This window comes from Vigna angularis, chromosome 2, assembly GCF_016808095.1.
Source record: "Vigna angularis cultivar LongXiaoDou No.4 chromosome 2, ASM1680809v1, whole genome shotgun sequence".
NCBI classification, from domain to species: Eukaryota; Viridiplantae; Streptophyta; class Magnoliopsida; order Fabales; family Fabaceae; genus Vigna; species Vigna angularis.
Genome location: NC_068971.1, coordinates 3146914 through 3219002, shown reverse-complemented (window position 1 = coordinate 3219002; position 72089 = coordinate 3146914). Strand labels below are relative to the sequence as shown.

Here is a 72089-nt window from a genome sequence, read left to right as displayed (position 1 = left end):
TATTATATAATGTGACCTTTTGTCCAACACCCAGCACTCCAGCAAACTCCGATACGTTGTGCCCCTCATCTCCCTTCGCCAAAGAATAGGGGTTTCTTCTTTCTTCAACGACTTCAGCTGCTCCAGGCTGCCGTATGTGCCCATCTACCGAGCACGCAGTTGTCGTTGCCGCGCATCTTCCCCTCGGACCCCGAACCGCCGGCGAAGACGTGAACTCTCTATTCATCTTTGGGTCACACTGTTGTTCTCTTCCGAGACCACCACCGGCGACACTTCTTTCTTCATTCAAAATACAGATCGTGTTGGGAACAAGGGCAATAAGAGAGAAGAGAGAAATAAACAACACTAAGAAGTATTTGTTTTGGTGCATTTGTAAACCTTACATAAGCTTTCTTATATAGGAAAGTGAAGAACACTATCTCACAATACTAAGCAATGTGGGACTAAAAACACACTACAAAAAACTTAATCAAACTACACAAAATACTAACAATTCTCCCACTTAGAGTTTGATTTCCACATAGTGTAATTGCCTTCATCATCAGTTATTCTTGAAGACCAATTGAGGTACTGCAAAGCCTCAATTTTTCTGTTGTGACAACCTTTGTCAACATATCCGCTGGGTTCTTACTTCCCAGTATCTTCCTCAACGTTAGTACTTCATCCTCAAGCAGAGATCTGATGAAGTGATAACGGAGATCAATATGCTTCGTTCTGGAGTGAAAAGTTGAATTCTTAGCCAGATGTATTGCACTTTGACTATCACTGTGCAAAACAGTCATTTCCTGGATGAATTCCAACTCTGTCAACAATCCTTGAAGTCATATCAATTCTTTGCTAGCTTCTGTTACTGCTACATATTCAGCCTCTGTAGTGGATAGAGCAACGATCTTTTGTATTTGTGACATCCAACTAACAGCTGTAGTTCCAACAGTAAATATGTAGCCAGTGGTACTTCTTCGATAATCAATTTCTCCAGCAAAGTCTGCATCTACGTAACCTTGTACTTTTAGTTCACCTTTACTAAAGTACAAACACCTCTCCTTAGTTTTTCGTAGATATCGCAAAATCCATTTCACAGCTTCCCAGTGAGCTTTACCTGGATTTGACATAAACCTGCTTACAACTCCCACTGCATAGCCAATGTCTGGTCTTGTGCATACCATCGCGTACATCAGACTTTCAATGGCTGAAGCATACGGAATCTTAGCCATAATCTCTTCTTCTTCTTTTGTCTGAGGAGACTGATCCTTGGATAGACGAAAATGACTGGCCAAAGGAGTACTGACTGGTTTGGCCTTATCCATGTTAAATCTCTGCAAAACACGGTTGATGTACTCTGCCTGAGATAACTGCAAAACTCCTTTTTTCTTATCTCTTGTGATTTGCATTCCAAGAATCTTCTTTGTTGGGCCTAAGTCCTTCATGTCAAATTCTTTTGACAATTGCATCTTCAAATTTCTGATGTCTGTTATATCTGATCCTGCTACTAACATGTCATCAACATAAAGTAGCAAAATGACATAGCTGGACTTGTACCTCTTGAAGAAACAACAATGATCAGCATTGCACTTCTGGAAACCTTCCTTGTGCATGAAGCTTTCAAACTTTCTATACCACTGTCTTGGAGATTGTTTCAGGCCATACAGGCTCTTCTTCAATTTGCACACCATGTTTTTCTTCTTTCCTTCTGAAAAGCCTTCAGGTTGGTGCATGTAAATCTCCTCATCTAGATCTCCATGAAGAAATGCAGTCTTCATATCTAATTGCTCTAGGTAGAGCTCCTCACTAGCCACAATACTTAGCACAGTCCTGATAGTATTGAGCTTGACAACTAGAGCAAAGATTTCAGTGTAGTCAACTCCTTCTTTTTGCTGAAATCCTTTGACAACCACTCGGGCCTTGTATCGCTTGGAACCATCATGGTCTTCCTTTACTCGGTACACCCATTTGTTGTGAAGTGCTTTCTTTCCTATAGGTAACTCAACTAGTTCCCATGTCTGATTTGAGATCAAAGACTTTATCTCGTCTTTCATAGCAAGCTCCCACTTGTCGGCATCCGTGGTTTGACAAGCTTCCACATAATCTTCAGGCCCCCTCCATCAGTCAGTAACATGTAGTCTATGTATCTCCTATTAGGCACATGGGGCCGAGACGATCTTCTCAATACAGGAGTTGGAGTAGGAGGTTCTGATTGCTCATTGTTTTCTTCATTTGATTCCTCTGGCTGAGGACTCCTCAATATAGGACTTTCTAGGATATCTTCCACCTCTGCATAAACTGGTCCACTAGTTTCAGAGTTTCTGGTGTCAATATTATGCATGTCCTTGTACATCACCTTTTCATTGAAGATTACATCTCTGCTGCGGGTCATCTTTTTGTTTTCATCATCCCATATGCGGTAGCCAAACTCATCTTCACCATAACCAAGAAAAGTACACTTCTTTGATTTTAGATCAAGTTTATTTCTAGCTTGATCGCTGATATGCACATATGCTACACAACCGAAAACTCTAAGATGTGAGAGTTTTACCTCTTTTCCGCTCCATTCCTCTTCTGGTATCTTGTGCTCCAATGGTACCGATGGACTTCGGTTGATCAAGTAAGCTGCTGTGTTGACTGCTTCTGCCCAAAACTGTTTTGGTAAGCCTGACTGTACACGCATGCTTCTGGCTCTTTCAGTCAACGTTCGATTCATACGCTCAGCTACACCATTGTGTTGAGGCGTACCTGGCACGGTTCTCTCCATTCTGATTCCATGCTCATAGCAAAACTTCTTGAATTTGGTGTCTACATACTCACCACCATTGTCTGATCTGAGCTTCTTAATCTTCAATCCTGTCTCATTCTCCACCATAGCTTTCCAAATCTTGAAAACTTCAAATACTTCAGACTTGTGTTTCAGAAAGTAAATCCATACCTTTCTGGAGTGATCATCGATAAAAGTCACGCAGTATTGCTTCCCACCAACGGATGAGACAGTCGTTGGTCCCCAAACATCGGAGTGGATGAGCTCAAGCCTTTCTTTCTTTGGGGTTCTTCTACTTGTCTGAAAGCTCACTCTCTTCTGCTTTCCAAGTATACAGTCTTCACACATGTCAATTTTTACTGACTGAAGACCTGGTAGTTTTCCTTTTGAGTGCATGACCTTCATCCCCTTCTCACTCATATGCCCAAGTCTTTGGTGCCATAGATTAGGACTTTCATTTGTTGCAACTGCAATCAAGTGACATGCTCCTACTGTCTTGTAAAGAGTACCACTCTTTTTGCCTCGAGCAATTGTCATCGCACCTTTTGAAATCTTCCAATCATCACCATGGAAGATTGTTGTGTAGCCTTCACTGGCTAACTGGCCCACTGAGATTAAGTTCTTCGTGAGGTCGGGAATATGTCTGACATTTTTCAATTCCCATACAGACCAATTTAACTTAATCTTTACTACACCTTTACCTACAATCTCACATGATTGCTCATTACCAAGGTAAACCTTACCAAGGTTTCCAGGAACATAATTCTCGAATAGTTCTTTTTGTGAGGTTGCATGGAAGGATGCTCCAAAGTCTAACACCCAAGACTCTTCCTTGTTTTCCAACGAACATATCAGCGCATCACCTCCTCTTGAGGTCGTAGCAACATTTGCTTCATCTTTCACCTCTTGTTTCTTCGAGGCACTCCTGCATTGATTTTTGTAGTGACCAGCCTTCCCACAATTCCAACATTCGATAGTTTTCGATTTGTTAGAGCTTTGATGATTTCTGGATTTGGATTGCCTCTCCTTTGATTTGCCGCGTCCAATTCCTCTGGTTGAACTTCTACCTTTTAACTCTGTATGCAATACTGAAGAGGTTGTTGATTCACCTGTCTCTGTCCGGCGGACTTCTTCACTGAGGACTAAGTCACGAACATCATCAAACTTTAACTTGTTACTTCCTGAGGAGCTACTCACAGCAGTGACAGTAGCATTCCAACTTTCTGGTAGGGAAGAAAGAAGTATTAGAGCTCGTACTTCTTCATCGAAATTGATTCCAACTGAACTCAACTGGATTGTAATTGTGTTGAGTTCGTTTATATGTTGCGCTGTTGATGCGCCTTCTGTCATCCGTAGGTTGAACAACCGCCTCATCAAGTGAACTTTGTTTGCGGCCGATGGCTTTTCGTACATGTTGGAAAGGGCCGCCATAAGACTAACTGTAGTCTTTTCATTTGCAATGTTGAAAGCAACATTACGAGATAACGTCAAACGGATGGCTCCGAGAGCTTTTCTGTCTAGAAAGCTCCACTCATCTTCCTTCATAGCTTCTGGTTTCCTGCCTGTGAGAGGTTCTTGCATGCCTTTCTGATACAGGTAGTCCTCTATTTGCATCTTCCAAAAGCCAAAGTCTGCACCATTGAACTTTTTAATCTTCATCTTGCCTTCGTCCATTGCCATTGCTCCTACTGCTTTTGAAGAAAAGCCCCTACTAGTTCTCTAAACTGAGATCCCAAGAACAAGAGAAAAAATCTTTTCTGATGTGGAAGATCAGACACAGCTGCAACCACAGAGCATACTAAGAAAAATTACTCTGACCAAATCTTTTCTGATGTGGAAGATCAAACGCTGTTGCAACCACAGAGCATACTAAGAAATGGGCTCTTGATACCAATTGTTGGGAACAAGGGCAATAAGAGAGAAGAGAGAAATAAACAACACTAAGAAGTATTTGTTTTGGTGCATTTGTAAACCTTACATAAGCTTTCTTATATAGGAAAGTGAAGAACACCATCTCACAATACTAAGCAATGTGGGACTAAAAACACACTACAAAAAACTTAATCAAACTACACAAAATACTAACAGATCGGGAGTTGGCAACGGCCCTGCCTCCCTAGTGCGCTCTCTGTTCAAAATGTTTCTCTGTTTTGATTGAGTTTGTGTGTGTTGGACGAGAATGCTAGCTGGATGGAGGGGATGAAAATGATATGGCCTTGAATGATTGTTCAGACAATGGTTTTGTTGGAGAAAAAAGATGAAAAAGATGTTGGAGGAAAAAGGTTGAGTCTGGAATTTGTAAAAGATGATGAAGAGGTGAGAAAGAAGATGAACATGAAGGGTAAAGGTGAAGGAAAATGTATTGGTTGATGATGATGATGATGAATGGAGCATAGGGTTGAATCTGCACTGTGATTTTATTTGTGAGAAAAATGGTGGGAATGGAGATGAATGATGGGTTGTGTTGAAGGGATGCAATGATAAAGTACAAGAATGGTGTTGATGGTGGTGCATTTTTTATATTTTGAAAGAGTGAAGAAGGGGGTTGGAGTGATATTAAGAAAGAATGGAGAGGAGAAGAAGATGGAAATAGAGAGTTAAAAAAATGAAATGTGGGGTGGAGTGGGTTGCAGCGTTGGAGTGAAAGAGAAAGATATTAGGATTTAAAAAAAAGGAAAGAGTAAAGTTAAAGTAAATAATATTTACCTAAGGTTATTTTTGAAATTATGAAAAATTGGAGAGGTGGAAGAAGAAGGGTGTGACGGTGCATGGAGAAACTCTCTAAAACCTATTGAATTCTTCTCATTAAATGACATAGATGTGTAATTAAGTATGGTAAAAATATACTATGTTTGCCTGTTAGATGAAATCTACAACAACGAATAATTTTATTACTGGTAAATAACAGATAATAAGTTTTCTAATATACATTTATAAAATAAGTCGGATGGGTATTATATTATCGTATATATTTATTATTCTAAAAAAATTTAATTTATATTTTATTAAGTTAAATTTAATTAAATTAAAATTAAAATTTAATATATTCTATATTTAATATTTTTTGTAATTTTATTTTAAAAATTTATAAAATATATTATTTTTAAATATTTGTTGGTATTTAAAGATACTATAGATTTTAAAATATTCATAAATATGTTTTAAACAAGTATTCCACCTGTATTTTTGATCGAAGTATCTGACCTGTTTATTCCTACTTATAACAAATTCTTTTTCTAAACCTAAATATTGGAACAGGATATTATTCACATTTTGAAAGCTCAAATTGTTTAAAAAAGAACAGTCTCTCAAATATATAAAAACAAAGCATACTAGTTAGTTACATAATGAAAAGATGTTTATATTGAGTACCTAGTTCCGATGCTTAAAGAAAACTTGTTTTTGTTTGTTGTTAAGTAAACTTCTAAACTAAATCACACATGCTAATAAAAAATAGCTAACTCAATCAACTTTTTTAAAATTTAAAAATAATATTACTCATGTATCCCAACCTATATTATTAAGGACTCTTAAAGTTCTCTTGTACATTATTAATATAAAACAGACATATTCATGATATTTAATAAAAAATGTCCGCTGACTGCCCCCACAGACCACCACCAGGCTTTCCAGTGTGTTTTGTCCTCACTCGCACACTTTCTGGGAAAACTTCCCAGAAGGTCACCCATCCCAGAAGGTCACCCATCCCAGAATTTCTCCGGGCTAAGCACGCTTAACCATGGAGTTCTTATGAGTCAGGCTACCGAAAAGTAAATGCATTTTTGGTGATATGAGTAGTCAAATCAATTCCTTTAAGCTATCCTTCAACTATATAGTCCCATACCTATACAGTCTCCAGATCCCTCTCATTCCGGTGTATGTTCGATTCATCCATGTACCCCTTCCACCCGAAGCTGCCAGGAGCCGCTCCTTGTGTGTGCCCCCTGCACCATGCTTCTTGCACCGGCGTCACTCCCCGCCCTCGTCTCCGTGCCCGGGTGTCACATGCCCACCAGCTTCCGCTCTGGTTCGTCCTCGAACCACACCGTACTGGGAGAGGCTAGGCTCTGATACCAAACAGTGTAACACCCCGATTTAGGCGTTACAATTTATTTTCCACAAAAAAATACATACATAATTTTTCTTTAACAATTTTCAACATCAACAAAATATTAAGTGCTTTATTACAACACAAGTCTTCTAAAATAAAATTTCACACAGTTCATAAACTTCTGAAATTTAAAATTCCACACAGTTTGAAATTTCAAACATATTTATTTTAGAAATTCCCTATGTCTCCTTTTTCCCCACAGATCTCTCATCTTCTAAGCAAGTCCAGAACCATCTGCTAATTCATCTGAAATAGTTTCTGCTCCCGTATAATATCACACATTATACGATCATTGCATTCACATGCACAAACACAAACAGTAGGGTGAGCTAACCGATTCAAGAAATATACATCATCCACAATCTTACTAACATCACAATTGTGGCAATCAGTCAAATACATGCATCTCAAACATACTCAAAAGCTAACTATTACACTGATACTTTATAATATTTCTCAAAGTCAAAATCATCAGTCGATTCACTAGAGTCAATACAACACATTATTAATCTGTCTACTTACCAAAGCACAGCAGTCAACAATCCTTCTGTCTACTTACCAAAGTAGTATAACCATGATATACTGATTACTTGCCAAAGTAATCTAACAAGGTGATTTTTATTATCTACTTACCAAAGTAGTACAACAAGGTGATATTGTCTACTTACCAAAGTAGCACAACACAAGATCTTCTACCTACTTACCAAAGTAGCACAAACCAAGTTTTTCTGCCTACTTACCAAAGTAGCACAAACCAAGTTCTTCTGCCTACTTACCAAAGTAGCACAAACTAACCAAATTACCTTTTTCAATATATTATTTATCGACGATCTGAACCAATCAAACTAATCAACGACATGTTTAGATCATATGGTAAGCTTTTCAGTCCAATCCAATGGTTAATGAGGCGGAAATCATCAATTTTGTATAAATGATCCAAAACATAAATTAAACAGTATTGAGATCCCTGAGAAGGTACGAAATTAATATCTCTAAATCTGTAACTACGATCTAAAATCCGAACGGTCGAAGTATACCACTATCTCTTAGGAACAACATACTAAAATTTCCGATTACTCTAACGGTTATCTAAATAGATATGAAGATTTTACCGAGGTAACTCAGAGACAGAAATTTAAGTGGTTCTCGGTTAAACTCAAAATGCGGAATGAATTCCTCTAAGCACAGACATCTAATTCCAAATCTGAACGATCAAGATCACCTAATATATCTTATGAACTACATACTAAAGTTTGGGCTCAATCTAACGGTAAATGAAATATCTATGAAATTTTTACCATGATAACTTAAGAACAGAATTACAGTATTCATCCGATTGTTTCAAACTTTCGAAATTTCTTTCTCTAAACACAGACCTTCAATTACAAATCCGATCGGTCAAGTTGTAGTAATATGTCTTAGGGATCATATATCAAATTTTGAGGTTGATCTAACGGTCCAATAGGTCAGAATCAATATTATACCGAGACAACTCAGTAACATAACTACAGGGTTAACTAATTTACTCAATCTTGCAGGATTTATTTCTCCAATTACAGACTTCTATTTTCAAATCCGAACGGTCAAAGTTTAGTAATAGATCGTAGGATTCACATACTAAAATTTTAGCTAAATCCAACGGTGAAAACAATTAATAGAAAGTTTTCACCACAGTAACTCGAAAATGAGAAATTATAATCTTGAAAACCAAATTTTACACAAGTCAATATATAACTACCATTACCAAATTTTAACACATTCATACTCATATTCATGATCATAATCAAGAAAGGATTAGCTCCCCTACCTCTTCTCCTTGCAAGAAATTCTTCACTCTTGATACACCTAGACCACCACCCTTGTTTGCTCTCCTTCTCAAATGTAAAAGTATTTTGTAACTTAAATCTTATTTCTCTTGCCCTCTCTTCTGGCCGTATAGGTGCTATATAAGGAGAAATAAATTCTCTTTGGCAGCTGGCTTAGCAATCATTCCATAAGAAAATAATGGAAAATGAAGGGTCCCATGTAAGAAATTTTTACACCCATGATTGAAAGCCTTGCACTCATGTTTCACGGAAAGTCAATTTCCATAATTCAAGTTTTGTCTTCTTCTTCTTTTCACATTATTATTTTATTTTATTTATGACCCTCCTTTGATCAAACATGGACCACACAATTTGCATTAAATTTAAATAACTAATACAAGACAATCAAGCTAAACAAAATGGTGGACAAAATACAAATAATAGTATTTATCTTACATATGAATGCACACCATAATTAATTATTCAAAACCACAACATTCATAAAATTATTTTGATTTTTCTATGGGTCTTACAAAAAACAAATAAAGAAAAAATTTTAATATTTCATAAAAACTAATTGTTTTTATAAAAAGACCATCAACGTTTTTATATTATTTTGATATTTTTTTAATAAAGCCGAGATCTAAATTGTAAATAAGAGTGTGTGAATAGTAGTTCTTGTTGTAAAAAAATGGACCCCTGGAAATAAATAGCTCATACTTCAATATATATTCTATCTTACTCGTACAAAATTTAAATTTACAAGGCTTTTATTTGTAATACAAAGGGAAATTATTTATGTATTCATGTACAAGAATAAGATATACTTCGCTTTACACACAACCGTTGAACCAACTACATGCATCAATTGTCAACGTAAAAATACTCTTTTATTTGGTATTTGCGGTTCATGCCAAGTTGTACTTCGAAAAGGTTAAATACATAAAAAAAATAAAAACTGCATATATGAGGATAATTTTATATTATAAATTGCCAAGTCTTAGCATTGAATGTGCGTATTGAAAATGTTATAATGCTAAGCCTGATTTGTTTTTTCAAAGAATGATATTCAAATATCTATGTAATGTTTTTATTGAGTTCAAATTTGCTATATGTTATCAGTGTTGATTTTTGTCAAATCCTATATAATTTTTACAAAATATGAAAACATTCATAAAACCAATAATCCAGTGACAATATAAAAAATCTTTATAATATAAATGCTAATTAAAGATATTTCTTTTTCCAAATTATTATAGATTAAATTTATTATCATAATTATTTTACTTTGTGTACCATATAGTTATTCTAATGTCATGTACCGAACGACCTTTTTAAGGTCGACCTTAAAGGATGTTTTTTCGGGTTGTCCTCCCAGGTCGTTTTCCTAGGATTTCCTCCTAGGTCGTCTTCTTAGGGTCGACCAATCAGACTGATCACCTAAATCGATCGATCATCAGGTCGACCAACCATCAGGCCGATCGACCAGCAGATCGAGTGGTCGACCACCCAGGTCGACCGCATGGTTAGATTATAAACGATAATAACTCATTAAGCTCCTAATGCAGATTAAGGTGTGATTGAACCGTAATTAGACAAGCGAAAGGTAAAGGCTCATCACCAGCTAGTGTAAATAAAGGTCTTATGTATGACTTTAGGATCACGGTGCATAATATATACATTACTTCCTGTGTCTATAGCTCGGTTACATTATTAACTTGAGCGTCGGAGTGTCTTTGACAGATACCCGCCCCCACGGCTTAGAGAAGGAGGAGGGAGAACGAACAATATAACTTGAGGTGCGAGGATGATTAGGGAGTCCGTCTGGTTTTCATAGAGTTCGTCCAGTCTTCAAGACAACCTGAAATGCTTTGAGTAAATTTCGTTCGGTCTTCAAGACAATCTGAAATGCTCTGAGTAATGTTCGTCCGGTCTCCAAAATGACCTAGAGTGCTTTGAGTAAGGACTTCAACCCTATACCCGAAACACTTTGCTTCTTTTATCACATTACGTTATCTATATCTTTTAACAGGTTTCATGGTTAACTACAGTAGGTGATGAAGACGTCAAACAGTGAAAGGAAAATGTTCTGTTCTGAATTAGGAGAACCTAGAATGAGTTTGGATACTGGAAAACAAATAGTTCTTAGGGTTTCAGTGTTTATTTTATCTCGCTTTTTGCTTCCATTTTGCCATCTATTTTATAAGAAAAATTTCCTCAATCCTTAATCAGATAGATTTCAACTGAATCCGTTTTAAGGGATCTTCCAAATTAGGGGAGAATAAAGGCAACAGAAAATGTGCACACTCTCAAATTAGGATTTTAATACATTTTAATGATAGGTAAAATTTAAACTTTGTAATTTATGAGGGTGCAGGAAGAAAAAAATGGAGTTACAGGAAGAAACACTACTTACTCTAAACAACAAAAAGAGAAAACAGGCCAATATAGGCCCAAGTGCAAAGCCCAATACCAAAGAAAAATTCAAGTTAGAGTGTGTATATTTAACACTCCGAGCTTGGAAACAAGGCTTGAAATATGCATATTGTAGCTTTGGTGAAAACATCGACTGATTGTTCCGTCGTTCGTAAGAAAGTAGATGGAAATTATTAGCTTGTAACTAAGGGCAATTTAGTCCTTTACTGTTATCATATCTATGTAGTTGTATCTTGATTGTGCTTTGTATCTTCATCCTCTCTCTCTTTAGGCTAATATTTGTAATCTTATTGTTTTTTTTTTCACATGTCTTGATCCTGTTTTATTGTTATCATTGTCTATATAAAGGGCACTGAGTTTTTATTATACTTATGAAAAAAATTGTATTAATATGCCAATGTATTAGACATTAATTTTTCTAAAATCTTCTCAATTAATTATATACACATTTAAAACATTTATTTTAAATTTAAACCTAAATAACATACAATGAACTTGTAAAGTGTTTATAGAAATAAGAAGGATACAAAATGTTAAAATGTTTATATTATTCACCTTCACTCTTGGATTAAATTAAATATTTCTTTAAAAAAATTTAATCAATTCTATTAATTAAATTATAAATCAGTACACTAGAGAACTAGTGTAGTACGTAACTTATAATTTTTTTAATCTCTTCCTAAAATTAGACTACAAGTACGTTTGTTGCCACTTTTAATAAAAAAAAAAACTAAAAACTTTCTCGAGGAAAGAATATACAATATTAAGAAGTGTAATCCTAAATAATATATAATATATAAGATTTGTTTTAGGACTCGCTCAAAATCTAAACAGGTAAAATCCTCATTTTATTTTTTTTTAAATTCAAAAGATTCTTTTATTACTAATATTTCTCTATTAAATTCAATAATATACCACTATTAAATTAATTATAACATTAACATCATTTTTTTTATTGATAAATAAAAAAAATCATTTTTTAAATCTACTTTAAACTTTCCGAATCCTTCAACATTCCTGATTTCTTTCGCAATGAAAAACTAATTAAGAGCAGATAGAAGATAACGAGCTTGTAGATTTTGTTTTTTTGTTTTTATGTAAAAAGCTTCTTTGTACTCACTTTCTTCTTGCTTTTATATGCGTTCGAAAATGATTTTATTATAGAGCAATTTGCGTCTTGAATTGAAGGTCTAATACTAATATGATGTCTCTAATCTCGACATCCATAATTATTAGATATTATTATGTGTTTTGTAACACCCCGATTTAGGCGTTACAATTTATATTCCACAAAATACATATATAATTTTTTTTTAACAAATTTCAACCCAACAAAATATTACGTTCTTTATTACAATACAAGTCTTCTGAAAATAAAATTCCACACAGTTCGTAAACTTCTGAAATTTAAAATTTCACACAGTTCGAAAATTCAAACATAGATTTATTTTAGAAAGTCCCCATGTCTCCTTTTTCCCCACAGATCTCTCATCTTCTAAGCAAGTCCAGAACCATCTGCTAATTCATCTAATATAGTTTCTGCTCCCGTATAATATCACACATTATACGATCATTGCATTCACATGCACAAACACAAACAGTAGGGTGAGCTAACCAATTCAAGAAGTATGCATCATCCACAATCTTACTAACATCACAAGTGTGGCAATCAGTCAAATACATGCATCTCAAACATACTCAAAAACAACTATTGCACTGATACTTTATAATATTTCTTCAGTCAAAATCATCAGTCGATTCACTAGAGTCAATCTAACATATTATTAATCTGCTTACTTACCAAAGCACAGCAGTCAACAATCCTTCTGTCTACTTACCAAAGTAGTATAACCATGATATACTGATTACTTACCAAAGTAATCTAACAAGGTGGTTTTTATTATCTACTTACCAAAGTAGTATAACAAGGTGATATTGTCTACTTACCAAAGTAGCACAATAAGGTGATACCGTCTACTTACCAAAGTAGCACAACATGGTAATACTGTCTACTTACCAAAGTAGTACAATGAGGTGATATTGTCTACTTAACAAAGTAGCACAATAAGGTGATATTGTCTACTTACCAAAGTAGCACAACAAGGTAATATTCAGCCTACTTACCAAAGTAGTACGTTTTATATCAAATTCACCTCTCATTTTCCCACCTACTTACCAAAGTAGTGTCCGGCTTCAAACCTTTCCCCTCTCGACTTACCAAAGTCGTAGGAAAATAAATAAAATTCAGGTTTACAATTATGGCAATAATGTCTATACTACCCATCCAAATTTACCATCAACTTATTTACAATTCATGATTTAACTCAAGTAATTATGACAACTCAGAATGTTCAATATAATTAAATTTTATAATATAAAATATATTATATTACTCATCCTCCAATTTCCAAAATACAACTACACATACAATTTAAGGATATAATTATCCAAGTTTTTACTCAATGCAAATAAATTTACTATTTCGTGAAAAGATTTTTTCTTTACTCATATCATTAATTACAGATCTGAACCAATCAAACTAATAATCAGCATGTTTAACTCATATGATAAAATTTTCAGTCCAATCCAATGGTTAATGAGGCGGAAATCATAATTTTTGTATAAATGATCCAAAAACATAAATTAAGCAGTATTGAGATCCCTGAGAAGATACGAAATTAATATCTCTAAATCTGTAACTCCGATCTAAAATCCGAACGGTCGAAGTATTCCACTATCTCTTAGGAACAACATACTAAAAATTCAGGGTAATCCAGCGGCTAACTAAGTAGATATGGAGGTTTTACCGAGGTAACTCAGTGACAGAAATTTAAGTGGTTCTCGGTTTAACTCAAAATGCGGAATTAATTCCTCTAAGCACAGATATCCAATTCCAAATCTGAACGGTCAAAATCACCTAATATGTCTTATGAACTACATACTAAAGTTTGGGCTCAATCTAACGGTAGATGAAATATATATGAAATATTTACCATGATAGCTTAAGAACAGCAATACAGTGTTCATCCGATTGTTTCACACTTTCGAAATTTCTTTCTCTAAAGATAGACCTTCAATTACAAATCCGATCGGTCAAGTTGTAGTAATATGTCTTAAGGATGATATATCAAATTTTGAGGTTGATCGAACGGTCCAATAGGTCAGAATCAATATTATACCGAGACAACTCAGTAACAGAACTACAAGGGTAACTAATTTACGCAAACTTACAGTATTTATTTCTCCAAGTACAGACTTCTATTTTCAAATCCGAACGGTCAAAGTTTAGTAATAGGTCTTAGGATTCACGTACTAAAATTTTAGCTAAATCCAACGGTGAAAACAATTAATAGAAATTTTTCACCACAGTAACTCGAAAATGAGAAATTATAATCTTGAAAACCAAATTTTACACAAGTCAATATATAACTACCATTACCAATTTTAACACATGCATACTCATATTCATGATCATAATCAAGAAAGGATTAGCTCCCCTACCTCTTCTCCTTGCAAGAAATTCTTCACTCTTGATGTTCCTAGACCACACCTTTGCTTGATTTCACTCTCAAATTCAAAGCAAATTCTAACTTAAATCCCTCTTCTCCCTTCCTTCTCTCTTTAGGCCTTAATAAGTTTTTATAAAGAAAAAATGAAGCCTCCCGTATGCTGCTTGCAATAATACAATGCAAAGAAAAAAAACAACAATTGAAAGGGATGGGTCCCCTTTACCAAAACATGCACCCATGTTTTACGGGAAAACAAAACATCAACTACTCCATGCTTTTCTTATTTTCCATATTAGTATAATTTTTTTTTATAATTATGTTCCTCCTTTTTAACCAAAGATGACCAGCACAAATTACATCAAATTCAAATAATTAATACAAGAAAAACCAAGCTAAACAAAATGGTAAAAAAAAATACAAACAAAAATCTTTATCTTACATATGAATGCACACCATAATTAATTATTCAAAACCACAACATTCATAAAATTATTTTGATTTTTCTATGGGTCTTACATGTTTTGTCTCTTTTTATAGAAAATATAATTTCCTTTTATATTCCGATAAAATAAATATGGGACAAAAGATATAAATTATTATCAACATTACATGTTTCTTTTTGTTAAGAGTAATATAAAGAGATCTATTTATTAAGATATATTCTTTCTATGTGCATATGTGTAAAGATGGTCGCTGTAAATATGCATTTAAATGTAATAAATTTTCTTGTAAAAAAGTATGAGTGTTAAACATAAAACAAGAAATACAATCACGTTTAAAAGATAATTTTATGTATAAAAATAAGATTAATCGAATTATATACATTTATTTTATTAATGTTTAACCATTAAACGAACTACTCTTCATTTATACATAACAAATTTATATATAATAGTATATATATATATATATATATATATATATATATATATATATATATATATATATAAAGATAATCGAATAAAAATAATAACTACAAACTTAAAATACTTATTACATTTATTATTTATCAAGATTTTATAAGCTATTAGAGGTCTAGTAACATTTAATATAGGTTCCAGCATTTTAGATTAATATCTCCGCGGAATTTAAGATTTATCTTAAGAACAAATCTTACATATTGCTCTTGTCCTAAGTCTCAAACTCAGCTTGAACTTGTGTACTGCTCCTACCTCATCGTCCCTTTGGATCCTTAATCTCAGAGAATACATTCTCAGGTAGCAACCTGTCAGATTGCTTGCTCCCATAGCTATCATCTGAAATGCCCGCGGTGTTAAATCTACTGCTATTACTATAATCTGTAAATTCTATTGCACTACTATGACTGCTGCTAAACATGTCCTCACTATCTTCGTAACCCCCACCAGTGTCCATCATCACTCCATTATTACCACTTTCATGAAGCTGCAGAACAAGCTCCAGCGTTCCAATGATGTCGTTCATGGAAGGCCTTTGGGTCCCATCCTCCAGCAAACAGGTCATTGCGACCTCTCCAAATTTTTGCAAACACTGGGGTGTGATCTTACCCTTCAGTGCTGGATCCACGATTTCACCCAAACACCCCTTCTGATATCTATGTTTTGCCCAATCAACAAGAGACACCTGTTGCTTCTCCACCATACGGAGCAAAGGCTGCCTCCCACACAATACCTCCAACAACACAACCCCAAACGAGTACACGTCAGACTTCTCCGACAACCGCTGTCGTTTATAATACTCCGGGTCTAAATACCCAATACTGCCCTTCACCTGGGTACTCACATGGGTCATTGAAGAACTCGTGGGCCCAATTCTGGATAACCCGAAGTCTGAAACTTTGGCCACCCATTTTTCATCCAATAAAATATTGGTACTCTTCACATCACGGTGAATGATGACGTGCTTTGCACCTGTATGCAGATAGTGGAGCCCTCCTGCGGCACCTATGCAGATCTGGACCCTTTGCTTCCACGTCAAGGACTGATTGTCAGAGCCGTAGAGATGGTCGCGGAGGGTTCCGCGTTCCATGAAATCATAAATAAGTATCATCTCGCCGTTCTCGTAACAGTAACCGATGAGGGAAACAAGATGGAGATGACGAAGTTGAGAGAGCATTTCGATTTCGTTCATGAACTCCTGCATACCTTGCTGAGAACCGGGTTTGAGCCTTTTGATTGCAACAGGTACTGAACCCTCATCTACGTAGCCTTTGTACACGTTGCCGAAGCCTCCCACGCCAACCACCATTTGTTCGTCGAAGTTATTGGTGGCGGCTCTGATTTCTGCTATGGAGAAGTAGCGGCAGAGGTTGGTTGGCAGCGACGAGCCACCCCCGCGAGAAGTTCCGCCTTTTTTGCTGGAACCACTTTCAAGGGTGATATTCTTTTTGCATTTGATGAGGAAGAAAACAACAATAGAAGAGAGCAAAAGGACACCTGCAACTGCTCCTAGTATGGCTTCTCGGCTTTTCGTGATGACGCTACTTCTCTTGTTTGAGCTAAGGGGAACCTTGGGCTTTTGTGGAGGAAGGTTTGGGTTTTGTCCAGCGAGACTACCTGTTGACTTGTTGATTTTAAAGACTTCAATTGCGTTGATAACCGCGTCTTTGCCCCGACTTCCAGGCAGAGGATGCAGTTTCACTGATACATTTGTTTTGTCAAGATTCCCTTGTATCGAAACTACGTAGTCTTTAACTACCGTTACACCCTTCCGATTATCAGTCCAAATGAGAACGTCTGCCCGATCGCTAGCCAACTGACCCGCTATGAAGATGTTGAAAATCAGGTCACCAGGGTAGTTAACCGCCGGATCAAGCTGGCAAAAGTGCAGCCGTAGCATGTAGAAGAAGCCTGAATCAACGGGAAGCTGCCATGTAAGATTGAAACCCATGTTGATAGAGCCATTAAGTCCCATACTCCGAACGGTTTTGTACACTTGATCTGGTGCCGTGTAGTTTTTAATGAACGTCAGCTTTTCATCTTTCCTATAAGAAACTGATACTCTACTTTGAGTAGTTATGTACTTGATGTCAGGTTCCCACGTTCTGAGCATACCTGTGTCCCCTGAGGAAGGGATTTCAATTCCGGAAGCGACTAACCTGTACATGGTCTCGAGAGCAAACTTGTTCTTAATGACATATGGGGTCATGACGGTGGCAACAATTTGCGGTTGCTCCATGAAGTCGTCAGGATCGGTGTAGTAGAGATAAGAGGGCATCGAAACAATCTCGATCCCGTTGATGAAAGCGTAGGAATATCTGGTGCTAGGAAGGAAGGTTATGTTGAGCTTGTCACCATCTTGAAGGTTGATGCAATACTCTTTGAGCAAGATGTCAGGGTGGCTAGGATCATCATCAGCATCGGCGTTGAGGGAAGAATTGAAATCTTGAAGGAGGGTGTAGGGGCCTGCTTTGACTGAGAAAGAGGCTAGGGAGCGATTAAAGTTCTGGTATGAAGTTGAGTAGAAGAAGAGACGAATGAACTTGGGGCCTTGTGTGAGAGGGAATGAGTAAGTGAATGGTGAGTAGGAGAGACGAGCATGGGTGTAGGGACCCTGGATGGTAGACTGTGTGAGTGAAGGAGCTGAAACTGATAGGTTGGTTGGAGAGAGGAAGTGATTGTCTGAAGTCCAATTCCGAGTGTCGGGAGTGGAGAAGTTGGTGGATGAGCCACAGCTGACGCTGAAGAGGTCAGTGGGATGATAAATATCGTCTGCTGTGGAAAGGAAAGAGAGGCACCACAACAGGAGGAGGAGGAGGATGGTTCCTGAAGCAGTTGGCGTGCAAGCTGGATCCATGGATTATCTGTAATCAAAGCAACAAAGAGAGCTTAACTAGAACATCATCAGTCAACCTATCGTTTGAGAGGTGATAATAGCCAGGGAATGTCGTGTCTTACGTTTCATTAGCAAGCAGGACATTTCAAGTTTATAATTACCAAGTCTACGCTTGCGTTTGGTTTTTGGTTTCTTGGACTTACAAGTCAATGTCCTGTGTGTGGAAATTTCAGCCAAGAAAAAAGTATCTTGATTGATTTTTTTTGTTTTAGAAAACTGTTACATATTCGCAACGTTTTTCCACGGCGTTTTTTTTCCTTTGTGAACCATTACTGAAGAAAAATTCAATCTATTATTTGAGGTGTCATAATTTAAGTTAACTTTTTGTAGGTGGATAACTCCACAATGAGTTAGAGTTCTATAAATTTGAGACGAAGAATATAGTCAACGAGTATTCACTTCCTATTAAATATTATCATTATTATTATGCAAAGTTATTAATTTGAATTTGGGAGTGTTTTTTTCATGTATCTTCTCATATGATTTGAACAAAGAAAATAAGAAGTGAACAACGCAATTTGAATAATGTATCTTCTCATATGATTTGAACAAAGAAAATAAGAAGTGAACAACGCAATTTGGATAATGAAAGATAATCAAAAAATTCATCTAATCTTCATAACAACTTGAAATACTTTGAGTAAAGAATATCGATCCTAACTTGAAATACGTCCTTTTCATTTTCAATGATGATATGGATTGGGGGTTGGTATATTAGAAAAAGTAACAAGCTAGCCCTCGCAACACAAAAAGTTATTATATTTTAATCACAATGTTGATATTGAAGAAAATTTCATAGATTCAAAAGATGCTAATGAATATTTAGGTGTTTAGTATGTAACTTCTTTGTTTTTGTTTTAAGTATTTTATATATGATGGTAATTATTAGAACTCTCCATTTTATCACATAGCCTATGGATTTCTGAAAGCTAAAATTAAGTTTAAAATCAAATTCAATCCTTTTCATCGATTAAGCGTTTCAGTAGAATAATTTGTTCTTCAGAGGATTTTTAAAATAATCGATCATTTATAACCAATTAAAACAGAGTTCTTACATGTTTTCATATTTTCAACCAATTTGGATTTTTTTATTGATTAAACTTGTTTTCACAATTAGTGAGAAATGTATTTAATCAATTAAATTGTCTAACAATCAACTACTACATATAGGGACGTAATTGTTAAGATTATCAATTAACAAATAAAATAATCAATTATCATTCCATACTTATTTTCAATTTGAGTTTTTAAAATTTTAAGTATAAGATCAATATCTATCTTCCAGAGTAGGAATGACAATGAGAATTGATTTGCTCTGTTTTGGTCCGTTCCACATTTGGTAAGCAAAAAATAAGTTAGAGTCCTGTATAAGAAATGCAGACAATTTTTTCCGTATGCCTCGTATAACATTTAGTCTATAGGCTTATAGACCGGTCTGTATAAAAATTGTTAATTTTTTAATTTTGAATTAATATGCATAATGCATTGCATCTAAAGAAAAAAATATAGTTTCAACGTAATTAATAATAGGTATACATTTTGAGTCTTAGTTTTTCAAGTTGTGGCTATTAATTTTTTAATTAAAATCATGATCATTATTAATAGTTGATGTTAGGTTCATGCATTTATATCAATGCTTAATTAATAACCTTGTACACACATAATTGTAACATCCCGATTATATAATAACACATATTACATAATAAAGACGTCATCATTCAAATATAGAGAACAGTCAGAGTACGACGTGTAATTTAAGTACGAAATTACAGTCATCCAGAATAAAAGAAACGGAAATTCAAACTTAAACAGTTCATATATTAGAACACTACACGTGTTCAGATAGGAAACTTCCTAAGCACACTACTCCGCAGCCACGTTATTCTCAAGCTCTTGCTCCAGAGGACTCTCCTCGGCATTCTCCTCGACCACATCTGCTCCCATCCAAGTGGATGATCATCGCCGAAGAACATAATCCAAAATTGGCACACAACACAAACAAATGCAAGGGTGAGCTAGATATAAAAAGCATGTTATCTCCTAGCACAATTAATTCATGTCATCATAGATTTAAATACAGAAATATTTATGCATGCTTATTAAACCACAATCCACATATTCATATGACTTATCCGGATTTTATATAATTGTCGGACTATTGGTCGTCTCTACACTTGCTAGTTCTGCTGGTCTTTCTCCAACACTAGCAATATAAATCCCCCAAGCTGCCTATGTCTAAATTCAAAGACCATAGACGAGGACCTCCCTCTACTCTCACCACTCACATTGTTCTTCTCTACTTGAGTGTGAACAATGCTTTGAGTTTAGGGATAGACAACCATTTCAAAGCCCCTACAATTATACGGACACAACTACAAACATTTCACATAACCACTTTCATCCATCTCTCCCTGAGATTTCCGAATCATACTCACATTTATCATTTTCATCATATAATCACGGTAATTTATCATATTTCATACATGCTCATATTTTTTCATAGATCACATCATATATTTCACACATTTATACACAGAATTCAATTCAAGATAAAACTAAAAAAATCCAACGCAGAATATTATTTACACGAGCCAGGACGAATACCAGTACACGATCACCATTTGGACGAACGTCCTATTCAAAACGGACGAACGCTGAAACACTTTGGCCGAACGTCCACTTTTCACAAATTTGGACGAACGCTCAAATCTGGACAATTGTGGTACGAACGCTCAAATCTGGACGGACGAACGCTAACTTGCGACTGAAGGACGGACGCTCATAATCTACTGGGACGAACGCGCGACGAGCCTTTGTGGACAAACACTCACACGTACAAAACGCACACTTGGATTTAAGGACGGACGCGCGTGGCGAATGGGACGAACGTCCACTTTCACTTCACCAAATATGAACGAGCGTACCATTTAAATGAACGAACGCGGACGTTCGTTCAGAACTGAACGCTCAGACACCAAAAATTGGACGAACGTGATACTGCGAGCGAACGTTCAGAAATTTATCTTAATTTGGACGAACGTCCAATTTGAAATCAAATTGGACGAACGCTATTCTGCAAATTCTGGGTTTTCCAGAAACCCAGAAAAACCTCCATTTTCAACTTTAAAGCTTTTAAATTTCTACAAAAACGGTAAAATTAACTAATCAAAACGAAAAATCTAACTCCCCTTACCTCTTGAAGACTTCCTTTGTGAATTCTTTGAGTCTATCTCCTCCAAAACTTGCAGCTCCAAGTAATTCCACCAAGCTTTGAAATTCTCCTTCTTTTACAAAAATGACAGCAAAACAGTAAAATTTCTTCTTCTCTCTCTCTCTCTTCTTCTCCTCCCAGTGCAGCCCTCCTCTGCTCCTTTTATTCTTACGTTCCTGCTGCTGTTTGTGAAAGGTGCCAAACTTTGGTTGCTGCTTTCCCCAAAAATCTGCACGTTGCCTCCCTGCTACCCCAAATACAAACAAACAAATTCCCTTAAATCCTGGGCATGCTCCCTGGTTGCCTTCCCCCACCACTTCCTTTTATAATATAATAATAATAAATATTTATAAAAGGACACGGTCCTTACAATAATGATTATAAATTATCTTTGTTGCATCATGGAGTATTTATTTTTTATTTAATATTAATTTTTTTAATTTAAATTTTTACAAGTCACCTTGTTGTTGGACCGTGTGGGTTATGTAAGGACCGTGTCCTTTACTTTTTATTATTTTATTATTATTTTAATAAAAGTGGAGGACAAGCTGTTGTAGCGTTTTTGGTTGCATTGAGAATTTAGGAAAAGTAGCATCCAGGTTTCAGGGGATTAATTTGTTGGTATGTGGAAGTGGGGAGCAGCGTCCAAAATTTTCTCGGAGCAGCGTCCGGATTTTTAGGGACGGTAGCAGCCAAAGTTTTGGCTCCTTTCACAACGTATGGAAATAAAAGGAGAGGAGGGGGCTGCACTGGGAGGAAGAAAGAAAAAAAAAAGAGAGAGAAGAAATCCTACCTTGCTGCCATTTTTGTAAGAGAAGGAGAAGTTCAAAGCTTGGTGGAATTGCTTGGAGCTGCAAGTTTTTGGAGGAGATAAACTCAAAGAATTCACAAAGGAAGTCTTCAAGAGGTAAGGGGAGCTAGATTTTTCGTTTTGATTAGTTAATTTTACTGTCTTTATAGAAATTTAAAAGCTTTAGAGATTGAAAATGGAGGTTTTCTGGGTTTTCTGGAAAAACCTGTGATTCTGCAAAATCTGCAGAATCGCGTTCGTCCAATTTTGTTCCAAATTGGACGCTCGTCCAAATTAAGACGAATTGAACGTTCGTCCAGTTATGAACGTTCGTCCTCATGGCTCGGCTAAGGTCAGCGTTCGTTTTTTTTATACTGACGAGCGTTCGCTCGTAGTATAGCGTTCGTCCTTAGTTACAAAAAAATAGTACGTTCGTTTTGTCAGTGTACGCGTTCGTCCGTAAAAGACTTGGCGCGTGTTCGTTCAGGTTATCGTCCGAAGTGAGCGTTCGTCTAAATCGGCCAAAGTGCGTTCGTCCATATTACTCGTTGAGCGTTCGTCCTGTTGAATGACGCTCGTCCAAGTGCTCGTCCAAGTATTCGTCCTGATGTTCGTATTTAACGTTCGTCCAAGTGGTCGGCTAGCGTTCATCCAAAGAAGTGTTCGGCCTGATTATTGAGCGTTCGTCCAAAACCATCCAGATTTGAGCGTTCGTCCGATGTTTGGCAATTAGCGTTCGTCTATTTGGCAATTAGCGTTCGTCCGTGGTGTTCACTTAATAGCGTTCGTCCTGGGTGGTGAATAGTGCTCGTCCAAATAGTATTTTACAATTAAGTTGGATTCCAAGTTCCTTTGCTCTTGGGTTGAATTATGTGTACCAATAGTTGAAATATTGTCTGTGACGTGATTTATTTGAAAATATGTGAATGTATGAAATATGTTGGATTTGTTGTGATAATATGGTGGTATCTGAATATTCATAATTGTGGTTAAGTTTCAAAGTAACAATATGATTCATGGACGTAATTCCATGATCCTCAAGGAGAGGATACATGGTGGTGTTTTGGGGGGGGTTGTATAGAATGATTACATGGTAGCTCAGTCTTGGGGGTCATCCTGAAGCTCCAATGGTCTTTCTTCTCATGTAGAGAGGATTGAACCATGTGGTGAGGAGTAGCAGGAGGTCCTAGTCTTGGGTGCTTCCACATGACCCAAGGTGAGTGATAACGGATTAACCTCGTGATTGTGGCCGGGCGGGAGTGCCCCAAAGTTTCACCAGGCGGTAGTGCCAGGGCGGTAGTGCCCAAGTTTCATAAAGCCACCACGGGTGCAAGACCCGCCATAGCTCGGTAATCATTCTAGTCCGGACGAGTCGGTCTATAAAGTAACGAGTCGGGTATAAAGTAACAAGTCTTGTAATGTCAATTTACTGTTCTTTCATATGAATCTATGTATGATAACATGCTTTTTATATCTAGCTCACCCTTGCATTGTTTGTGTTGTGTGCCAATTTGGATATGTTATTTGGCGATGATCATCCACTTGGATGGGAGCAGATGGCGGGGAGGATACCTTGGGAGCAGCTCTTGATGGAGACGGCAGTGCTGCAACCTAGCATTACTAATTCTTATTTCGTGAACTCGTTTAATTACATTTGTGTGTATTTTAAGTTTTAAATTTTCCGTGATTTCCATGGAAGATTCCAATAATCGTATTGTCAATTTCTGCACTATTCTGAGGATGACTGTAATCCTTAAATTACTCTTGACTGCTTTCCTATATTATGCATGATGACGTCTTTATTATATATGCATGATGTATATATTTGGGATGTCACAGGTTACGAGGTATGCAAGACCGACCGAATGGGTTAAAGGTAGGTTGACGGACTTAAGAGAGTTGCTCCCTCCATCACTCCAAGTGTTTTCTATACTTCTCCACTAATTTTTTAATTCCAAAAATACCCTATGTTAATTTAACTTTTTCCATTTAATTTTATTTACCTATTTTAAAACCCTAAATCTCCCTACACTCCTTCATCCTTCACTTTTAGTTTTCTTTGATTGCACACAAATTACTTTCTCTCTTCCTCTGTTCTTCGCACATAGAGGAAAGTTTTCTCATTTCTGTTTATAACCGAACCACATCCAAGGTTGATGAGACTATAGAACGAGCAAAAGTGGAAGGAAATCTTCCAGTATATGACTACCATGATCCTGAAGCTTTTATTCCTTCCATTCAAAATCCTAGGGTGATTATAATGACTATTGAAATCTTCTTCCCCTCTTCACATATCCAAAGATAATATTAGAAAATATATGAAAGGAAATTGTAGTCTGTAGGCAAACAAAAATGAAGGAAAGAGACAATTACAATGGGTGTGGTGTAAATCAAAGTCAACAATACCAAATGTAATGCAAATGAAAATGCAGTCAAAACCCACCCAATCAACCCCTTCCATTCCCACACATTGCCATTCACCACATGCCTGCTCCTCCAATACAACAATACTCACTTCAATAATAATCTCGTGGCCCTCACTCCCTAACTAAAGGTCAACGTCCTCCAGACATTGTCTTCCTGTGTTACATATCCAAAGATAATATCAGATATATTCTTAAACGGATGTCAACATTTGTAGATGGATATCAACATTTATTTGTCCTTCAACGGATGTCAATATCTGTGTACGTATGTTGACATCCTTTTAACACATATTCACATTCGTTTAAATATTACTGATGGGTGAAAAAGGATGTAGAAGGAGAAGAGAGCAGTGTGTGGTTGTGGAGGGAGTAACCCTCCGGACTTAAAAACTCAACCTGCCCTGCACTTTTTTGTAAGTGTGTGGACTAGCCCATGCTGCCAACAACCAATTCATAAATAAAGTGCAATATACATTAAAAATCAAAAACACTAAACTAATTTTAAATATTTGAAGGTGGTGTCAACTTCGAAGTAGAGGAGTCGTCGCTGATGAGGAAGAAAAATCATCCTTACTCAAAATAATGTCATATGTACGAAAACAATTAGTCAAATGAAAGAAAATCATATACCCAAAAAATTTAATGAATTGTGAATTTATGTTAAAGGAAGCATAAGTTACCTATGGTGATTGTCGAAGTTAATTGAACATTGTTAGAAAGCTTGACTAAGCATACAAAAATAGTAAGCTAAATAATATTCATACAAAAAAAACAATTGGTCAAATGAAATAAAATCATACCTAAAGCATCAATATACAAGTATTTGCATTAAATGAAGCAAAAATTATTTTTTTGAGATCGTTGAAGTTGTTACCAAACTGCATTCAAAAGCCCTATAACAATAAGCGCATAGAAACAGTAAGCGAAATGCACATTTTTGTACTAATCTTTTAAGTGAGATAACACGATTAGATGTTGGATACCATGCTTGGCGGACATCATACATCATTTACACTTCTGATGCCCTAAGTGGTCGATGTTTAATGTGTACTCGGAATAACTTTTCACGTTGCATTTTTACTCAATAAATTAATTCCAACACATTACATCGAATCCTTGGCTGGTCGATGTCTAAAGTGGTATACAAGCAATGAAAGGTCTTTTTTGTTAAGATTTTTAACCATGACACTACAGGTTGATGTCGAATCTAACCTGGCCGACGTCTAAACTCCTTTAAACATGAGGTTCTTGAAACTTCGATGTCATATACTTTAGTACTGTATGACCCGAGCTAATACAAGCTCGGACCATGCAAAATGTCATATGCTTTAGTTCTACATGGCCCGAGCTAACACAAGCTCAACAACTTGACATCTCAAGCTCGACAGCTCGTTAGCCAAACTCAACAGAGGTCGAAATTATATTGGATGTTGATGTTGGTGGGCTATAAAAGCCGACTTCGAACCGGGCTATGACATCGAGTGGGTTGGGTGGTCGATGTCTATTTCTTCAGTCTTTTACAAAGGTTGAACTTAACAGACAATCAACCTCATATTAGATGAAGATGGGCTACAAAAATCGATTTGGATCCGAACTATAATGTTGGCCAAACTAGGTGATCAACGTCTATTTCATCAGTTTTTACAAAGCTCGAGCTTGGCGTGAGATTGACCTCATATTGGTTGATGGTGAGCTATCAAAGCCAACACTGAATAGAACTATGACGTTGGTTGAGTTGAGTGGCCAACATTTATTTTATTAATTTATTTATAATAATATTACCAGTCATTTTTTTATGTTAACCGTTTTACAGTCTAATGTTAAACGGCAGACGTTAAAAGTCTATTTCACATTAGTGCAGTTAACTAGTTTTTTCATTATCTAAAATTAAATTTATTGGTATATTAAAGAAGGTTAGAGAAATAAAAAGTGGATTGATCTGACTAACATTGGAGATGAAAAATGAAAAGAACAATTACATAATTTAAGAATTTTTTAATAAAAGTTAATTAAAAATTCTCAAAATTTACTAGATATTTAAAATTTAATTAAAGCTTGAAAAGGATCCGTTAAAACTAATGAATTTTACATAAAAAGCAGATCTTAGTTGACCTGACAAAGCATTAATAATGGAATAAATGTTGAAAGAGGGGAAGGCTAAAGGAGATTTAGATCCATTCCTCCTGAGCTTGAAGAGTACAAACTAGAATACAACAATCCATTATTACATTAAGACAGATTCACGGTTACAGTCTTTAATGAATTGAATTGAAAGCCGAAAATCAAGCATACATATATATAATTGTTCACAATCTCTATCTTTCCCGGAATTTATTCAGTTCGGGAGATGGAGTTATTCTAGATTTATATAACGAAAACATATGGCCAATAATAATAAGACTTAGAACATCAGTGGAGGGAGGAAAGAAAAGCATTCGAACATAAATAGTTTCACCCACTCAATCACAACCTTAGCATCCCTTGTTGTAGTAATTACAATTTATCCTAGGACCGTCAATTTTTGCCAGACATGATGTGTACCTATCACCAGACGGACACTTGTAGAAGGGGTTATTAGGATCTGCTGTACCCGCCGTCTTCTGGCCATTGGCTCCATCAAGTATTCTGCGAAAGTGGGAGCTGGAGACGGTGGGAAGCTGTGAGTCCAAGTGGTGGAGGCGGAGGCAGTTCTCTACAGAGCCATTGCACACAGAAGTGGAGTCATTGGACTCCGACAATGACACAGCTGCAATGATCAGATAAACCTGAAGACAAATCATAACCCACATCAGCAAACGGGTTGATGCTTGCTTCTTCATATCTGCTTCTCACTCCTACACAATCTTATCTCACAAAAATCTACACTAAATGCAGACTCCTCTCCCGTTCCATTCTCTACTAGCAACGTCGGCAGCGGCTATTTATTATTTTATCACTACCAAAAACCAACCCTATGTTCAGTTTTTAAGTAGAGTTGTGAATTTTACCATGCTTTATGTGTCGGTGGTAGTACATTTTTTAAAAAAGTTCTTTTTTACGAGTTTTATAATTTATATACTTATTATTTAACATTTATTACTTTTTAAAATCATTTCTACTAAACATAAAACAACATCCCCTCCAACATTGAAAGTATACTAATTACTTTTCCGGCAAAAATTCTAATCGTTTAGTTAATGCCCAAATATATTGCTTAAATAGTAATATAATAAAAATATGATAACCTCGTGTATTCTTGGACCACGTTATTCTATCCTATTAGCATACTTATTATAAAAACAAATAAAGCTTATTTGATCATAAAGACACTAACATGTGAACTGAGTTCTGTGCACATGTGAATCTAAATAGTTTTGTCTTCACCTCTACGACTTCTTTTGGTTGGTTAATATATTCCTTTTATTTTTTCTTTGTCTTGTATCGTAGATGTATGCATTAATGGATGACAACGTAAGTTATATCCCAGCGCGTCTATAATGGAGTTTATCATATTTACCTTTTTAACATATTAATTTGTGTTGGTATCAATTGGAAGGGTAAAAATATATGTCGATAAAATTAAAATTAAAATTTAATTTATATTTTATTAAGTTAAATTTAATTAAAATTAAAATTTAATAAATATTATTTTTTTAATTTTAGTTTAAAAATTGATAAAATGTTTATTTTAATTATATGTAGATATCCAGTATATTTGTGGATATTTTTTAAATAGATATTTAATTAGTTATTATTTTCGAGTCGAATAGTAAATAAATAATACTTATGTTTGATCTGATTCATTGTCATCTTATTCTTAATTCGTTAAATTGATAAATAAAATCATAGTGCAATGGATTAACTCAATTTTTAAAATTAAAAGTTAAAATAACAATAATTTTAAAAATTAATTTTTTAATATTATGCTTTTTAACAATATAAATATGTTATAATATTATAATTTAAATTATTAATATTGAAAAATTAAATTTTAATTTTTAGTTATAAAAATAATCTAATATATAAATCTACTAATTATTTTAATTTATTTAATTAAAAATATTTACTAATTAATTAAAAACTTCAAAAATATTTATTTGATTAAATATATTTCTAATATATATATATATATATATATATATATATATATATATATATATATATATATATATATATAATGAGTTTAGGGGTTCTATTTAGGGTTAGGATTGATTTATGGTTGAGATTGGATCATGAGTTGAAGATGGAATGCAAAAGAGTGTGTGTGGATAATAAGCATGGGGTATGAGAGATTCGTTTACTTATTGTACCTAGTAAATCTTGGTTTTATTTACAAATATGTGCTTTCTTTGACATTGGTTGTTAAAAAGAGAGTGATAACTTTGACATTGATTGTTGAAAAGGGAGAAATATTCCCTTTGACATTGGTTGTTGAAAACCACTTTGACATTGATTGTTGAAAAGGGAGAAATATTCCCTTTGACATTGGTTGTTGAAAAGGGGACGACTCTCTTTAACATTGGTTGTTGAAAAGAGAGTGACATTCTCTTTGAAAAATAGTTGTAGAAAAGAAAATGATATTCGAGTGGTGAATTTTCTTTGGTGAAAGGGATAAATGTTCTGCCTTGTGTGATATGAGAACAGGTTCGAAGCCAAAGGAAGGATGACTTAAGTGTATCTGTATGGGAATCTACAAATTGGTCTGTAGGAGCGACTACAGTCGATGAGTTATGGTACAAGAGTGTGACTAAGATGAGTTCATGGTTTGGTGATGCTCATGGTGTGATTCATGATTGAGATAATAATGATGGTGGTGTATCATGATGATCATGGTATTTGACATACTCCAAGTTATGTTAGTGGTGTTACCATAATGGTTATAGTAGTAGTTAACATAGGTGTTATTGAGTGGATGTACCAAAGATCTATGTGTGAGATGTTAGTAATGACATCAAGGATTAGGGATCTAGGATTAAGGATGGAAGTTTGAAGACGGGGATAGAGGATCGAGTAATTCATTATGATTGAATTGTTTATGTTAGAAGATTAGGAATCCTATTGTTATTACTTCTATGTTTGTAGTGTTTTTTTATGGTTGATATAATCAGAAGGTATGTATCTTGTTGTGTGTTTGATTATGGTTAATATAATCAAAAGATATGTATCTTGTTGTTGTGATTGTTTTATCGGCAGTTTACCCTATACATGTTTGTGTTTGTGTGTTTGTGAATGATATTATTGGCGATAATCATATAGTGTTATACGTGAGGAGATGATATTGTAGATGTTCTAGAGACATGATAGATTTGTGAGATGACGAGGAAAATATTTGAATTTCTTTAGAAAGTTCTTTTGGTATAGACTTTTGAAACAAAGTAATTGAAGTTGTTTTATTTCCTTCATTATTTCTATTGAACAAATGTTTCTGGAACTATTATGTTAGTTAAAGGTTAAGGTTTTAAATAAGTTTTTGCGTTATGATAAAGTTTGGAATTTTATTGGTTTATGAATAACTCGTGACACCAGAAAATATATATATATATATATATATATATATATATATATATATATATATATATATATATATATATATATATATATAAACACATTTTGAAAAAACAAAATGGTGTAACACCATCCCTTTGACTGGACAACTTTTTAAATAGTCTTCCCGTTTTCATAGTTTCAAGCATCAAAGAAGGAATATAAATTTTCTAATTGTGACTCTACTCAAACATGTGTAAAGGCATACAACGCTGATTTTATGCAATCGATATGAAGATCACAATATTAATGTTAACGTGAAGCCTAAATGCAATGGTCATATCAAAATGCCTACATAAGAATACTTAAGTCTCGAGAAATTAAAGAGATATGTTAAGTGTTCTTAGTTTTGGTGGAGAAAGCTAAACCTTTGTATTCTTCAATGTATGAAATTACCAATGAGCATTACATGGTTCTCTCTTTGAAAATTTATTTACCATTTTGTTTTGTGATCTTAATATCAGGAAGAGATTGAAACAAGATAATTAAGAGTAGCTTATGTCACTTGTAAAAATTAAAGAAGTTAATGGAATATTTTTAAGAATTTGTCTTAAGAGGAAACATGACAGAATTCAAAATAGAATGTTTTGTTATAAAGACTTTTTTTTATCCATTTCTTCAATGCATGTAACAATATTAAATTTTCAAGATAGATATGATAACTTTTGATGCAGCGATAAATAATATAAAAAGAAAAGGACCAAAATATCGATTTTTTTCAATAATTATTATATATCACCTATAAAGTGTGACATATTATATCTTTTGTGATAATAATAGTTATAGAAAGTGTTATGTCAAATAATTATTGTTTTGATTTTAGTTTTTTCAATGCATTGTTAGAAAATAATGCACATTTTCTATATTTAATATATATTTATTTTCTTTTAACTTTGAAATCATCATTCCTTACACAAACAAATTAAATTAAATACATTTTCCTTCTGACACCAAAACTTGTGTAATGTCAAGGTAAATAGTAAAAAAATATTAAAACAAATTATTTTAACGAATAAAATATAAAATTGCAATATTTAAACGAAGAACACGAAAAATTAAAAACTTAATAGAATTAGATAACATGTTTTTTTTAATATGACACAAAATAAGATAAAAAAGGATATTTAAACCAAAACTTTGCTCTAAATATGAGATGATACGATCATGTCTAAGATAGAGTACAATATTTTCTACATTTCAATTCTCAAGAGACATAATAAAATAAATTGAAAAAGAATGTAAAATAAGACAAAGATGATAATGTTATAATATAGCATATTGATAAGTCCCAGTAAATATTCATCACAAAGATGTTAATCATTGATAAAAATTAGAGTTTTAATCTAAGAACCAAGAGAATCATCTCTTAAAAATGTAAATTAATATAATATGACTAAAAAATGTTTACATTAACTTTTGATATCTTTATATATAGACACATAAATTTAAGAAAACATAAAAACCTTGAAATAAAGCCTAAAACCCAAAACATATAAAAATAAAAAAAAAACAAAAATTACAGAGGTAGACTTTGGCTTAGCGAGGTCCACTCACAACGAATTTAAATTCTAAAAAATTAAAATAAAATTACAATTTATTTAATTTAATAAATTATTCTGAAACTGTGTTCATGATGTTCATGTTCTTTAAGTTTCTTATTTTATGAAACATTATAAGATTGAAGAAGATATGTTTTGATCTTTGACCTTCTTATAGATCTTTTAAACTGTGAATGCTCTTTCTCAAGAGTTTCTCATATATCTTCACCAAATTGAACCAACTTCATACCAAATAACAAAAACAAAGTTAAATCCAAATAAAATTGATGTTGCATAACATATCAACAATTTGGGATACATTTCATTTACGAGTTCATTAAAAAAAAACCTCTACAACTCTCGGGTAATTTTTCTAGTGACACAGAATAAGAAAGTGAGGCTCAATTTTAACACCCTATGAAATCTATGAAATCAGATTTCGCAACCAAATGCTCATGGCTATCACTGTACAAATTTAACACTTTGTTACGAAGAACAAAGGTTCAACTTTTCTAATACATTCCCAACTACAGAACTTACCTCAAACTCAACGCACCACAAACTCTCGAACAAGAATCCTCACGTCACGAAAGTGACCTCCCAACGCATGACGAACACTCCACAGAAATCGCTCAAATGCAACACAGCACAAACTGGTAGTTGGTTGGAGTGAAAGAGCATAACACCAATTTCGTTCAAAGTGAATTAAGGAAAGAAATTCTCAATTTTTTTCCTGACTTTATGAAAGAACTTGTCGACGAATTGGATTTATAGGTAAATTTAATCAATCAATAAATTTGTCAGTAAATTAAACAAAAACATCCATTTGATGAATTTATCAGTAATTAAAATTTATTGACAAAAAGATCCATCAATAGATATCAGTCGACATTTTTCATTTTTTATGAAATGTATAACTTATTTTTAACAATATCAAAAGCCTTTACAATATTAAACAAACTCCTATCACTCTATAAACAAATATAAATTAAATTATATTAATCGTTAAATTTATTAATATCAAATTATATAGTACAAAATTCATGTATTGTGTTAGGTTAATGATTAATTCTTGTATAATAAGCCCAGGAAAACCAAAAAAATTACCAAAAATATCTATCAGCTACAAATATTTCTTATAAGTTGATGTAATATTGGTAATAACTAAACTTTAAATTAATTAATAACAATTCTAAATTGTATACTTACGCCAAATTGTATATTTTGCTAATGAGACGCTTTTGGAAGATCCTGCTCATAGTTCTTTTCTTGAAGAAATTCATTAGTACTCGTATTTTCTCCATCGTAATTTGGTAAGTTTAAAAGTGGGTGATTTAAAAATAATTTGCTTGTGGATAAAAAACAAAAATCTTGGATGGGTTGAAAAGAATAGGTTATTTATTTTTCTTAAGAGTCTATAGCAGTCTTATTCAAATTCTACAAAATTGATATTAATATAACAACAATGTGTGTGTCTGGATATTTTGTAATGCATCTAAACTCTAAATTTTAAATCCTAAATTCTTAAATCTATTACCTAACTCATCTATTAGCTAACTCATGGTCCTTTGGTCTAAGCAAGCAACAAGAAAGTGTTACACGACCCGATTTTTCACTTTAATATAAATTAAGTCTAGACATATACTCTTGTCACTGTTATTCTACTTTTTCTGTACCAAAGATTTTAAACATTTAATTAAATATATTATTTTGAGACATACTATTTTATAGCTTGCAATGAAGTTTCAACTAGATAATGAATTAGAAAAAACATATAAAAAAGTAAGTTAGAAAATGCATGTGCATGTAACGGCAATTATTAAGAAAAGAAAAGCTTTTTGTTTATATACATATTTTCTAATTTAATGACTTTTAAATTAAACTTGAAGTTTGTCTAGTATAAGGAATGACTTAGAAATTATAAATTATCACAGGTATTTTGTAATTTTAATTTTCAACAAGTTGTTTGTTGTACTTTTATGCAAGTGTAGCTCTTTTCCTTCTTTGTGGTCCAACACGTATGTCACTTTCATGGACATCATTTTCTGCTCTCTTCTACTGCGAGATTTTTGAAGTGTAAAAGTTGCGCACTAGACTTTGATTTCTCGACTTTTTTTCCTTTTATTGGCTTGACTTCTCCACTTTTTCTTATTTTTCTACAAAAGCCTTGCTCCAATCATTCGTCCACTTATTCTGTTTTTCTCCAACATTAATAATTTTTAAAATATTACTCATTAGTTTTTTCAAAAACTTAGTCATAATCTTGCGGTACATATCTCTAAATTGACGTGTTATCTATAAATTCAAATGGAACCATATACAAATAACTGTATTAAGATATAACAACAACATCCATGCAGATAGAACAACTACTTATTGTGCATTTCGTAGTTGATTTTGTAGGTACCAAAGTTACTGTGCCTATCATTATATAGAACATTTTTTTTATTAGCACAGAACAAAAATATTGATTTGTAAGTAATATATAAAAGTACACAGAGATAATAGAATAGAAAGAAAACTTATATTAGGTAAACTCACACATAAATGAATGAGAACTGAAGTTTCACTTTAATTAAAAATAAATAAAACAGATAATATGTAAATAAAAATAATGTATAATTTTATTATTTTAAAATTTTGAGTCCTATTCTCTAATTTAAATTTATTTATAATTCATTAGTGTTCAATTATATTGATTAGATATCACTGTGAATGCAAACCTCGATAGATCAATTTTATAAGATTGAATTAGATTTAAAGTCTATATTTTAGTTATATGTTAAAGTTATTATTAAGAATCTATCATAAATTTTTTTTATTATTTATTAGATCTATTATTATACTGTTGTAGATCTTATTAATAATGTTTAATTCATGCAAAAATATCGACGTAGATAATATATTGGAAGTTTTACGTAGACTAAATAAAATCAATTTATAACCGTATATAAATATAATCATGCAAACTAATTTTTTAAAATCGAGTTCTTAACCATTAATATTAACATTTCCTTCAAAAAAGGTTAATAATAAATAAAAAATAGTATAATAACCTATGAACACACAAAATACAAGAAACCTGTGAGGAGATGTTGGTAACCAGCGACGCAGGGTGATTATTTCGGGATGCATGCAGTAGCACTGACCAAATCAAATTAAACTATACTAAATAAATTATAGCTAACTATATTCTACTAAATTAAAAAAACTGAACTACTTAAAATAATAATTGAACTATACTATTTTATAATTTAATTTTTAAAAACTAAACTTATATGAATTAATTAATAACTTTACCAAATTTGGTATTCAACCATTAAGCAGTTACAAAAATGAACTCTTTCATATAAATTTTTTTATATAGATTAAAATCTATGTTTCTAAAAATATATTTCTGTTTTAGCGTGATTTGAAATATTTTTGTTTTGACACTTATCCTAGTTTAATATAAAGGCTATAAATATCCTAAAATTATTTTTACTTATTTATTTTAAAGAGAAAAAGGTCACCATAAAGTTTTATATACACTTTTATATATATATATATATATATATATATATATATATATATATATATATATATATATATATATATATATATATATATATATATATATATATATATATAATAGTATTATATTTTATAACTGTTTTCTTATACACACATTTTTATCTTTTTATTTTTACAAATATAATTAATTTTATTAATTTACAAAACAATCACCGGTTGTATTATAATTACAATTTAATAAAATTTAGTTATTTTAAAATGTATAATCAATTTTAGTATAAATTTAATAATATTAGTTTATTTTAATAACTATTATAATAATAGTTAACTTTTTAAAGAGCTTTAAGAAAATATTAATTTATTTATCTATTATGTTATATATATATATATATATATATATATATATATATATATATATATATATATATATATATATATATATATATATATATATCGTACATAGTGGAGACCGAATGGTTAACATTCAGCACCGTTCGGTCCATCTACTTAGGATCGTTCGGTCTATCTACTGTAGCAGCACTCCTCAATAAGGTCAAACGTGGACAACGCTCGTCAACCAGGTCAAACCAGGTTAAAAGATGTTAGGCCACAATTGAACCAACATTTAAGTTATTGGACTAATAATCCAGCAGAGGATAAAATAATCAAAGATATTTGATTAAAGATATTTATAAATTTGTTTATGAGCAACCGCCTAGATTTTAAGGTAAGTCTGTTTATATTTGATTAGGCTTGTAATAACCTATAAATACAGGGCCAAGACTAAAAGTCAAGTACGTTTCATTCACGTTCAACTCACACTCTATGAGATCCAAATACTCAACAGTGATAACAATTAACTGAATATTCTATTGTGAGCAGAAGCTCTTCCAACACACGCCTTACTTGAGCATCAGAGTGCCTTTTGCAGGTACCTCCCTCCTCTGCTGGTGAAGGAGAGCGAACGGTGCGAACCGAAGGAGCACGAGCGACCCATCGAAGGACGAGCGTGTGGTCTATATTGCAAGAGAGCGAGCGACAAAGTCATCCAGAAGCGGCAAAGTCACGTCAGAAAGGTACGTCTCTCGGTCCCACAAAATGCATACCGAAACAATATATATATATATATATATATATATATATATATATATATATATATATATATATATATATATAATCTAAAAGATAAATTGAACATGAATCTTTATGTTTTTACTTTCTTATGTTTGTATTCTTGAAAATCTTTGTGACCGTGGTGAATTGGTAATTGAAAAAACAATGTGATGGGAAAAGCTTTACCGTAAAGTACGATGGAAGAGAAATATAAAAGATACAGTTTATGCAGTTAACTGCACTGTAGATGTAAAGGTTCTGTTTTTTAAACTGAACCATAAAATGGTATAATTTAGTTTTTAGTAAAAATAGTTTAGCTTTTATAGTTTAATATAGTATAGATAATCTATAGTTTATTATAATTAGGTTAATTATGCTCAGTCCTAGTAGAGCCAACCCTCACAATCTTAATCTGATGAACACTCATCAAGAAGCTACAATGTTTAAAGATTAGTTTGAAACCAACAAAAGAAGAAAACAAGAAACCATGTACAATGTAATAAATTGATCAAGTAGTAGAATCGGAATACAAACCTTGCATGTTCCATTAGAAGAGGCAACAACAATATTGTAAAGAAGTGGAAGAATAGCCACAAACAAACACAAAAGAGAACTCATTAGGACAATGATCCAAGAAAAGAAAAACCACACATAATACAATCACGATATGAATAATGGGTTTTATTCTGTCTCGGCTGAGAAAACTAAGGAAATGATAGCACCCAACCATTTTGGTCCCTAATATTATATATATATATATATATATATATATATATATATATATATATATATATATATATATATATATATATATATATATATATATATATATATATATATATATATATATATATATATATAATTCAAGCTGTTTAGTTTTGACTTTGTTAGTTAATTTAGTTGTAACTTTTTTTTTTCTGTTCATTCACTCTATATATAAGCTCTATCCTTCTGATGCAAATACAACACTCACAGTTTTACTTTCAAACTCTTCTGTGCATTCTCTGCACTTCTCTTTTATTTTTCTATCAGTGGTATCAAGAGCCTTGGTCGAGAAAGCACTTAAGGACTGTCGTGTATCTGGGTACAGTGCGGCTGGCCAAGTACGGTTGGAACGTCCATAGAAAACTGTCAAGGTTTTGGTTCTTGAAGCAAGAAGCGGGTACATCATGACTGATATCTCCACGACAAATTTGCCTGTTCTCACAGACAAGAACTAGAGCAGGTGGAGTATGCAGATGAAGGTCTTGTTTCGATTCCAAGACGTCAGCGATGTAATCGAAGGGATGGGATCCGTGTCTGATTCTAGTGGTTTAGAGGATCAGAAGGAGGCGTTTAGGAAGAAAGATAATAAAGCTCTATTCATCATCCATCAATGCGTGGATAATATGCATTTTGAGAATATACAGAACGCGATCACGACGAGAGAAGCGTGGAGTATCTTGGTTCATTGTCATGCCGGTGGGGAGAAAATTAAGAAAGGAAAGCTTCAGATGTTGAGGAAACAATACAAACTTCTACAAATGAAGGACAACGACAAGGTCAGTGATTACTTCAACAAAATCTTGGTGCTTACATATCAAATGAATGAATGTGGAGAAACGGTTAACGATTGTTGGGTGTTCGGCAAGCGCATGTTGATGGATTGACAAGTGTACAAAATCACACAAGTAATATAAAATGGTAAGACCAAGTATCATATCCCTTAAGACTCTCGGCACGAGACAATTGTATGATAACTCGATTAATTAAGACTTAAAAAAAATGAGATCATTGATTTGGGATGCAAAAACAGAAAATTAAATATGAATGCAATTGATCAATAGTAGAGAACAAAACAGTGAATGAAGGTTGTTTATAAAATGAGATGATTATGTTGTTAGGGTTTGATTTCACCAAGTTTACTCTCATGAATATAAGAATTATTCTTTTTATATTAATGTTAACGTCACTCACTAAATTACTTAGAACCCGATCCCTCGGTGCAATAAGTCTGCCTTAATTCCTAGTTCGTGCAATTCCTAGCGTTCTTAGAAAATTAAGTCTGAAGATCAAGAGCTTAAGACGACCAACTACTCATACCCTTATCCCTGAGAAATATTACCCTTGGGTAAATTAAAAAAGAACCTGAATTGTAAGGAACCTCCCGACACTCATGCAATTCATAAATCGTGCTACTAAATGAGCTAAATAGAGCAAGCATTGAAACAGATGAATTCCCTAACAATTAATGAAAAAGCATATAGATTAAGAATCAATTCAAATACATGAGAGTTTACAAGGTTACATCATTACCCAACAACAAATAGAGTTTAGTTCCCCCATAGACATGGAGAAACTAGATGAATAATGGAAAAGCATGAGATAGTGAAACCCTAAAAGTAGAAGAGGAAGCTCCCGCCTGCAGATCCGTCTTAAGAGAGTACAAGAGTATGTTGTTGTGTTGCTGCAGCCAAAGATACCAAACCTAGAGCGCCTGGGTCCTTTAAATAGAGTCGAAAAAGAGTATAAACAAGGCTCGGTCCAAAAGAGTCGAAACAGAGAAAAAACTAGGCCGGATCTGCGACGTACAACGCTCAGGCGCCCCATTTAGGGCGCCCGGGCGGTGGATGGTCCTTATGTAGGGCTTGAGCCTTCAATTGGTCGCCTAGGCTTTGGGGTCCGCCGCGAGGCGGCTTAGGAGGGCCTCGGGCGGTGGACGTCATTTTTTCGAGGCTCAAGCCTCTAGATAGGGCACCCAAGCTTCGTGCGGTTCCTCCTTTTGGTGCTTTTTCAGACCTTTCAGAGCTCTAACTCCTTAGCACTTAATCTCTGCTTTCCGCATTCTCTCATTACCTATCAAAACAGGGGAAATTAGTCATAAAATCATCAAATTCAACCTCAACTCTCTTATTCACACAACTTAATGAAAAAGCATGAGTCCAAGCAAGTTTCTAAGTAAAAAAAGGTGTATTTAGTATCAAAATTACATCACAAATAACGGTATTTTCAACCGTTAACACAACCTCAAACTTAAAACTTTGCTTGTCCTTAAGGAAAACAAAATGTAACTCAGCTTTTCCGAATAATCACTACAATGACTCAACATTTTTCAAAAACTTTTCCTTCCAAGACAAGAAATCACTTTTATCAATTCAGCATAAAGATCTCAGTCAAGATGTGCAGATGCCTTAATTCAATTAAAATCAATGTGATGCTCATACACTTTCAATAGATGCTATCCTTAAGAATGATCTATCAACCAAGCAGAGATGCAATCAGAAATTCAGAGAACTACTCTTCACCAAAGAAAGTGTTTCACTCAAGCACTCAAAAGTGTATCACTCAACTCACAAGTGTATAGTGGGATCTCTCAATCACTTTGCTATCACAATGTCACAAAAATTAATTTGCCTTTCATTTTACCAAAATCAAACATACTCACAAGCAGGTTTTCATCACAAGGGCTTTTCTTGGTTGGCTAAGAAGAAACATGGTTTTTCAGGAATGCAAAAATCCTTGAGTTAAGAGAGATATTTATGAAAATAATAATTACACACAGATTCTCTTTTCAAGAAGATCTTTTTCTTATTCCCAACCTTTTCCCTTGCAGTGAGTTTTTCTTTCTTTTCTTTTCATTTTTCTTTTCTTTTGATTTCTCTTTTTCTTTGTCTTTGTGCTCACTGCTTATTTTTCTAGCAACCCCAAACTTGAACCTTTATCAATACCTCACAAATATTGTCAACTTCACTCAAGGTAAAGAATTTAAAACATGGTTTTCAAAGCATGCATAAGGCTCAAGGTTCAAAGGGTAAAACAAATTATTTTTTTTTCATTGGACAGAAATGATGTGAAGGTTAAGAAAAATAAGGGATAACAGAAGATGACCTTGATCATATAAAACCTGCAAGCAAGTATTTCAATCACAGAAAATTTAGGCAAAATCATTCATGCTTTCAAAGTAATAGCAATTATTCATAACTACTCTAAAGCCCAAAACTCAGACAAGTAAACTCTCAAGTCCCATAATTCAAAAAAACACCATGCTTAGTATCTCAATCAAGTTTTACCTCAAGCACTTGTTTCATACACTATGAGCCATCACCTGTATATCAGCACATCATGCATCATCTCAACATCAATCAATACACTAGAATATCACAAAGCAATACTCATCACAAAACACAACATGGTTGAATCAAAGCAGTGTGGTTCATTCAAGCAAAGTACAATAACAAAACAATTGATTAAAAAGAAAACAAATAACAAAACAAAAGATTAAAAAGAAAGGTTTAGAAAGCTGGGTTGCCTCCCAGTAAGTGCTTCTTTAACGTCACTAGCTTAACACCATCTTCATCATCATAGCATCCATCAGTAGATGTTGTAGAAGCATCCATCAGTAGATGTTATCATTACTTCCATCAGAAGCAACATTTAACCTCAAAAAAACTCAAACACACAAAGAAGAAAATCAAATCAAAACCACAATTAAATCAACTAAAAAGAAAAGTTCAGAAAAATGGGCTATCATTCATCGTAGCAGCATCCATCAGCAGATGCTGTTATCTGAATCCTCTTAGCATCCCTCAGTAGATGTTGTGCAACATCCATCAGTTGATGTTGTCATTCCTGCAAAGACAAATCAAATCCAGACCACACAAATAATCACTTAAAAAAAATCAGAAATTGGGTTGCCTCCCAATAAGCGCTTGTTTAACGTCACGAGCCTGACACTATTAAGCACAATCTGCATCTATGATGTTAGTGTTCCTTTTGCTTTCATCACACCAACTTGTCTACAACATCTTCGTGTTCACCATCTTTGATATTTTTAACCACTTCATGAATAGAGTCTTGATGAACATAGCACTTAAAGGCCGGCGCTCAGTGCCCTTAATGGGGCGCCCAAGCGCACCTTGCGACCTTCTTCCTCCTTCTTCTTTTGATGATCTCGTGCTCCTAGTACAAATTTTCAAATTTTATCCTACAAACACTAAAGAATACTGCACTAGAGCACCCAATTAGCACTAAAAGATAAAAAAAAGATAAAAAGAAAAAGATTAAAAAGATAAAAAATAAAAAGATAAAAAATTAAAAAGATAAAGATAAAAAATAAAAAGATAAATAAAAAAAATAAAAAGATAAAAAAAAATTAAAAAGATAAAAAAAATAAAAAGATAAAAAGGATAAAAAGATGAAAAGATGAAAAGATAAAAAAGATATAAAAAAAGGATAAAAAATAGAAAGATAAAAAGATAAAAAGAAATGGCTTGACCCATTGCAATTGTCCTGTGCCTCAATTGTTCCTTTTTTTGGATATTTTTTTCTTTTTGTTGAATTTTTTTAGGAATTGAATATAACTAGAAACCTATTGCAGTGCCCCAATCCTAGGAATTTTAACCTCCAATTTCTTGAAGATTTCCATGAAGACCTTAAACTGTTTTTCTTTTTTCTTCCTATATGATAATTCTTTGGGTGAGGAAGGGGTTTTTCATATGATTCTTTCTTTTTTCTCTCATCCTCGTTCTCTCCCTTTTTCTTTTCTTCCCTCTCTTTTTCCTTTTTGGAACACTCCTTAGGGTACAAAAGTTTTTTCTCAATTTTTTTCTTTTCTCTCTCAACCTTTTCTTTTTCTTTTCTCTCTTCATCTTTCTCTTTTTCACTCAGACTTTCTTTTTCTTTTCTCTCTATTTTTCTCTCATCCTCTTTCTTTTCTTCCCTCTCTTTTTCTTTTCTCTCACTCTTTTATTTTTCTTTCTTTTCCTCTACATCTTTCTCTTTTTCGCTCAAACTTTCTTCTTCTTTTCTCTCTATTTTTTGCTCATCTAAAACTTTGACACTTTAAGTGATAATAGCTTGACATTCCTCTCTACGGTTAGCCTTCATGTTACTCCCAAGATCATCCAGCTTCTGAATTATGTTATCAAGCTGACTCTCTATCCTTCTGAATGTCGCATGATTGTCATTATGATGAGACTCAGACATCTGTATGAACTGTTGAAGCGTGTCATCCATCTTAGCCCATCTTTCTGATATAGAGGGTTGTTGTTGTCATTGTTGTTGTGGTTCTCTATAAAATTGTCCGGCAGAAAGCCCAAAGTGACTAATCCATGCTTGAGTGAGGTTCCCATCAGTGGTTCAAATTACCTTGGTGGAATTGAGTGTCCATATAGTTAACTTCTTGTCTGAATTGCATCCTGCAAGCACTAGACACAAAATCCTAGAAAACACTGTTAACACAAAAACAAAAATTAAAAATTAAATGACAAAACAAAAATTAAGAATAAAAAAAAAGTCAAAATTAATCAAAAATCACACAAATAGAATAGTTTAAACCGTGAGTCTCCGACAACGGCGCCAAAAACTTGTTGATGGATTGGCAAGTGTACCAAATTGCACAAGTAATATAAAATGGTAAGACCAAGTATCATATCCCTGAAGACTCTCGGCACTAGACAATTGTGTGATAACTCGATTAATTAAGACTTAAAATAAACGACATCATAGATTTGGGATGCAAAAACAGAAAATTAAATATGAATGCAATTGATCAATAGCAGAGAACAAAATAGTGAACAGAGGTTGTTTGTAAAATGAGATGATTATGTTGTTAGGGTTTGATTTCACCAAGTTTACTCTCATGTAATAAGAATTCTTCTTTTTACATTAATGTTAACGTCACTCATTAAATTACTTAGAACCCGATCCCTCGGCGCAATAAGTCTGCCTTAATTCCTAGTTCGTGCAATTCCTAGTGTTCTTAGAAAATTAAGTCTGAAGATCAAGAGCTTAAGACGACCAAGTACTCATACGCTCATCCTTGAGAAATATTACCCTTGGGAAAATTCAACAAGAACCTGAATTTTAAGGAACCTCCCGACACTCATGCAATTCATAAATCATGCTACTAAATGAGTTAAATAGAGCAAGCATTGAAACAAATGAATTCCCTAACAATTAGTGAAAAAGCATATAAATTAAGAATCAATTCAAATACATGAGAGTTTACAAGGTTACATCATTCCCCAACAACAAATAGAGTTTAGTTCCCCATAGACATGGAGAAACTAGATGAATAATGGAAAAGCATGAGATAGTGAAACCCTAAAAGTAGAAGAGGAAGCTCCCGCCTCCAGATTCGCCTTCAGAGAGTAAAATAGTGTGTTGTTGTGTTGCTCGAGCCAGAGATACCAAATCTAGAACGCCTGGGTCCTTTAAATAGAGTCGGAAAAGAGTAGAAATAGGGCCCGGTCCAAAAGAGACGAAACAGAGCAAAAACTGAGCCGGATTTGCTCGGGTGCCCTATTTAGGGAGCCCGGGCGGTGGACGGTCCTTATGTAGAGCTTGAGCCTTCAATTGGTCGCCCAGGCTTCGGGGTCCACCGCTTAGGCGGCCTAGGAGGGTGCCCGGGCAGTGGACGTCGTTTTCCGAGGCTGAAGCCTCTAGATAGGGCTCGCAAGCTTCGTGTGGTTCCTTCTTTTGGTGCTTTTCCATGCTTTTCTGAGCTCTAAATTCTTAGCACTTCATCTCTGCTTTTTGCATTCTCTCATTACTTATCAAAACAGGGGAAACTAGTCATAAAATCATCAAATTCAACCTCAACTCTCTTATTCATACAACTTAATGAAAAAGCATGAGTCCAAGCAAGTTTCTAAGTGAAAAAAGGTGTATTTAGTGTCAAAATTACTTCACAAATAACAGTATTTTCAACCGTTAACAGCGCACCGAATCTCTTCAAGTAATAAACCATGGTAAGACAAGGTATCGTTTTTCCAAGAAACTCGTAATACAAGAGAATTGTGCGACTAACAACTTATATAGACTCAGAAATAAATTCAGAAATATACAATGGTTGGACTTTGGTCATTAAAGGCACTTATATATGAACAAGACTAGAAATGGTATGAAATGACATTGCTAAGGTTAGTTTTCACCTATTTCACTCTTGTGCTTACCCAATTTCATCTCCTCTCCATCAATTAACTAAAGTCAATCCACAAAAACAATTTAGCCTTAATCCCTTAGGTGAAAGACCCTAGGTTTTCCCTATTAAACTCCAATCCCTTGGAAAATCTAATAAGCAAGCCCGCATTAATGAGCTAGGATCTTAAGACAACATGTGAATCATCTTCCATCCCTAGAATCAATGACCACAAGGACTCTTGTTTCAGTTCTAGGTTCCATCTTATGTTTCATAATTCCTAAAACCCTAAAATCAAGTAATGAACATTTCTATTACATGCAAGCTTTAAGATTGGAATCAAGAATACTAGCAATTGATAAAAAAGGCATATATATAATCAAACCCTTCAACAAATACACAAGAATTCAGAGACTACATTTATCCCCAACAAGATGGGTTTGGCTCTCCATTTCCATGGAGAACCCTAAAGCTTACAAACATGGTGGATGGAAGAAGAAGGAGACCCAAAGGAAGAGGAGATGTTCCCACAAGCTCCTCATGCCATCCATGAGCTCCAACAGTAGCATCGCACCTCCAAAGAACCAAAGACCCAAAGCTCTTCGCGTTTCTGAGTTAAATAGAGCAAATTTGCCATGTCAGCAAAAATGGCGCTCAAGTGCCCATGGAAAAAGGGGGCCCAGTCCTAACTTTGTTGCAGTGCTTCTTTTTCTGGTTTTTTCTACATATTTGCTTGCTTTTGTGATTGATTCAGTTCTCTACATTATTGAAGATTCTTCCAAGCATAGTTTATTAGCTACAAAATAATGGGATTAGTGATGAAGTTACACCAATGTAGCCTAAAACACATTTATTTAGAAAAAAAGACAAAAGAAGAGGATTAAGCAAGTTACAAGTTAGAAAGGAGTTGATTTTGCTACTAAAATGATGCTTAGATAATGGTAAGAATTAACATTATCAAACTTTCCCAAACTTACAGCGTTGCTTGTCCTCGAGCAAAAGTACTTCACCTAACAAACAATTCAATCACATGCTTGCTCAACTTAGAAATTACATTCAAGAGATAATATGGCCTTAACAAGCTAAACTTCAACCATGGTGCTCACAAAGTAAAAGTCACAACATAGATGCAAATGATAAATCAACAAACATGGCAAGTTGTTTTCATTGAGTGCATGGAACCAATCCTCACCAAAGAAAGTGTTTCACTCAACCACAATGGTGTATAAGGACGTGTGTCTTACTCTCAACTATCACAGTGTTACACAAATCAATTTTACCTTTCGTTACAACAATATTAAACACATTCACAAGCAAGTTATAATCACAAGGATTTTTTGAGGGCATGTAATGTGACTGGGCTAAGAAGAAAAATTGGTTTTTCTGGACAACAAAGTACCTTGAGATAAGAGACCAAACAATTTAATTCATGATGTTAGCATAGTCTCTCTTTTGCTCCAAAATTGAATAAACCACTTCTCAACTTATTTCCCAACTCTTTTTCATTGAATTCATTTTTTGTTTTTCTTCTTCTCCTTTCTTCTTTTTCTTTCTTTTTGACTTAACTTATTGTTTTCTCAATGCTCCCTTTTGATAATAAGAACTCCCCCAAACTTAAACCACTATCCTCATCCTAACATAAGTATTCATCTCAACTCAAGGTAAGGAGGTTAAGGATTTTTCAATAAGCTTAAGGTTTCAGGAATGAGAAAGTTTTCTTTAAGGTTCAAAGGTTATGGATTGGCTTTTAGGCTCAAAATGTAGAAGAGGTTGAAAAACAAGATGGCCTTACAAGTAAGCAAATAGTTCAAATAGAGAAACTTAGGCAAAATCAACTGTGATTCCAAAGTAATAGCATTCAGCAATAAACTTTTAGGCACAACATCTCACAGGTTTACTCAGGGTTCCAAAATTTGATAAACATCATGCCAAGAATATTTATCATAATTAAAACCAAGCATATATCTAAACAGATACAAGCAACCACAATCTTTGTTCAACAAGCTCAACCACATAATCTCAATCCGATTTTTAAAACAATTCACATGGATAAAGAGCAAGCATAAGAGATTTGCATTCAATTTAAGCATAACATATGATTCACTCAAATCACCAAACCAATTGCACAAGAACTATCCACTAGGCAAGTCAAAAAGAAATCCAAATTTAAAAACTGAAAGCAAATGAAACTTGAAATTAAAATTGAAAAACCGATCAAGTTGGACACTTTGCAGTTCCACAACTATAGAACACTAACTTCACTTTCATCTGAAACATCTTCCTCCTCCCAGTAGCTTATGCTCCGCAACTGCTCCACCTCTCCCATAAGTAGGGGCCTGACCCTAGGCCATGCTACACTAGCAACAAAATCTTCAATATGGTTGCTCAGCTCACACATGCCTCAAAGGTTCACCAATGGTGGTTTTGAACTCTTTAATTCCTAAGGAAGATCTTATCATATATTGCAAGACTGACTTTCAATTGGCATACCTTTTCACAAAAGCACTTAAGTTTGATAGATTTGAGTTTCTTAGAAAAGAGATTGGGGTACTAGCCCTGAATAGCTTGAATTAAGGAGGTGTATTAGATATATATAATTCAAGCTGTTTAGTTTTGATTTTGTTAGTTAATTCAGTTGTAACTTTTTCTTTGTGTTCATTCACTCTGTATATAAGCTCTACGCTTTTGATGCAAATACAACACTCACATTTTTACTTTCAAACTCTTTTGCGCATTCTCTGCACTTCTCTTCTCTGTTTCTATCACCTGAACTTTAATTTAATATTTCCGGTAACGCTTATAAATAAAACACTGAATAATTAATTACAACGAAAGTTAAAGTTTTAATTAATATTTATCGTGGAGAAGGTTCACAATGTATAAAGCTTTTAGTATAATATAAATGTTTTATGTAAGAAAAAAATATGGTATTAAATGAACACACAGATCACTTATAATTTATGGAGGTGAATTTTTAAGGTTTAAACTTTCCTTGATGCTTGTATTTGTTGAGAAATATCAGATAAGGTCATAAATGACATTAAAATATGATGACGTGATACACAATACATATGTTGAGGTGAATCATTTTATTATGTGAAAATATAATTTAAATTATAATATGAAATTAAGATTTAATTTAAATTTTTTGTTGTTGTATGAAATTGCAAATTTGAAATTTTGAAAGAGATAACAAATAAGAATTAAGGCACCACCATCATTATCACCATCTTTATGCAAATTTGTTACTGTTTTTCATTTAACACTTTTACAAACATAAGTTCATTTTAATTCATAAAAAACTGCAGCACCATCACCATCTTTCTCACATCTTGCTCATCCTCCTTCCCCCATTGAACTCCTCTTCTATTTAGGAACGCAATAGCCTTTACACCTAACAAACTCCAACACACTATTGCCTTCTTCATTCACACAAAATTTCTCTCTCATCATCTTTCTTTTTCTCTCCTAACTCATATATATCAAGATCAAATTTGTTTTTCTCAAAAAATGTTTCACTCGATCTCACCTAAGTTTAACTTTTCAAAACCCCAAAATTTGCAACTACGCTGAACAAGACATTATTAGAAAGTTTTGAAATGAAAAACTCAACAGGGACTCCCTCACACCATTGTCTTCTTCGTTCACACAAAACTTCCCCATCATCTTTCTTCCTCCCTCCTAATTGGACCTACAACAAAGCCCACTAACTAGAAGTTGCATCTCCATCGTGCTTGAAAACCTAACTCGCATAATCTTCTATGAAAACTCAAGCCAATCAAAAGAGCGTGAATATATTGTGATGTTAATGTTTGAACACAAAATATATTGGTCAGAAGGTAGTAATGTTAGTCATGAACTCAATTCCAACGAAACTTTTTTTAAAACTTTCAATAGTAATTTTAATATCTTGTTAATTTCATTTAGTTCAAATTTCATGAATACAATTGTTATTTTTACTAAATTGATTTCGGTAAAATAACTTCAATTAGATAACATAACTCAATTCCCTTAAAAGAACTATACTTTAAATTTATTTTTTACTATTTGAAAGGATTTGATATACTCAAAAGGTTATCATATATATTACTCTTAAATGTTATAATCAATTTAGTTATAACCAAGATGTGGCGACAAACGTCTTCATCTCCTACAATTAAGGATGGTTTAATCGTCAATTATAATAAAATCAAATGACATATTTTCATTAAATTCACGGGGAAAGACACTAAAACCTCTTACTTTAAAAGGATACCAAAACAACTTTGAGTCTCCATGTTTCTTAATTGAAATAGAAGTGTTCAAGTAGAAAAGTGAAACTCAAGACAATAGAGTCTACACTTCAACATCTGTTATATCTTCATTGATAGTATATACTCGATCGAGAATCAAGATCTATATTAATTTTTCCTCTCTTTCGTTTTCGACTCTCAAAAACTTTATCAGCTTATAAAATGCTCGTTGGAAGGATTTAAACAAACTATTCACGTATTTAATAAAAAAAAATATTCAGATTTTAAACTTAGGAGTTTAAATACCTACTATAATTTTCAAGAACCTAAAAAAATATATTTATATATAAAATATTATCATATAAATCAGTGTTTGATCTTATTAACTGAATATTAATAACTATTACTATTATGTTTAGTATAATATTATGCAATGTAAACAACTCAATATATTTGATAGTTTCAGGTATATTTTATCTTGGGGGTTCCAAATAAAAAAAACTATATAACTAATGACAACGCCATTATAGGAAATAACATCCTTAAATTTATACTTGTTTTTCTCTCGCATAAAGATCCTTTAACAAATTCTCTCATATCCTCTATTTTCCACTAAAAATAATAATAACTTTATGTATTATAGTAGAATATTATTTTAAAAATAATTAGTAACACGCTCTCTCATTAAATATATTTATTTTAAGACCTTTCTGACTACGTCTAATTTTATTTTTTACACCTTTCTAAATTTAAAGGTTTAAACCCTTTTAATTTTGACATAGATATTGACCTTCAAATAATTCCGGGTCCTTCTAGCTCCAAATTATGTAAAACACCTTTCCAAATTGTTTTAATTTTGACATAGATATTGACCTCCAAATTTTGACATAGATATTGACCTTCAAAAAATTTAATTTTGATATATATATATATATATATATATATATATATATATATATATATATATATATATATATATATATATTATTTTTCAAATTTAAAATAACACGATTTTTTTTATTTCAAAATATATTTTTCTTTCACCTATATATATGTATATTGTAAAACCTAGAAAATAATAGTTTAGAAGTGGTGGTAGTTTAAAAATAGTGAAACTCGATTATTTTAATATTAAATAATAGTTTTGTTATAAACTAGTTTCATTATTTTAAAATATATCATCCCTATAAACTACTAGAGTTCTTTACTTTCTCTCTAAGAGTTCTAACTCTTGAGTCATCTCTTTGATGATCAGCAGGTGCCTAATCGACCACGGCGACAAAGTCTATATTTCTATCAGATCCGTTTATGCAATATAGCAAGTAAGTTTCATCTCCTTTTTTTCTTCCATTCCAAATCTGTTTTAGAAGAATATGGTGTTGTTGCATGTGTAATCAAGTCTTTCCATTTGTTCTTGGTTCATCTAAAATTCTAAGAAATCTGTCCGCTTTCAATTTTGGAATTCATTATCACATCACTAAAATTAACTAAGGACAATGAGGAAAAGTATGAAATGGGTGTAAAAAAAATTATGACCTAAATGCTGAACAAAATACCATTGTCCCAATTAATATGAACTTCAAGTTGAGTACAGAGAATTGCTGGTTTACTAAAGAGAAGTAAACAAATCATAGTATCGTGGAAGGAGTGAATACCAACTTTCGACGTCAGCCGCTTTACCGAAGACAACATATATAACTATACGTCCATTATATGTGCAAGACAACATATAGCTGGAAACTCATTAATTGAAAGGAAACAATAATAAAAGCAGACATATGTGATAGTCCCTTCACCAAAATATTTCAGTTCTGGGGATGGAGACATTCTTAGAGTAATTAATGAAAGCGATACGTGCCCAGTAACTACTGATACATACAACAACTAGGGAAATGTAGGAGGAAGCAAAACACAAAACAGCTTGACACCCCAATCTTGGAAGCTATTCAGCAAGATCTTTTGTAGGCCTCACCACAACGTTCTTTAGGTGGCTTTGAATAAACAGGAAAACAATCAATATAACGGTTATTGCGGATGGGACAGAAGGCTCCACGTTCTCCTGTATTAAAGGTGTTACTTTCAACAAGCATTCTGGCGAGGTGAGAGGCGGCGATGGTGGGGAACTCTGAGCCCAGGTGGCGGGCGTTGAGACACTCCTGTAGGGAGCCATCGCAAACAGAAGTGGTGTCTTTGGTCTTCGCCGGAACTGAAATGCTGAGGTATGCCTGGACCAAAATTATCAGCAACCACATCACACCAGAAATGTGTGCTCTTTTCATTCCAGCTCCTCTGCAACTACAACAAAATATAGAGATATATCTCAACATGAAGCACTATATAGATAAATCCTATCACTGCATTCGCTTCAGCGCTCATTTTACAAATGCTTAATTATCTTCCTTCTGCACATGTGTTGTTTGTGGGGCTACATGTAATACAATAATACAATATAGCTGAAATGATAACGAACGTTCGGTCTAGTTTCGTCCCCAAGATCACACTAACCTATCTACATTGTATTTATTTATGTCTACTTTGTTTTACAAGAGAGTGTTTATGCTGAAATGGGACAAGGATAATCCGTGTAGATCTTCCTGTATATTGAACGTTATGTTGAACGTTATGTTGAACGTTTCTCCATTCCGCACTTTGGTTACTGATCGGTGTATGGGGCTAATATGTACAACGCATCCTGATGCTCAAGTCAGAATTTTTTTTCTCCAGGCCTTTAGTAAATTTAATAGTGAGTAAAAGTGAGTTTAGCTCCAAATAAAACGCCTATTTATAGAGTTTATAGGAATTGACCAATTAATTTACCTCTTAATGATTATTAATGCAAACTTTAACCACTAGCTGTTGTGACATTAATTGCGCCTTAATTCTGCCCAACAGTTGTAGGAACCGAACGGTCATGGAATGCTTTCTAGCACTTCAACCGCTCGATCCTTTCCATTCAAATTGTCACCGTACCCGATCGGTCGACTATAAGCCCATAGTAACATAGGCCCCCCAAGCCCTAGCAAAATTTTAGAGATTGTGTAGGGTTTCAGTCTTAAACGATCGACTACAAAGTCCTGCTTCATAATTCGGCCGTCCGGCCCATTCGACTTTGCACCCAAAAGTGCATGTCCGGTCGGGTCTAAACCTATAGTAACATACCTGCAGAACACACTCCAACGCTCAAGTCAGAATTTTTCTGTGTAGTAATTTAATAGTGAGTAAAAGTGAGTTTACCTCCTAATTAAACCCCTATTTATAGAGTTTATAGGCGCAATGAGTTTACCAATTAATTTACCTCTTAATGATCATTAATGCAAAGCTTAACCACTTAACACTAAACATTGTGACATTAATCGCGCCTTAATTCTGCCCAACGGTTGTTGGAACCAAACGGTCATGACATGCTTTCTGGCACGTCAACCGCTCGGTCCTTTCCATCCAGATTATCATTGTACCCGATCGGTCGGCTATAAGCCCATAGTAACATAGGCCCCTAAGCCTTAGCAAAATTTTAGAGATGGCGTAGGGTTTCAGTCTTAACCGATCGGCTACGAAGTCTTGCTTTGATCGGTGTATGGGGGTGACCTGCAGAACACACTCTAACGCTCAAATCAGAATTTTTCTCTGTAGGCTTTTAGTAATTTAATAGTGAGTAAAAGTGAGTTTACCTCCTAATTAAACCCCTATTTATAGAGTTTATAGGAATCCAACCAATTAATTTACCTCTTAATGATCATTAACGCAAACCTTAACCATTTAACAGTAACTGTTGTGATACTCATTGCGCCTTAATTCTGTCAAACGGTTGTCGGAACCAAACGGTCATGTGATGCTTTTTGGCACGTCAACCGCTTGGTCATTTCCATCCAGATTGTCACCGTACCCGATCGGTCGGCTATAAGCCCATAGTAAAATAGACCCACCAAGCCCTAACAAAATTTTAGAGATTGCGTTGGGTTTCAGTCGTAACTGATCGGCTAAGAACTCTTGCTTCGTAATTCGGTCGTCTAACCTTTTCGACTTTGCACCCAGACACGCCTGTCCGGTCAGGTCTAACCCTATAGTAACATAAGCCCCCTCAAGCCCTAGCAAAACATCTAATATTGCGTAGGGTTTTGACGTCTTAACCGATCATTTAGATCTTAGTGGCTTGCTCTCTAAGTCGAATTGGCTTAGGTGATTTATGGAAACGTTCCTCACCGAACGGCGAACCTACGAGCTACGAAAGTGTTTCCTAGATCAAAGCTCAGGTGAGAGTTCACGAAGAACGTTCCTCACCGAGCGACGAACCTAGGAGCTACGAACGTCCCTCACCGAGCGGCGGACCTAGGAGTTCACTTAGAACGTTCCCTAGGCCGAAGAAACTCAAGTGAGAGTTCACAAAGAACGTTCCTCACCGGGCTGCAAACTTAGGAGTTCACTTAGAACTTTCCCTAGGTCAAATTAACTATGTGAGAGCTAACAAAATGTTCCTCACCGAACGATCAAATTAACCAGGTGAGAGCTACGAAAGCGTTCCTCACCGAGCGGTCAGACTCTAGAAGTTCACTTAGAACTTTCCCTAGGTCAAATTTACCAGGTGATAGCTACAAAAGCGTTCCTCATCGAATGATCAGATTAACCAGCTGAGAGCTACGAAAATGTTCCTCATCGAGCGGTCAGACTCTAGGAGTTCACTTAGAACTTTCGCTAGGTCAAATTAATCAAGTGAGAGCAACAAAAGAGTTCCTCACCGAATGGTCAGACTCTATGAGCTATGAAAGCGTTCCCTAGATCAAAGCTCAGGTGAGAGTTCACAAAGAACATTCCTCACTGAGCGGCAAACCTAGGAGTTCTATTAGAATATTCCCTAGGTCAAAGTAACCAGCAGAAAACTACGAAAGTGTTCCTCACCGAGCAGTCAAACTCTAGGAGTTCACTTAAAACGTTCCCTAAGTCAGATTAACCAGGTGAGAGCTATGAAAGCGTTCCTTAACATATAGTCAGACTCTAGGAATTCACTTAGAACGTTCCCTAAGTCACATTAACTAGGTGAGAGCTACTAAAGTGTTCCTCACCATATGATCAGATTAACCAAGTGAGAGCTACGAAAGTGTTCCTCACCGAGCGGTTAGACTTTAGGAGCTACGGAAGTGTTCCCTAGATCAAAGCTTAGGTGTGAACTACGAAAGCATTCCTCACCGAGCGGCTAACACTAAGAGCTACGAAAGCGTTCCCTAAAAAGCGGCTGTAAAAGGGTGAAGCGTCCTTGCCCGAACGACATTGACCGAACAGACAGGCATAAGTACAAAATTCGCTTTTAAACTCGCATAATAGGCTTCGGTTTACACAAAACTGAAGCCTATCAAAACACGGTGACATTTTTGTAGTTATAGCAAACTTATACGCCTCAGTTCAAGGGGAACCGAGGCATAAGCGATGCCTAAAACTTCTATAACCTCAGTTATATAGATAACCGATGCCTAAAACCACATAAAATTATCTGCAAAACTAGGCTCACAACTTTATTAAAAGGAGCTATTGCCTCGGTTATCTGACCAACCGAGGCAAAAAATCCTGACAACTTTTTCGAAATAGGCCTACTGCCTCGGTTCTCTGACCAACCGAGGCGAAAAATTCTGACAGCTTTTTCGAAATAGGCCTATTGCCTCGGTTCTCTGACCAACCGAGGCGAAAAACTCTGACAGCTTTTTTGAAATTGGTCTACTGCCTCGGTTCTCTAACCAACCGAGACAGTATGTCCTGCCAACAACTGACAACATCTAATTTTGAACGTTCCATATCCCTTTTTTCAACCTTTACTGCCTCGGTTCCATTTTAACCGATGTCATAGGCCCTTTATGCCTCAGTTTAACTGCGAACCGAGGCTTATAGTTAGTAGATATTTTCAAATTTTGCATTTATATATTTTTTTTGAATTTTTTCTAGCAGGTTTACGCATCGATTTTATTTATAACCAAGGTAATAGCCTCTTCGATGGTTATATTCCAGATCCATAACACAGTAAGCACATTTTCACTCTTCTTCTTCTTCTATCAAAGAGTAAACGCGAATTAAAGCTTTGCAATCGCGCGAACAATGTTTCCTTGCCGCTCCACCGCCTCTACCTCCACCACTAGCTGTCGCTGTTGGCCGCCATCGCTGCCTCCACCACTAGGCTTCGCCGCTTCCTCCACCACTGGCCACCATCGTAAGAAATTTTATCCTAATGTTCCTTTTTCTTCTCGCGTAACCATTGAAAACAAAAAAATTAATTAAGACATTCATAATTATTGTTATTGAGATCTTCAAAAGGTCAATTCAATTTCAAAAGTTCTGTATGCAATCATCTATCTACTTAGACTAAAAAACTTCAATGCAATTTTATATATATATATATATATATATATATATATATATATATATATATATATATATATATATATATATATATATATATATATATCCTTGTGACTATCCCAAAAAACTAATCTAGAAGAAAAAGGAGAAAAAATAAATAAGAAAAGAAAACCTATTTTAAACGGTATTTCGTTGAAATTCTAACAATCCAACATAAATAAGTTTTAATTATTTTTAAAATATCACCACACAACGTTTTCATCGATTTTATCTATATTCGTCTTAAATCTTGATGAAAAAGACTAATTTTACACTAGGATGGAGTTAAGATATTATAATCTTTTGTAAAGAGTCTTCTTTTAAAATTGGAATACATAATACTTGTATTGATGCAGTGGGAAAAGAAAATCGATCTATCTCTATTGATACATTCACTGCCAAAACTTCCTATTATACCTCTCTCAAATTCATTTGCAATCACTAATCATCTCCGTAGCTATAAGATTAGTATCAAAACTATTCGCTAATCATATAGTTAGATATATTATTCAACATTTTACAAAGGATTTCTTTCTGTATTTTATACTATAAGTTCTGACATCTTTATCTATTTTTGAATCTGCATGTATATGGTACGATTTTTTTAAGCATGATCAATATTTGTCTCAGATCCGTCGGAAACATACAAATATATTTTCAATACTCCTTAGGCTCCCTAATATTTTAAGAGAAGTTATATTTTACAACTCGACAAAGTAATACTAAAAGTATTTGATAATAGAAAATAATACTAAAAGTGTTTGATAATAGGTTGCGAGTAGAGAAAAAGTAATCACACAATTTTTTAATTAAAAGAAATTAAATTTACATAAATTAGTGTCGGGTGTTAATATATCAGTGTCAAATTACCCATACACAGAGCTAGAAAGAGATTTTACTCATCTTCAATCATAAATTAGAACAACAACCAACTTAAACAAAACAAGAGTAGTCTTGGTTTAGACACAGGATAGGGATAGAATATCACTGATTCAACACAATAACCACTAAAAATTCTTGTAACCGTATTCTCACTGTCATGCTTTACTGTTTCATCCATATTCGTGACATAATGTCGATCAGCGTCCCTATGGATGCTTAAGCTCAGAAAAGACATTCTCAGAGATCAACCGGTCAGATTCCTTATTCCGGTTACTTGTAGTGTTCGATCCACAGCCATTACTATGGGAACTGCTAAACATGTCCTCAGTTGTACTGCCTTCATAATCCCCACCACTATCCCACACTACATCACCATGAGCACTGTACTCAAGCTGAAGCTGCAGAACAAACTCCAGCACCCTAACGACGTCGTTTATGGAAGGTCGCTGACTCCCATCCTCAAGTAAACAGCTCAACGCAACCTCACCAAACGTACGCAAACAGTGAGGCGCTATCTGCCCCTTCAGTGCTGGATCCACAATCTCACCCAGAGATCCCTTCTCATACAGATGCTTCGCCCAATCCACAAGTGACACCTGTTGCTTCTCCACCGTTAGGAGCAGAGGCTGCCTCCCGCACAATACCTCTAAGAGCACCACTCCATACGAGTACACGTCCGACTTCTCCGTCAAACGCTGTCGTTTGTAATACTCCGGGTCTATATACCCAACACTGCCTTTCACCTGAGTGCTCACATGGGTCATTAAAGAACACGTGGGCCCAATTCGAGATAACCCGAAGTCTGAAACTTTCGCCACCCATTTGTCATCCAACAAGATGTTTGTGCTCTTCACGTCACGGTGAATGATCATCTGTTTCGCACCTGTATGCAGATAATGCAGTCCTCGTGCCGCCCCGATGCATATCTGAAGCCTTTGCTTCCATGAGAGCAAAGGGTTATCGGTGTCGTAGAGATGGTCACGAAGGGTTCCACGATCCATGAAATCGTAAACGAGGATCATCTCGTTGCTCTCGTAGCAGTAGCCGATGAGGGAAACAAGATGGAGATGACGAAGTTGAGAGAGCATTTCTATCTCGTTCATGAACTCGTTCGGACCTTGCTGAGAACCTGGTTTGAGCCTTTTGATTGCCACAGGTGTTGAATCGTTGATGTAGCCTTTGTAAACGTTGCCAAACCCTCCCATTCCAACGACGAAGAGTTCGTCGAAGTTATTGGTGGCGGCAACGATTTCTGAGATTGAGAATTGACGACAAAGGTTGGTTGGTAGCGATGATAAGCCACCGCGGCGAGAAGTTCCCTCTTTTTTACTTTCAAAGGTGATGTACTTCTTTCGTTTGAAGAGGAAGAAAGCGACAATAAAAGAGAGCAAAAGGACACCGAAAACTGCCCCTGTCACGGCGGCGAGGGTTTTTCTGGAGGCTCCGCTGTTCTTGTTTGACCCTTGATGGGATACCAACGCAGTTTGTGAACGATGGTCCGGATTCGGTCCAGCGAGACTACCTTTATAATTGCTGATTTTGAATATTTCAATTGCATTTATTTGAGCGTCCTGGACTATGCTTTTAGGGTGAGGATGCATTTTTAGCGAAAGGTTAACCCTTTTCGGATTCTCTGAGATGATAACTACATACTCTTTAACCACGGGCACACCCCACTGTTTCGTCCACATGAAAACGTCTGCCCAATCGGTAGCCAACTGATCATGTATGAAGATGAAGAATCTCAGGACACCAGCCTCGTCAACTCTCGGGTTAAGCTCACAAAAGTATAACCTTAGCAAGTAACTGAAGCCGGAATCCACGGTAAGCTGCCAAGTGATGTTGTTCCTCATGTTGAAAGATGCATCCCTTCCCATATTCCTTACAGATCGGAACACTTGGTCCGGTGCCGTGTAGTTAGGAGTCTTCTTAGTGAAGCTCAGCTTAGTTGTACCCTTATACTCAAGAGATTCTTCACTTTGAGTATCTAGGTACTTGCTATCGCCATCCCAAGTCCTGAGCATACCTGTGTCCTCAGAGGAGGAAATTGCATGTTCACTAGCTTTTAACCTGTACATGGTCTCGAGAGCAAATTTGTTCTCAATGACATATGGGGTCATGGTGCCAACATATTGCGGCTGCTCTGTGGAGTCGTCAGGATCGGTGTAGTAGAGATAAGGGGGCATCGAAACAATCTCGATCCCGTTGATGAAAGCGTAGGAATCTGTGGTGCTAGGAAGGAAGGTTATGTTGAGCTTGTCACCATCTTGGAGGTTGATGCAATACTCTTTGAACAGGATGTCAGGGTGGCTAGGATCATCATCAGCATCGGCGTTGCGGGAAGCATTGAAATCTTGAAGGAGGGTGTAGGGGCCTGCTCTGACTGAGAAAGAGGCTTGGGAGCGAGGGAAGTTTTGGTATGAAGTAGAGTAGAAGAAGAGACGAATGAACTTGGGGCCTGGTGTGAGAGGGAATGAGTAAGTGAATGGTGAGTGAGAGAGACGAGCATGGGTGTAGGGACCCTGTATGGTAGACTGTGTGAGTGAAGGAGCAGAAACTGAGAGGTTGGTTGGAGAGAGGAAGTGGATGTCGGAAGTCCAATTCCGAGCGTCGGGAGTGGAGAAGTCGGTGGATGAGCCACAGCTGATGCTGAAGAGGTCAGTGGGATGATAAATATCGTCTGCTGTGGAAAGGAAAGAGAGGAACCACAACAGGAGGAGGAGAAGGATGGTTTCTGAAGCAGTTGGCGTGCAGGCTGTACCCATGGATTATCTGTAATCAAAGCAACAAAGAGAGCTTAACTAGAACATCATCAGTCAACCAATATATAAGGATTTCAGAGAAATTTTCTGAAAGCTCAAGTCTATGAGAAAAATATAAGGAATCAATAAAATAATAACACATAATTTATTTTTAAGAGATTATTAGAAAAAAGTTGTTAAAATTTCGGGATCCAAAATTATAAACAGGGATACACCTAATGCATACTTTTACATAATAGTTAAATGGTTAAATGAGTATAACTGTTTATTAATTTTATATATGAGTTAATATATAATTATAACACATTTAAATATTATGCAAATTAAATTTAGTTTGAAATCTCATAACTATTATCAACTTTATGAACTATTATTTGGTTATAATGGAGAAAATAATACCTTAATGTTTTTATTTTTTGTTCATTGATTTCTTAAAGTTTGTGTTTGGATTTGAAAATAAATTTAATAGAGTGAATTTTTGAGAAAAAAATTATATAAAAATAATGTTGTTGCTGTGACATAAAAACATATTAAAAGTCGTTTTTTAGTTGAAGTAAAAATAAATTGATTAAAATTTTGTAACATCTACAATATTAAATCAAAATAACAAATAATATAAAACCCCGAAATTTGAAAGCAAACCATCCATGAAGATGCCAAATAGTGCCACGAAAATTTTGAAAGAAAGATGTTGAGAAATGCATTGGCGCCCATTGGTGCACTGAATTCACGCTATGGTGTATTATACCTATTAAAAATTTAAAATTAAAAATTTGGATTAAGTTAGACTTTTTCTTATGAAGAAACTCTACGTAAAAATACAATACTATATATATAACATTGTATATTATATGTTAACGTGTTTAATTGATTTTATAGTTGTATGGTATGGTATCTAACCCAAACGGTACCGTTTGGGTCATCTCTTTAATTGAACTAGTGTTAAAGGTAAGCATATAAGAAAGTTTCATGAGTGTTGGGCAGTGCTAATAAAGTTATTGTTATTGGGTCAATGAATTAGGGAAACAAACAATTAACAACTCTTAACCAATCAATTAAGATAGTTGCTGAGGTAATTACACCTGATTGACTTATAAAGTTAATAAAAATATTAATCATAATGGGTTAGGCCTAAAGTAAGCTTATTTTAATTTCTATAAATATATGTTTAATAGGAAGGAGGAGTAACCAATTTTGAGTATTTACTCTCAATTAAATATTATCATTATTATTACGTAAAGTCACTAACTTGAGCGTCAGATTACCTTTTGCAGGTACCCTCCTACTTGGCTCGAACCGGAAGAATTTGAAATAAGAGATTTAGAGGTCAGAGAGTAAGGAAAACAATATCGGAAAGGTATGTCTCTTGGCCCTGCACAATTATATGCAGAAACAATAGCACAATACAAAATCAATTATAATAAATATATTTAATAATTAGAAATAAATTATCCTAATTTTCTTGTGACTTTTAATTTCCTAATAATTTGTAATAGTTGATTTCATTCTAATACTTCTCAAACTAGAGCATATATGTTACATATCAAGTTTATTATAAATGTATCCAATTTTGAGGTCTTCTAAGAGACTTAGTGAACATATAAGCTAACTGGTTGTTAGAGTTGACTAAATCAGTAGGAACGACAGTGGAAGCCATGAAAAAAGTATCGAAAATGGGCTAAAATGTATCGTCGAGGTGTGAGGTAGCTGAGTTGAAGCACGATCTGATGAGTTGGAGCACGATCTACCGGGTTGAAGCATGGTCTGTCAAGTTGGAGCACGATCTCCCAGGTTGGAGCACAGTTAGCCAGGTTGGAGCACGATCTTCCAAGTTGAAGCATAGTCTATCGAGTGGGAGCACGGTGTGTCGGGTTATGCTCGCTGACAAAGAAAAGGGACACATTATGACCAAAGATGGATAGAGGCAGTGGATAATGGACATTTACAACCACCCATGGACGATAAAGACAATGGTGAAAGAAACTCAAAAAACCTGTTTTAATACCTTATAAAATTGTATATGTTCTAAATGAATTGTGTGTCCAATAGAGACCACACAACATATATTTATAGCATAATACAAAATCAATTATAATAAATACATCTAATAATTAGGAATCAATTATTCTAATTTTCCATGTTATATAATGTCTAATTTTCTAGAAATATGTCATTAGTGTAGAAAAGACTTTTAACGTGTTATTTTGGGCTTTTTACGTCTGATGTTGACTCGACGTCTTTCTGAGAGATGTTAATGTGATGTCGGACCCCACAATATGTTTATATAGACGTCGGACTACACAAGTCAAATGTCTATATAGACGTCAGACTACATAGGTCAAACGTGTATATAGACGTCGGGCTATACAAGTCAAACGTCTATATAGACATTAGACGACACAGGTCAGACGTCTACTGTGGGAGCTTCAGTGGGCAACCCATGGTGTCCTGCGTCATAGAATGAAACTTCTCTTCAAGCGCTCTTTGTATTTCCTTTTGTTTTTGTAGCTGCTCCACGAATCGTTGCTCCATTGATCTCATGCTTTGGTTGAGCCTTTCCTCCCACTAAAGATCCATCTTCCTCAATGCCTCCTGACTCATGGATTGAGTGATTTTTTGTCTAGGGCCAAAGTAGTCACGAAGACCAACACACGAGCAAAACTGCACAAAAATGCAACGAAAACGCATTTTAATCGGTTCAATTGAAAGATAATTCATCGAAAAGTAATGTAATCGGAGTAAAATTAATTTTAAACACTGCAAAAGTGAGAAAATGAACCTTAAAGTTGTAGCCCGCGAAGAGAAAACGCGAGGAAGATGATGAATAGTGAGTGTTCGTAATTGTTGCCTCACGCAGAGGTTTGGTAAGTAATAGCATACCATTAGACGTCGGCTCCCCCCTAGCCCACGTCTAAATGGCTTTAAATGTCAGCTCCCCTGTCTAGCTGAAGTTTAAAGCATTTAAAATTTATTTTGGCGCACACTTTACACGTTTGGGATAGGGGTGGCCGACGTTTAAATGACTATAAACGTCGGAGTGATGGTATCGAACGTCTAAATGGAGTCAAAAAGTGACTTTTTAAATTTCTGGGCTAAGTATTTAGATGTCGAGCCACCCCATACCTGACGTCTAAATAGAGTAAAAAAATAATATTTTTTACTTTTTCGTTTAGTTTTGGCGTCCATTCGGGGGAACCGACATATATGAGTATTTAGACGTCTAAATAGTTGTTTTATTTACGAAGATGTCACCGGTCATTTTTTACGTTGGATATTCGAGGATCGAACGTCTAAAGAGTGACATTAAAGATTTTTTCTGCAATAGTATATAATAACTAATTTCATTCTAACACTATATCAATATATCAATATATATATATATATATATATATATATATATATATATATATATATATATTAATACTGTGTATTGTGTAAATTTGACTTAGTTTTTTACTGAAAATCTTAATAAAAGTAAAACTTTCATTAAATTAAATTATAATAATTGGACAATTAAAAAGATAAAAGCAAAGGAAGAAGAGTTTGTGAACATGATGTGAGGGGTGGTGTTTGGCAATGTAGATAGGTGCAATGAGTGGAGTTAAATGATTGTTATTGATTACTTATCTGGTACAAGAAAGCTTTATAGAGTTCAGAATGGGATGTTCTCTTCTACGTATAGACTATGAATCATGGAGCTATATAGATGATGATGATGATGATATGTGTCTGATATTTAGGATCTAGGAAGAAGAGAGTTATATAGAGGTAAAGAAAATGTTAGATGTGTTTGATATTTGGAATATGTAAAGGAGATGATTCTATAGAGGTCAAGAAGATAATAGGTCTGTGAAATGTTATGGCTATGAAATTTGATAATTGTGGAATGTCAGGATATATCTCATCGATCAAAGATAAGGATAGTAATGCGGTCACTTCCTTATGACTTCCACACATTTGATATGTAAAATGTAAGTCGGGTTGATCAGTCTTCCGCAAAAGATGTGCATTAATTTTTTATCACCTCATATAACGTTTGTTGGGTTTATGTTTTTTATAAATAAATTAGTAAAAATAATAATTTTTACTTGTTTCTTAAAATAAGTAATATTTGTAATTTTATAATTTAAAACTTTTAAATACAAGTTTATTAAAAATAAAAATAGTTTTAAAATTAATTTAAACAAAAGAAAAAATATGAATAAAGAATATACTTTTGGATCAACTGAATACGAATAAATGAATTATATTTAGATAAACGTATATCAACAAGTTAATTAAAAGAAGCATATAACATATTATGCTATTTTATGAATTTAAATGATGTCACTATACGAGTCAAATAAAAGCCAGTCTGTCATTAGTCCATACGAATTAAAAATTATACGATGCGAAAAAAATCAAAGTAGACTAACAAGAAAAAATACTTTACTCAACTCATTCCGTATGCAAGCTAGTCTGTATGGCCAATCTGCGCTATCATCTAATAACAAAGAACAAAAATCATATTTATCTAATATTGTTGTCATGTTTGCCAAACATATTCTTTAGGTAAAATATATTGTGTAAGTTTGGATATGGTGAGCTATGTATATTTATAAATAAATAGGCTAAATTCAATCACGATTCATTTTATAACTAATGTGTTACAAATAGATTGAGAAAAGGGAAGTACAACTAGGCTAATTTTAAACAATAAAAATAAAAAAATAATACTCTCACTTACAAGGAAAGCGTTTTTATCACGCTTTTTACTTCATTTATTTAAGAACTTTGTAATAATCTGTCAACATGATTAAAATTATTAACTATTCTAAGCAATTGGTTTTCTAAGAAAATGTTTCGCTCCAAATATTAAACTTTTAAAATATTCACTTTCCACGTTTTTAATAGAAATTACTGTTCATTATTAATATCAGGTGCTTTTACTTTTACATAAATTCCTATCAACCTTTTTCTATAGAAATATTTTTATTTAAAGTCTACCTATTTCTCTTTATTTATTTAAATGACTTATTTTAATCTTTATAAATATTTCGAATTCATATATAACAAATTTACTTAAATTAAAAAATATTTATCGATAATGGATCAAATACTTAATAATTTACATTTCAAGGTTAGTGAACAAGTCAACGAGAAAGTCATGAAAGCATGCAATAATATCTATTTATCAAGAAGACGAAACATGTGTGGCTAAAAACTACTAAACACTATTTGCTCAAAATATATAATTTTATATTTCCTATCCTTCTGGAATTGATAGAAGATGATAAGGCTTCATAATAGGTGATGTAAGTGACAAGATGTTGAAGTAGAAAGAAAGACATAAGACTAGAAGTGGGGACGCATTCCTTTGAGACCAAACAAAAACTGCTCCTCATAATAATTTATCCAATCCAAGTCTTCCTAGCAAGACTACGTCTTTTTATTTTTTATTTATAGTACAGTGTCACATATTATATATATATATATATATATATATATATATATATATATATATATATATATATATATATATATATATATATATATAGGTTTAAACCCTCCGTTGGTCCTCAAGTTTGTATGAAAATCTCAGTTGGGTCCTCAAGTTTTTTTCTGTCTCAATTGGGTCATATTTTTTGTAAAAATGAACACATTTTACCCTAACCGTTAAATTGTAACAAACAGCGTTAGTTGGTGCTGACGTGTTGCATAGTTACGTGGAATTTTTATTACGTGGAATTTTTATTTAATTTGAGAAATTATGACATGGCAACCTTTATGACGTGGTGATGTTTTGACTAGAACCAGATCTTCTCCTTCCTCCCCCTCTGCTTCCTCCCCCATTGGCAACACGGGACTCAACTTTATTCTTTATGGGCTGTTCTCTCTAATGCTGATGCAGTCCAACACTCACTCACGCCATTGCCTACTGTCACACTCCATATGTCTTTCCATCTTCAAAGTTTCACCCTTTCCTTTCCACTTTCAAAACTCTCTCTCTCTCTCCCATTCTAGTAACTGCAATCATTTCTCTCTGCGGAAAAGCCAAAGAGGAAAACACTTCCATTGGTTTTGCCTGTGACTGAGGGTGATTACCCACAACAACATTCCAAATAGCAAGAAACACTTCTATTGGTTAAACCTTCATTTTTTGTTATATAAAAAAATAACCATCCCAGAAAACTCCATGATTTCAAGCAAACCCAGAATCAGGTATTTCAAAAAATCAAGTCCTACATTGGCCAAAGACTGTGCCTAATAAGAGCTTATATAGCTTATGCATCTTTTCGCTTACAAATCAAATTTGTGGGGGATAAGTCAGGCCCAAATTCTAAATACGGTGCTGCAAAACACAAACTTTTATTTCCGAATTAGAAGGAAGAAGAAACTTTAAGCTTCAGAAGAGAAGAAAGTAAACAAAAACAGAGAAGAGACTCATGGGGTGTGGTCAAATTTGAAACTTCATTCAGTGGTGTGAGAGAGACATGTTCCCTAAAATTAACCCTATCGCAATCTGGAACTGCAGAAATGCCGTTATAGTCCCTAAAATTACCAGACATCAATCAATTTAAGAAAAAAAGAAAAATAAAATAAAAAACAAATTCTCTAGGTTAAAATTTGATTGAAGCTACAAAACATGTACAGTACTCATTAAAGAAGAAACCAGACTGAAAAATTTATGACTGGAGGCAATGATCTTGTTTCCAATGGTGTGGACACCGAGGGAGAGAACTCAAGGAGCAAGGTGCAGTGCCCTCAGCATCGTGATTTTTTTTAGGGTAAGGAACGCCCACAACAGAGAAAGCAAAAGGAAGGAGAAGAATCCTTGCGCAGGATAGAAGACCAAAACGAAGGAGAAGAAGAGAACGATCGCCATGTCATAATCTCTCAAATTAAATAAAAATTCCACGTAATCAAATATTTTGACATCAGCGTATTAATTATGCAACACGTCAGCACCAACTAACGCCGTTTGTTACCATTTAACGGTTAGGGTAAAATTTGTTCATTTTTACAAAAAATATGACCCAATTGAGACAGAAAAAAACTTGAGGACCCAACTGAGATTTTCATACAAACTTGAGGACCAAGGGAGGGTTTAAACCTATATATATATATATATATATAATTGAATAAATCTCAAGAAAGACTCTTCAAACTAATAGTTAAGATCCAGTAATATAATTTTTCCCTAATTTCTCTCAGCTAAATCGCGCTTTGTATAATTAGAAAACAAACTATCCAAAACTTGCATAATTATTTCACTCATTATGTGTGTGTATTTCGTTAAAATTTCACAATACGAGTTACTAATTAACAGTCATTAAATTTTATCTCCTAAAATTACATCCTTAAAGTTAAGTTGTTAAAGGTCGATAAAATTCAAATAAACAAGACAAATATTAAAAAAGTCACGAGATGAAGAAAAATGTTAATTTTTTTTTTCTGTGTTAAAGTGAGAGTGAATCGAGTAAAAGAAGTAAACAGGCGGATTAGTGTATGATAAGGACAGAGAAGAGATGTGTCAAAGTAAATAAAATTAACAGGAAAAGTTAAGCAAGATTAAGACTTTGAAAGAAGTCCGATTGAGATAGAAAACATCGAGGAAAACCTGAGCAAGGCGGGGAAAAATTTGAGAGAAATATAATTGAGACAAAGACTGGAGTTAAATTAAAAAAATGTAGTTATTTACAATAACTGTTATAAAACATAGAATTAATGGGAACGTGTGAGATTATTTGGATAATTTAGGATAGTTATTTCAATTTGTGTAATATATATATACTTTTTAATTTTAGTTATCAATTATAAAAAAAATAGTTTAAATATAATATGGACACACTAGTACAGTTGAAGGAAATGACACCGGTTATTTTCGCTGATAGGCACCGGTTCCTGAACCGAAGCATATTCAGACGAGGTAAAAAGTGGTAGACTTTATGCCTCGGTTCTGGAACGAGACAAAAAATGGTACGATTCGGCCTCGGTTATTAGAACCGAGATTATTGTTCTCCTTCTACTGCCTCGGTTGGAGGCTGAACCGAGACAGTAGGGTCTTTTTTTTATTTTTTTTTTCATTATGATTTTCGTTATGAACCGGTTGCAGATCTGAGCACATTAGCCTGCTTTGAAAATGATGGCAAATTAACACAGGAATTTAATTTTGGTGCCTCAGGCAAATTAACACATTTACCTTTTGCAGATCTCCACAAACGTACAAAGAAAGCAAGTAAAACAAAATCTCAGATTTGAAAAACCCTAATCTGACCCTAATTTGACCCCAATCTGACCCTAATCTCAGATTCGCACCACCACCATCAACATCAGAAAAACCCTAATCTGACCACCACCACCACCACTATCATCGCCGCCACCATTGACGCACCACCACCGCTTGCTCTTCCCTCCAGAGGCGACGCACTCGCAGGAGATTTTGGAGACCGAGAGAGCGACGGAGCGAGCCAGCGAGACCGAGGGGAGGGAGGCGAGACCGACGGAGCGAGAGAGCGACGAAGCAAGAGAGCGAGACCGAGAGAGCGACGGAGCGAGAGAGCAAGCCAGCGAGGGGACGCGACAGAGAGGGGAGGCGAGACCGAGGGTAGGGAGGCGAGACCGAGGGGAGGGATGCGAGACCTAGGGAGGCGAGACCCAGGGAAGCGAGATCCAGGGAGGCGAGAGCGAGGGAGGCGAGAGTGAGGGATGCGGCTAGGTTTTCATTGAATTTGGGGAAAATATTTGGGAAAATAAAAGGCTTATATGCCTCGGTCTTTATTGGGCCCGAGGTAGTAGAGGATTATACGCCTCGGTCCTTCCTACCAACCGATGGAGTATACCTATTTCACCTCGGGTTTCTCTTAACCGCGTCAGAAACCGTGTCAGAAACCACTAATTAGGCACCGGTTGCTTTCACAACCGAAGTGGTAGCCCTTTTTGGCACCGGTCTAGTTTGAACCGAGGCCTATAAGGTCTCGTTAATTACAAAATTGCCACCGTGTTTGAATAGACAGCGGTTTGGTGTAAACCGAGATCTATTGTGCGAGTTTAAAAGCACATTTTGTACTAGTGACATGACAAATTATGAATACAATTTTACATGAACACTATAAACAGAAAAAAAATTTATAAATTCAGTGTTGATGATAGTAATTCAAATCATCACTTTCATTTATTTTCATTATCAATTATTATTTTGTTTTTGATAATTTATTTTCCTACAATTTGCAAACCTTTTAAGACCATGAAATTGAAAATGTGTAATAATTTTGGGTACAAGACTAGACACAGGGAAAAAACGAGAGGGTAAAAGTATTATTTTTTTCGTGCTGTGTAGGAAAAAAAAAAGAGGAAGAGAAAATCAACTTTCAAGACAAACTAACACAAACTCAAAGAACAGAAAGATTTATTTTAAGAAACCTCGTTCTTCAACTGTGATTCTGAGAGACCAGTAAGAGAACTTTTGTTGAACCACTTTATTGCAACAGCAGTAGCATCTTTGTTATGATAGAAAAATGTTTTTTTAACGAACTGTTTCTGACAACTTTATAGTTTGTGATTAATCCATTTCAAATATACGAAATAATAAAATAGTGACACATAATTTATTATAAAAAAATTATTAGATAAAGTTGTTAAAATATTATAGTTCGTTTAGATAATCCTTGTACCCTATCCTGAATGAATCTTTTCCGATCACCAACGATTCCTTAACATTCGTTATTGAAGACTGTATCTCAGCAAGTGAAAAAGTGTTGACAATGTTGAAGGTTGTTGTCATGAGTGGAAAATGTTTTATTAACAACTTTTTTTTAATAATTTTTTTATAACTATTTATGTGGTAATTTATGATTAATCCGTTTTAAATATAAAAATAAATAAAATAATAACACTTAATTTATTGTCAAAAGGTTCTGTTTCAAATATACAAACAAATAAAATAATAACATGTAATTTATTATCAGAAAGTTATTAACATATCATAATATGTTTACTCCTGTGCCTCAGAGTTAGAGAAACATGACAAAAGTAAAAGAAGACCCATTCGTGCAGTGTTGAAGAAGTCTAGGCATAAATAAACCATCTATATCTACTGATGTATAAGGTTGTCCACAAATAGCTAAATTAATTAAGACTTGGTTTTGGAGTTCGTCACACGTTAGAAAAAGAAATTCTTAATTGTGTATATAGAAAAATAAATGTTCCATGTTGCTGAGTCTTGGTTTGTCCCAGTAAGAGTAGAAGACTAAGCAGAAAAAGCCAATTAAATGAAGTCTTGGACGTGGTCGTTAAGGTTCCTGGTCTTTCAGCCCTTGGCACCATGCTAATTAACGTTTTGTCGAATAATAACATATTTAGGTTTACACTCCAACCGCTGAACGAACGACATTGCATCAATGGTCAACGTAAGAAATACTCTTTTACTTGGTACTGGCGGTGCATGCCAAGTTGTAATGTGTCGAGTCAAAGGTTAATAGTTAGAGTAAGAGTATCATTATATACTTTTACATTCCATTTCACATATAGCACAAGAATAAAATAGTGATAAAAATGTAAATTTTTATACCTTTTCAAGAAAGAATAGAATAAAAAATAAGAAAAAATAATATCAAATGAATGTAAAATGTTTAAGTGTATCAAAGAATCATTACTCTAATAATTAATATTAAAAAAAAAAGCAGCATAGATATTTTTATATCAGAATTGCCAAGCCTTAGCACATTACAATTGCGTATTAAAATTTTCATAATTTCTAAGCTTGATTTTTGTTCAACAATGATATTCAAACATCTACGTAATGTTTTTATTGACCTTTTAGTTTGATGTAGCTATAGATAGAATGTTTAGAAAAAGAAATTATTTCCTTTTATACCAAATTAGTCCTAATTTAATATTTCTATACTAAAAGAATTGATTTTTTATTCAAAATATTCTTTTTAATATTTGTAATTCTAAATTAAAGTTAAAGCCTTGTTTAGATTAAGGGATCCATTACTCTTGTAGAAGGGGGTCAGTGGATTTACATCTATTGTTGGGTTTGACTTGGTATTTATGGAAGACAAAATGATGGAAAGATGCTAAGCTCCACTTGTCTCTCCATCCACGCTGATGCTATTAGATTTGGCTGGAAAACATTATCTATCATTTGTCCAATTTCTCTCTTGCTCTACCCGTAGTTTTTTCTTTTCTTTTTTTTGGGCATTAATATTAACATTATATTTCAACGTTATTCATATGTTATAATATAATGAGATATATGAAATAAACATTCTCCAACATTCATTTAAATGACCAGTCAATGCCAAACATAATGGATTATATTGATGCCACATATATGCGAAACAAATGTGTTGCTAAAGCTAAAATTACAAATAGAAGTAGAGAAATTATGTTCTGTAATTACAATTTTGGCGAATGTTTAGTGGATAAGCAAATTAACAAAATAAAATTATGTAAGATTATGATGGGTATACAATAATTTGTGATTATTTTTTAAGCGGATAATCAGATAATTTTGTTAGCAAGATAAGTATTTAAACATTAATTTTATATTTAATGTTTGATTAAAGGAACATTTTGATAATTATTTAACGAATAAAATAATATATATATATATATATATATTATTTTTATTATATCAATTAAATTATTTACAAAATTCTTAATTTTCTTTTTTTTTCTCCAATAAAAAACCACATTTTCTGTTAATTTCTCTTCTCTTTTCACGCATAAGTTCTTAGTCTTTAATATAAGAAAAAAAAGTTATTTTGACATTTCATCATTTTATTTACAACCTTTTAACAATTCTAAATAATAATAAAATATTGAATTAAGTTACTTAGTTAAAATATAAATTAAATTATTAATTACAAAATTAATTGTAAAATAACGGTAAAAAAATTAAACGGTTTTGAATCAATCATTCCTCTTAATATAAAGGTTAAACAAGTTAATTTTCATCAAATATATCCGGAAAATCATGTTTTTCAAGGTCAATTCAGATGCAGTGAACTTCCATACTTTTGATATTTTCAATTTGGATTAGAAATTCACCTCCATAAGTTATGTGTGTTTTCGTTCAATACTATATTTTTCTTACATAAAACATTTAATGTTATCCTAAAAGCTTTATACATTGTCAACCTTCCTCCATGACAAATATTAATTAAAACTTTAACTTTTCGTTGTAATTAATTATTCGATGTTGTATAATAAGCGTTACCGAAAATATTAATTTAAAGTTCAGGGACCACAATGGTTGGCTCCTATGATTTCCTTAGTTTTCTCAGCCGAGACAGAATAAAACCCATTATTCATATCGTCATTGTATTCCGTGCGGTTGTTCTTTTCTTGGATCATTGTCCCAATGAGTTCTCTTCTGTTCTTGCTTGTGGCTATTCTTCCGCTTCTTTACAATATTGCTGCTGCTTGTTCTAATGGAACGTGCAAGGTTTGTATTCCCATTCTACAACTTGGTCAATTTATTACGTTCTTTATGTTTTCTTGTTTTCATCTCTTGTTGGTTTCAAACTAATCTTTTGAACATTGTAGCTTCTTGATGAGTGTTCGTCAGATGGAGATTGTGGCGCTGGGCTCTACTGTTTTTCCTGTCCATTGGGGTTTTCAGGTTCTAGGTGTGTTAGATCAACTGTAACAAATCAATTCAAGCTCATAGTAAGATATCTATCTCTCTATTCCTTTACCCTAACTTTCACGTACGCGTTGACTTCGATATGCAAACCCATAACTGACAGACTTAAACCTAATTTTCAAAATATCTTTCACAGCAAGATGGATGGAAAGAGGGGTGTAGGAAAAAACCAATAATTTGATTAAGAGAGATAATTATAGGTATGACAGAAACATTGAGAACATGATTTATGAATAAAATGATTGAATGAGAAACTACTTTGCACAACCAATAATTCAACAACCACGTTTTTTTCATCTGGTCAAAGAAAAAAAAGATGTTTGATCATAGTCTCTGGTTAATTGCTTTTTTTTTTCTTCTGATAGAATAATTCTCTGCCATTCAACAAATATGCATTTTTGACAACGCACAACGCTTATGCGATTGATGGGGAGTCATCTCACACAGGCGTGCCTCGAATAACTATCACAAACCAGGAAGACACAGTCACCCAACAGCTAAATGTATTCTATTCACTACAGTTAATTATAGTTTAAAATATCATTACTTTTCTAATGCTAGGATTCTCATAAGAAATGTTTGACTTGTAGAATGGAGTGCGGGCACTAATGCTAGATACGTATGATTTTGACGGAGATGTGTGGTTATGCCATTCATTTGAAGGCCAATGTCATGACGTCACAGCTTTTGTATGTAAAATCATCCCCCTAATTGTTTTTGTTCTATGTTTTGCAAGCTTATTTATGAAGGAAACAAGTTTGAAA

General features: G+C 34.2%; 4 protein-coding genes and 1 long non-coding RNA gene across 5 annotated transcripts in view; 1 reads left to right on the top strand and 4 right to left on the bottom strand.

The window, feature by feature from the left end:
* Positions 1–6910: 6910 nt before the first annotated feature.
* Positions 6911–8864, bottom strand: LOC128195628 (uncharacterized). Its single transcript, XR_008247338.1, has 2 exons — positions 8668–8864; positions 6911–7118 (listed from the first exon to the last, which is right to left on the bottom strand). It is a non-coding gene; the product is annotated as an uncharacterized LOC128195628 (long non-coding RNA).
* Positions 8865–15577: 6713 nt separating this feature from the next.
* On the bottom strand, positions 15578–18590 carry LOC108328986 (receptor-like protein kinase FERONIA). Its single transcript, XM_017562935.2, has one exon. The coding sequence runs from the start codon at positions 18382–18384 to the stop codon at positions 15784–15786; it is 2601 nt and encodes an 866-aa protein (XP_017418424.1). The 5' UTR covers positions 18385–18590; the 3' UTR covers positions 15578–15783.
* Positions 18591–27054: 8464 nt separating this feature from the next.
* On the bottom strand, positions 27055–27789 carry LOC108328990 (uncharacterized). The gene has a single exon (XM_017562938.2). It carries the CDS (start codon positions 27667–27669, stop codon positions 27322–27324), a length of 348 nt encoding a protein of 115 aa, XP_017418427.1. The 5' UTR covers positions 27670–27789; the 3' UTR covers positions 27055–27321.
* A 28049-nt stretch (positions 27790–55838) lies between these two features.
* On the bottom strand, positions 55839–58737 carry LOC108328987 (receptor-like protein kinase FERONIA). Its single transcript, XM_017562936.2, has one exon. The coding sequence runs from the start codon at positions 58692–58694 to the stop codon at positions 56136–56138; it is 2559 nt and encodes an 852-aa protein (XP_017418425.2). The 5' UTR covers positions 58695–58737; the 3' UTR covers positions 55839–56135.
* Positions 58738–71017: 12280 nt separating this feature from the next.
* LOC108328618 (PI-PLC X domain-containing protein At5g67130) overlaps positions 71018–72089 on the top strand; it is a 2375-nt gene continuing 1303 nt past the window's right edge. The window contains exons 1-4 of the mRNA XM_017562502.2: positions 71018–71124; positions 71226–71348; positions 71691–71828; positions 71916–72014. Of these exons, the coding sequence (XP_017417991.1) occupies positions 71041–71124; positions 71226–71348; positions 71691–71828; positions 71916–72014 (444 nt within the window). The 5' untranslated portion in view covers positions 71018–71040. The remainder of the gene's footprint in view (positions 71125–71225; positions 71349–71690; positions 71829–71915; positions 72015–72089) is intronic.

Bases quoted from the DNA above. Each gene is read 5' to 3' on its own strand.
- LOC108328986 (XM_017562935.2), bottom strand. From the start codon at position 18,384: ATGGATCCAGCTTGCACGCCAACTGCTTCAGGAACCATCCTCCTCCTC.
- LOC108328987 (XM_017562936.2), bottom strand. From the start codon at position 58,694: ATGGGTACAGCCTGCACGCCAACTGCTTCAGAAACCATCCTTCTCCTC.
- LOC108328990 (XM_017562938.2), bottom strand. From the start codon at position 27,669: ATGAAGAAGCAAGCATCAACCCGTTTGCTGATGTGGGTTATGATTTGT.